Here is a 72,089-nt window from a genome sequence, read left to right as displayed (position 1 = left end):
CAAAAGATGTAAGATTGATAATCATAGTCCCACATACTTGTGGCACTGCCGCCTTGGTCACATAGGTGTCAAACGCATGAAGAAGCTCCATGCTGATGGACTTTTAGAGTCTCTTGATTATGAATCATTTTACACGTGCGAACCATGCCTCATGGGTAAAATGACCAAGACTCCGTTCTCAGGAACAATGGAACGAGCAACCAACTTATTGGAAATCATACATATTGATGTGTGCGGTCCAATGAGCGTTGAGGCTCGCGGTGGCTATCGTTATGTTCTCACCCTCACTGGTGACTTGAGTAGATATGGGTATGTCTACTTAATGAAACACAAGTCTGAAACCTTTGAAAAGTTCAAGGAATTTCAGAGTGAGGTTGAGAATCAACGTGACAGAAAAATCAAGTTTTTGCGATCAGATCGTGGAGGAGAATACTTGAGTCACGAATTTGGCACACACTTAAGAAAATGTGGAATAGTTTCAGAACTCACGCCGCCTGGAACACCTCAACGTAATGGTGTGTCCAAATGTCGTAATCGCACTCTATTAGATATGGTGCGATCTATGATGTCTCTTACCGATTTACCGCTATCTTTTTGGGGCTATGCTTGAGAGACTGCCGCATTCACTTTAAATAGGGATCCGTCGAAATCCGTTGAGATGACACCGTATGAATTATGGTTTGGGAAGAAACCTAAGTTGTCGTTTCTAAAAGTTTGGGGATGCTATGCTTATGTCAAGAAACTTCAACCTGAAAAGCTCGAACCCAAGTCAGAAAAATGCGTCTTCATAGGATACCCTAAAGAAACTATTGGGTATACCTTCTACCTCATATCCGAAGGCAAGATCTTTGTTGCCAAGAATGGATCCTTTCTAGAGAAGGAGTTTCTCTCGAAAGAAGTTAGTGGGAGGAAAGTAGAACTTGATGAAGTATTACCTCTTGAACCGGAAAATGGCGCAACTCAAGAGAATGTTCCTGAGGTGCCTGAACCAACTAGAGAGGAAGTTAATGATGATGATCAAGATACTTCTGATCAAGCTCCTACTGAAATTTGAAGGTCCACAAGGACACATTCCGCACCAGATTGGTACGGCAACCCTGTCTTGGAAATCATGTTGTTAGACAACGGTGAACCTTCGAACTATGAAGAAGCGATGGCGGGCCCGGATTCCGACAAATGGCTAGAAGCCATGAAATCCGAGATAGGATCCATGTATGAAAACGAAGTATGGACTTTGACTGACTTTCCTGTTGAGCGGCGAGCCATAGAAAATAAATGGATCTTTAAGAAGAAGACAGACGCGGATGGTAATTTGACCATCTATAAAGCTCGGCTTGTCGCTAAGGGTTATCGACAAGTTCAAGGGGTTGACTACGATGAGACTTTCTCACCGGTAGCGAAGCTAAAGTCTGTCTGAATCATGTTAGCAATTGTTGCATTCTATGATTATGAGATATGGCAAATGGACGTCAAAACGGCATTCCTTAATGGTTTCCTTAAGGAAGAATTGTATATGATGCAGCCGGAAGGTTTTGTCGATCCTAAGAATGCTGACAAGGTGTGCAAGCTCCAACGCTCGATTTATGGGCTGGTGCAAGCATCTCGGAGTTGGAACATTCGCTTTGATGAGATGATCAAAGCGTTTGGGTTTACACAGACTTATGGAGAAGCCTGTGTTTACAAGAAAGTGAGTGGGAGCTCTGTAGCATTTCTCATATTATATGTAGATGACATACTTTTGATGGGAAATGATATATAACTCTTGGACAGCATTAAGGCCTACTTGAATAAGAGTTTTTCAATGAAGGACCTTGGAGAAGCTGCATATATATTAGGCATCAAGATCTATAGAGATAGATCAAGACGCCTCATACGTCTTTCACAAAGCACATACCTTGATAAGATATTGAAGAAATTCAATATGGATCAATCTAAGAAGGGGTTCTTGCCTGTGTTACAAGGTGTGAAATTGAGCTCAGCTCAATGTCCGACCACGGCAGAAGATATAGAAGAGATGAGTGTCATCCCCTATGCCTCAACCATAGGTTCTATTATGTATGACATGCTGTGTACCCGACCCGATGTAAACCTTGCCGTAAGTTTGGTAGGAAGGTACCAAAGTAATCCCGGCAAGGAACAGTGGACAGCGGTCAAGAATATCCTGAAGTACCTGAAAAGGACTAAGGAAATGTTTCTCGTTTATGGAGGTGACGAAGAGCTCGTCATAAAAGGTTACGTCGACGCTAGCTTTGACACAGATCTGGATGACTCCAAGTCACAAACCGGATACGTGTATATTTTGAATGGTGGGGCAGTAAGCTAGTGCAGTTGCAAGCAGAGCGTCGTGGCGGGATCTACATGTGAAGCAGAATACATGGCAGCCTCGGAGGCAGCGCATGAAGCAATTTGGATGAAGGAGTTCATCACCGACCTAGGAGTCATACCCAATGCGTCGGGGCCGATCAAGCTCTTCTGTGACAACACTGGAGCTATTGCTCTTGCCAAGGAGCCCAGATTTCACAAGAAGACAAGGCACACCAAGCGTCGCTTCAACTCCATTCGTGAAAATGTTCAAGATGGAGACATAGATATTTGTAAAGTACATACGGACCTAAATGTAGCAGATCCGTTGACTAAACCTCTCCCTAGGGCAAAACATGATCAACACCAGAATTCCATGGGTGTTCGATTCATCACAATGTAACTAGATTATTGACTCTAGTGCAAGTGGGAGACTGTTGGAAATATGCCCTAGAGGCAATAATAAAAGCATTATTATTATATTTCCTTGTTCATGATAATTGTCTTTATTCATGCTATAATTGTGTTATCCGGAAATCGTAATACATGTGTGAATACTTAGACACCAACATGTCCCTAGTAAGCCTCTAGTTGACTAGCTCGTTGATCAACAGATAGTCATGGTTTACTGACTATGGACATTGGATGTCATTGATAACGAGGTCACATCATTAGGAGAATGATGTGATGGACAAGACCCAATCCTAAACATAGCATAAGATCGTATAGTTCGTTTGCTAGAGTTTTTCCAATGTCAAGTATCCTTTCCTTAGACCATGAGATCGTGTAACTCCCGGATACCGTAGGAGTGCTTTGGGTATACCAAACGTCACAAAGTAACTGGGTGACTATAAAGGTATACTACGGGTATCTCCGAAAGTGTCTGTTGGGTTGACACGGATCAAGACTGGGATTCGTCACTCCGTGTGACGGAGAGGTATCACTGGGCCCACTCGGTAATGCATCATCATTATGAGCTCAAAGTGACCAAGTGTCTGGTCACGGGATCATGCATTACGGTACGAGTAAAGTGACTTGCCGGTAACGAGATTGAACGAGGTATTGGGATACCGACGATCGAATCTCGGGCAAGTAGCATACCGATTGACAAAGGGAATTTTATACGGGGTTGCTTGAATCCTCGACATCGTGGTTCATCCGATCAGATCATCGAGGAGCATGTGGGAGCCAACATGGGTATCCATATCCCGCTGTTGGTTATTGACCGGAGAGCGATCTCGGTCATGTCTACATGTCTCCCGAACCCGTAGGGTCTACACACTTAAGGTTCGGTGATGCTAGGGTTGTAGGGATATGTATATGCAGTAACCCGAATGTTGTTCGGAGTCCCGGATGAGATCACGGACGTCACGAGGTGTTCCGAAATGGTCCGGAGGTAAAGAATTATATATAGCAAGTTCTATTTCGGCCATCGGGACAAGTTTCGGGGTCACCGGTATTGTATCGGGACCACCGGAAGGGTCCCGGGGGTCCACCGGGTGGGGCCACCTATCCCGGAGGGCCCCATGGGCTGAAGTGGGAAGGGATCCAGCCCAAAGTGGGCTGGGGCGCCACTTCCCCTAGGGCCCATGCGCCTAGGGTGGGGGAAACCCTAAAGGGGGGGGCGCCCCTTGCTTGGGGGGCAAGCCCCCCACCCCTTGGCCGCCGCCCCCTAGAAGATTGCATCTCCTAGGGCTGGCGCCCCCCCTAGGCCCCCCTATATATAGTGGGGGGGATGGAGGAACTCTCACCTTTTCCTTTGGTGCCTCCCTCTCCCTCTCCAACATATCCTCCTCCTCCATATAGCTTGGCGAAGCCCTGCCGGAGTACTGCAGCTCCACCACAACCACGCCGTCGTGCTGCTGCTGGAGCCATCTTCCTCAACCTCTCCTTCCCCCTTGCTGGATCAAGAAGGAGGAGACGTCACGCTGACCGTACGTGTGTTGAACGCGGAGGTGCCGTCCGTTCGGCGCTAGGATCTCCGGTGATTTGGATCACGTCGAGTACGGCTTCCTCATCCCCGTTCTTTGAACGCTTCCGCGCGTGATCTACAAAGGTATGTATATGCAATCCGATCACTCGTTGCTAGATGAACTCCTAGAATGATCTTGGTAAAACCGTAGGAATTTTTTTGTTTTTCTGCAATGTTCCCCAACATGCAGAGTCTTGATCTTCGACGGATTCGAGCCGTAGCCGGGCGCGCCGCACTATCACGATGGGCATGATTTAACTCTGCCGCCGAACAGTGCCCTGAAGTCCGCGCCCGCATCCGCTCCGACCCTTAGCTCGGAGCCCACTGCGCCAATCGAGGACGGGTGGCTAGACCCCACCGCGGGGGCTGCAGTCTCAACGGCGATCAAGCCGGACACCGGCCTTATCCTCTGTGAAGCCCGTGACTTCAAAGTGCCGGACTCTTCTCCGGACTCCGAACCCCCCGCGCCCCTTCCAATCGAATCCAATTGGGCGCCTATCATGGAATTCACCGCCGCAGATATCTTTCAGCACTCGCCCTTCAGCGACATCCTGAATTCACTAAGATCTCTCTCTTTGTCAGGAGAGTCCTGGCCGGATTATGACCGGCAGGATTGGGATGCAGACAACAAAGAAATTTGACGCCCAACCACCACCCACTTCGTAGCCACTGTCGATGATTTAACCGACATGCTAGACATCGACTCCGAAGACATCGACGGTATGGACGACGATGTAGGAGACGAACAGGAACCAGCGCCTATAGGGCACTGGAAAGCCACCTCGTCATATGACATATATATGGTGGATACACCCAAAGAAAGCAATGGTGACGCGGGCGAAGGCCCCTCTAAAAAGCAACCCAAGCGCCAGCGTCAGCGGCGCTGCTCTAAATCCCGCCAAAACAAAAACAGTGATACCGGCACGGGAGATAATAACACCCTGGACAGTGCCGAAGACAACTCCCTCCAGCAAGATTCAGTGCAGGAGGACGGAGAAGCCAGCCCCCCTGAGAGAGCGGCAGATAGAGAAGAGGAGGATGACAATTACATGCCTCCCTCCGAAGACGAGGCAAGCCTCGGCGACGACGAATTTGTCGTGCCTGAGGATCCCGTCGAACAAGAGCGCTTCAAGCGCATGCTTATGGCCAAGGCAAATAGCCTTAAGAAAAAGCAGCAACAACTTAGAGCTGATCAAGACTTGCTAGCCGACAGATGGACTGATGTCCTTGCGGTCGAGGAGTACGAATTCGAACGCCCCTCCAAGAGCTACCCAAAGCGCAGGTTGCTACCCCGATTAGAGGAGGAAGCACTTGAACCTACATCACCAGTGCATGAGGCGGCTGACCGGCCACCTCGCGGCCGCGACAGCGAGGCCTCCCGGCCCTCCACTCAAGCCACATCCCGACGTCGTTCAAAAATACCAAGACATGGGGAAACGTGCCAGACCTGCGAGATATGTTGGAGGACAAGGCAAGGCAAACAAGATCGATCTACGGATCGCGCGGGCGCCCCACATCACGAGACGATAATCGTCACGCCGGATATAGTAAATCCGGCCGGGCCAAACACAGCAGACAAAGCTCATTTGAGCTACGTCGTGATATAGCCTAGTACAGAGGTGCCGCACACCCACTATGCTTCACAGATGAAGTAATGGATCATCAAATCCCAGAGGGTTTCAAACCCGTAAACATTGAATCATACGATGGCACAACAGATCCTGCGGTATGGATCGAGGACTATCTCCTTCATATCCACATGGCCCGTGGTGACGACCTACACGCCATCAAATACCTCCAACTCAAGCTTAAAGGACCAGCTCGGCATTGGCTTAACAGCTTGCCAGCAGAATCAATTGGTTGTTGGGAGGACCTAGAAGCCGCATTCCTCGACAATTTCCAGGGCACGTATGTGCGACCACCAGACGCTGATGACCTGAGCCACATAATCCAGCAGCCAGAAGAATCTGCCAGACAATTCTGGACACGGTTCCTAACCAAGAAAAATCAAATTGTCGACTGTCCGGACACGGAGGCCCTAGCAGCCTTCAAGCATAACATCCATGACGAGTGGCTTGCCCGGCACCTTGGACAGGAAAAGCCGAAATCTATGGCAGCCCTCACGACGCTCACGACCCGCTTTTGCGCGGGAGAAGACAGCTGGCTGGCTCGTAGCAATAACATGACCAAGAGCCCTGGTAATTCGGATACCAAGGACAGCAATGGTAGGTCGCGTCGCAACAAGCACAAGTGCCGCATTAATAGCGACAACAGTGAAGATACGGCAGTTAATGCCAGATTCAGAGGCTCTAAACCCAGTCAACGGAAAAAGCCATTCAAAAGAAACACTCCGGGCCCGTCCAGTTTGGACCGTATACTCGATTGCTCTTGCCAGATACATGGCACCCCCGAAAAACCAGCCAAACACACCAACAGGGATTGTTGGGTGTTCAAGCAGGCCGGCAAGATAAATGCCGAGAACAGAGACAAGGGGCTACATAGCGACGACGAGGAGGAGCCTCGGTCGCCGAATAATAGTGGACAGAAGGGCTTCCCTCCACAAGTGCGGACGGTGAACATGATATACGCAACCCACATCCCCAAGAGGGAACGGAAGCATGCGCTAAGGGACTTATACGCGTTGGAGCCAGTCGCCCCAAAGTTCAACCCGTGGTCCTCCTGCCCGATCACTTTCGATTGAAGGGACCACCCCACTAGTATTCTCCATGGCGGATTTGCCGCATTGGTTCTCGACCCAATCATTGACGGATTTCACCTCACCCGAATCCTTATGGACGGCGGCAGCAGCCTGAACCTGCTTTATCAGGACACGATGCACAAAATGGGCATAGATCCCTTAAGGATCAAACCCACAAAGACTACCTTTAAAGGTGTCATACCAGGTGTAGAGGACCATTGCACGGGCTTAATCACACTTGAAGTAGTTTTTGAATCCCCGGACAATTTCCGAAGCGAGGAGTTAATCTTCGATATAGTCCCGCTCCGAAGTGGCTATCATGCGCTACTCGGGTGAACTGCATTTGCAAAGTTCAATGCTGTGCCTCACTACGCATACCTCAAGCTCAAGATGCCAGGACCTCAAGGAATCATTACGGTCAACGGAAGCACCGAACGCTCTCTCCGAATAGAGGAGCATACGGCGGCCCTCGTAGTAGAAGTACAAAGCAACCTCTCAAGGCAATTCTCCAGTCCGGCAATAAAACGTCCGGACACCGTCAAGCATGCTCGGAGTAACCTACAACAAGACCGCCTGGCACGTTCCGAGCAAGCATAGCAATGCAGCCCCAACCCCAGCCCTCGCGAAACTGCGAAATCAGTACCAGGCGTACATAATTACACTCTGAAAATACCATGGGCACAGGGGGAGGGGCATGACCATGGCACGCCCCAACACGCGGCTTAACCGTACTAGGGGCCGCCGATTCTATCATTTTTCTTACTTCCAGGACGTTACTCTCTAGAAGACCTGTCTGGCGGTACAATCGCCGAACACACGATGCAACAACCAAGGAGGCAGAAAGCTACGTCGAATTCCCAGGTGGTCTCTATAACGAGCAAAATACCTGTCTTACATACCGTTCCGCAGCCCGCCCCTGGAGGGGGACATGTCAAATAGTCCCATCTCTTGCTTATCGCACTATTTGTATCGTTCTGCTTTCAGTGCAGCCTTTGGGAATAAACAATGCTTAGCTTCAGCTTATTATTGCGTTCTCTATTCATTCCTTTTTCATATATATGTTCATTTATGACATTTAGCCTCCGTACACTTTGGTACGGTTAATACGCCAGGGGCTTAAGCACCCCATAATACGGCGTAAGAAGTCCGAACACTTTCACAAGTGCGGCACCCCGAACTTATAGCATTATATGCATCAGCTCCGAATCATGTCTTGGGTCAATAGTTGGGTTTGCCCGGCTCCCAAGTTTTGGCACCTTACGTTCCGTTATATCGGCTAAGGTAGCGCTGGGAGAACTACTGCGATTGTGCCCCAGTTGAGCTGGGCTAAGCACCTCAGTAGAGAAAGCTAAAACCGACTGTCATGATAGGGCGAGAGCTGGTCGCTATTCAAGAGGTTTCGAGTCCTTAAAGACTTATGCTGCTTAGAGCAAGGAGTCGGCTTTATCCGGCCCAAGGCGTGTATAGCGCCCCGAGCTCGGTCTTCCGAACACTAGGGGCTTCGCCGAAATTTAAAATTATAGAATTCTCTGGCTAAGTGAGAGTGATAACGCACTATAGTCCGATTGCCTTGTTCACCAGGCTGAGCACCTCCCTCGAAGGACCCAACAATGGTAAAAAGAGTGCTCAGGTTTATCCTCGAACACCCCAACACTAGTGGCATGGGGGCAAAAGCCGACGACTCACCATCTCTCAGATTTAATAAACGGCCGCATAGAAGGTAATATTTTAAATTAAAACAAGCGTTGCATAGCGCATATGAACAAGTCTTCAGCGCACAGGATAAAACAAACAAGTTTAATGAAATATTACATCCTTGGAACATTCATCCGCCACAAGGCGGGCACCCTTCAGGACACCCTCGTAATACATCTCAGGGTGGCGATGCTCCTTGCTCGGCGGCGGCCCGTCCTTCACAAGCTTCTCAGCATCCATCTTTCCCTAGTGCACTTTAGCACGGGCAAGTGCCCTACGGGCACCCTCGATGCAGACGGAGCGCTTGATGACTTCAAGCCGTGGACAGGCATCCACCAGCCGCCTCACCAGCCCGAAGTAGCTCCCAGGAATGGCCTCTCCGGGCCACAGGCAGACTATGAGACCCTTCATGGCCTATTCGGCCACCTTATGGAGCTCGACCAGCTGCTTCAGCTGGTCGCTCAAGGGCACCGGGTGTCCGGTCTCAGCATACTGAGACCAGAACACCTTCTCCGTCGAGCTCCCCTCCTCGGCCCGGTAGAAGGCGGCAGCATCTGACACACTGCGGGACAAATCTGTGAATGCTCCTGGAGAGCTCCGGACTCGGGTAAGTAACAAGTAATTCACTTTCACGTGCTTGCTTTGCATAAAGAATGCCTTACCCACCGCTATCTTCTTCATCGCCTCAACTTCCTGGAGGGCTTTCTGGGCTTCGGCCTTGGCAGACTTGACGCTCTCAAGGGCCGTCGCGAGCTCGGACTCTCGCGTCTTTGAGTCAAGCTCCAAACTCTCTTGTTTTTTCACGAGAGCCGGGAGCTCTTGCTGTACCTCGCCAACTCGCGCCTCATGCTTCTCCCGCTTAGTGCGCTCCGTGGCCGCCTTCTTTTCGGCCTTGGAAAGCGCTTGCTTCAGGGTCGCCACCTCAGTCGTGGCCCCTAAGACACCAATAACGATACTGTCATTTTTTGCAACTGCATCTTTTATATAATTACACAAGGCATTACGTACCTTGGCTCTCCTCGAGATTCCTCTTGGCAAGGCCGAGCTCTTTCTCAGACCGCTCGAGGTTCTGCTTCAGTGTGTCCACCTCCGCAGTCAGTGCGGCAGAGGCCAGCAGCGAAGCCTGCATACGCATATCGACATAATTATGTTAGACTCCTGCGAATATTATTAGATCCTCTATTCGGCTTTTCCTTGTGAACGCCAAACAGAGCATCAGGGGCTACTGTCTATGCGGTAATATTTTTATATATTCTCTACATACCTCAAAACCTGTTAACAGGCTAGCACAGGCTTCAGTGAGACCGCTTTTGGCGGACTGAACCTTCTGGATCACCGCACTCATAATAGTGCGGTGCTCCTCGTCGATGGAGGCGCTGTTAAGCACCTCCAACAAGTTATCCGGTGCCTCCGGTTGGACGGAGGTCACCGGCACGGTAGGCTTGCCCTTCTTGGCTGGGGGCCGCCTGCTGGACTCCGGAACCACTGAAGGTTCCGGTGCGGTGTTCGGCTCGGGGCCGGACTTGGAGCCCTTAGGAGCCTTGCTCCCTTTTTGTCTGCAGTCCGGAAGGTCGCCTTGCGGCGCCTCCAGGACCACCTCCCCTTGGCTTGGAACCTTTCGGGACAACACCTCGGCGTTGTCCGTAGGGTGAGGGGTGGAAGCGGTCGAAAGTGAAAAGCTATTCACATCCGACGAATCCAAGGAGCCGCTCGATGATACGTCGAGCCGGGCTCGGGCCGGACTGCATGATTATATTCGGCGTTAGGGAAAGTTGTGCAATACAGGAACACTATGAGTCACTCTGGTGTCCGAATACTTACGACTTCGCCAGGGGCTTGGCCCTGGGCGGCCACTCCTCCTCGCTGTCGGCAGCGTTGGTGGAGTAGTCCGGAGGAAGGGTCCTCCCCTTCTTGGACCCTCCTGGGGCGGTCTTCCTTTTCTTTTCTCCCCTTGCTGGGGAAGAAACCTCTCTTTCCTCCTCCTCCTCTCCGGGGGAGGAGTGCACCTCGAAGTCATCGGACGATGAGTCCGACTCCACCGGGCGCCGGGAACTCTTTCGAGTTCCCGTGGCCTTCTTGGCCTTTTTCTCCGGCACCACGTAAGGTGCCGGGACCAGCAGCTCCTCTAGGCGGGCGTCTGCTGGGTCTTCGGGCAAAGGAGCAGGACAGTTGATTTGTTTGGCCGTCCTCTGCCAGTCTTGTCAAAGGCATGGGGGCTTAGATCCCGCATAGAGTCAAACTATGAAAGACAACTATCCTGTAAAAGATAAAATAGCTTACCACGTTGGCTTGGCGCTGCGTGCAAAATCCGCGATCCTCGGTAGCGGAAGCTGGAGCCTCGGCGCCCTTGAATAGAACCTTCCAGGCATCTTCGTGCGTTGTGTCGAAGAGCCTGCTCAGAGTTCGATGCTGGGCCGGGTCGAACTCCCACAAGTTGAAAGCCCGTTGTTGGCAGGGGATGATCTGGCGGATGAGCATAACCTGGACCACGTTGACGACTTTGAGCTTCTTGCGCACCAGGTTTTGGACGCATGTTTGGAGTCCGGTCAGCTCTTCCGAGCTACCCCACAGCAGGCCCTTCTCTTTCCAGGAGGTGAGCTGCGTAGGGGCTCCGGATTGGAATTTGGGGGTTGCGACCCATTTGGGGTCACGCGGGTCGGTGATGTAGAACCGCCCCGATTGCCCCCCCTTTGTGGTCTCCATGAAGGAGCCTTCGAGCCATAGGACGTCGGGCATCTTGCCCACCATGGCGCCTCCGCACTCCGCCTAGCGGCCGCCCACTACCTTCGGTTTGACATTGAAGGTCTTCAGCCATAAGCCGAAGTGGGGTTGGATGCAGAGGAAGGCCTCGCACACGACGATAAACGCTGAGATGTTGAGGATGAAGTTTGGGGCCAGATCGTGGAAGTCCAGGCCGTAGTAGAACATGAGCCCCCGGACGAATGAGTGGAGAGGGAATCCCAATCCGCGGAGGAAACGGGTAAGGAACACGACCCTCTCATGGGGCCTGGGGGTGGGGATGAGCCGCCCCTCATCTGGGAGCCGGTGCGCGATGTCGTCGAGCGGGTATCCGGCTCTCCTCAGCTTTTTGATGTCTCCCTCCGTGACGGAGGAGACCATCCACTTGCCTCCCGCTCCAGACATGGTTGGAGGAGGTTGAGGAAGAAAATGCGGACTTGGGCGCTGGAGCTCGAGTATGCAAAAATGGATGAGCAAAGGAGGAAGAAGGCGTGGGTGAAAAGGCTGCTCCTTATCCCCTTATATGGGCGGACGAAACTATGCGTCCCCACCAGCCTAGTAAAACTCGCTTATCTCCCAAGCGCCATAATCAATGGCGCGGTTGGGTTACCCACGCCTGTATTGATGAGAATCTCGAAATAAGGGGACACGATCTCTGCCTTGCCAAGACGTGCCAAGGAAACCGCCTCGCAAAACGCGCTGAGGTGGGACAGTAAAAATGATTCGAATAAAGGCTTGGCTGTGGTGTGATGTCACACTATAGAATACGTCAGCAGATTAGATTTGTGTAAATATTATTCTCTCTACGGTGGTATGTCGAACTTATTTTGCATAGCATCCTTGTGTTCAAAATCTTCTATGGAGTATTTGGAGGGGGAACCCGCCTTGCAATGCCGAAGACAATCTGCGCGCCGGACTCATCGTCATTGAAGCCTGGTTCAGGGGCTACTAAGGGAGTCCTGGATTAGGAGGTGTCCGGATAGCCGGACTATAACCTTTGGCCGGACTATTGGACTATGAAGATACAAGATTGAAGACTTCGTCCCATGTCCGGATGGGACTTTCCTTGGCGTGGAAGGCAAGCTTGGCAATACGGATATGTAGATCTCCTTCCATTGTAACTGACTCTGTGTAAACCCTAGCCCTCTCTGGTGTCTATATAAACCGGAGGGCTTTAGTCCATAGGACGAACAACAATCATACCATAGGCTAGCTTCTAGGGTTTATCCTGTCTGATCTCGTGGTAGATCTACTCTTGTACTACCCATATCATCAATATTAATCAAGCAGGAGTAGGGTTTTACCTCCATCGAGAGGGCCCGAACCTGGGTAAAAACATCGTGTCCCTTGTCTCCTATTACCATCCGCCTAGACACACAGTTCGGGACCCCCTACCCGAGATTCGCCGGTTTTGACACCGACAGCCGGTTTACTGTGAAGACAGGATATATATACAGTAAAATAACTGCAGCATCGTGAATAAGAAAAAACCTAGACTATACAATAAAGAAATTACGTCATATTACATCCACTGGGCATCAAAGTTCGCCACTATGATAATAAAGCACAAGCAGACAGCAGATTACATACACTGGGCATCAAAGATCGCCACCAGTGCAAATAAACATGCCGAGAAAATAATATACAAAACCGACATCACTTCAATAGAGTTCAAGAAACGTTAGCCCTACTGGGGAGCTGCAGCGCAAGCAGCTGAGCAAGATGATGAGACTGCGCTTGTTCAACACTTATATCTTCCTCACTCTGAAAGATAAACAAGCAGACAGGTGACATGTTTTGCACATAAAAGTATCAGTGCTGACAATTCATCACATTTCTTACTGACGAATAAAGTGGCATAGTTTAAAATTGCATTAACACAATATGGTATTGTTCAGGTCAAGACATGGCAGGAAATGACATTGTGAAGGAGTTGGCAGCTTCACGACACCATTGGATTACAGATCAAGAACTCATAAGTATCAATGGTTAGTGTGCTGTTAATTTATACCATTTCAGATTGGCAAATAAAGAGATGGTTTAAATAATAGTAGAATGATATGACTTTGTTCATAGTTAAGACATTGCAGAATATGACATTGTGCTATAGTGGGTAGGTTCACCACACCACTGGATTAGGAATGAAGAACAGAAGCATACATGCAGTGCAAAAGAAGATCACTTGCTCTGTATAGTTTAATTTACATGGTATGAAGAAGGAACTTGGTTGTACAACTGAAAACTTAAATTGAGAAAGGACAAACTTTTGTTTATGAACTACATAATAAACTTTAAACAAGCAATTTGATGCAAACACCAAAAATAAATAGCTGTTGCAGTCATGCCTAACCAAATATATACAACAAAGTTTGAAGGCTTGAGATGGACAAACTTACATTATTGGTGAAGACATGCTCTATAAAGGCCTTGTCCATGCTGATGGGGGGCAATTCAAGAAGTTTACCACAGAATCTTCTTCAAATCCATTGCCTTTATTCTACATTTTGTTAAGAGTAAACATAGATGTGATAATATACGAAAAACTAGAGAATATTTAAGATGAGATGAAGAGTGATGCTACATAACCAAGTAGCTATAAATGTAAGTGCAGCGATACAGGCAAAAGGTACAGCCAACAGCAATGCACAGTTAAACTTCTTCAGTACCAACCTTATGGTAAGAGTAAATATAGATCTCATGTGTAGAAAATGGAGGGCAAAGGAAAATAAGCTGCAGAGTGATGGTACATGAACAACTACCTATCATTATAAGTACACTGATAAAGGACAGCATGCACTTACAAGAACAATGCAGAGCTAAAAAAACATTGGCATTGGATATATTCTACACTAATGTAACCATTCATACAGATCAGATAATTTGGAGCGAAAAATTGATAAGCAAGCTATCATGCATACTGTTGTCACATAATGAACCAGGTATGTATGCAAGTACAGTGATACAGGACAAAAGGTACTAACAAGAGCAAAGCAGCAGGCAACATATTTGTGATATCCTATCGTTCTTGTCAAACCGGAATTCTTCTTCGAGTAGATTTCCTGCAAAAAAGATCCGTAAGGCACATGCGGAAGAGTAGAAGTTCAAATTGTCATGTGATTTCATAGACAGTACCTCATCCTGGGAACGAGACCAGTGCATAACAAGGTTTTTCAAATCAATGTCTTCTAAATTTAGCACATGAGACTTCACCAGAAATTTGTTTATAGACTTGCCATCAAAGTGTGATTTCCTCAGGTAACACCAATACTGCTGCAATGCTTCCTTGAAAAGCACAAGCAAGCTCTGCTCGTCATGACTATCCAGATTGACCCTCGCCTAGTTACAACAATGTAATGTAAATCATTGATGTGTTCAATAAGCAGAAAACAAGAAAATAATAACCATGAATAATAGCACTTACACGTAAGTTGGACAGGAAGATGTGAAAATGGTGTTTGTCTTCACAATAATCTTCCCATGATGGGAATATATGCACGTAGTCCCTAACAACATTGAAAGCATTGTCTTTTAAACTGGGAATAAATGGAATGGGGTTCCAATCTGCAGGAATTGGCCGTCTCTGTAGTTGGGATAGGTCTCCGGCAGATGGACTTGCTATACTTTTTGCTGGAGTGGGATTTTTCTGTGGTACAGCTGGTGCTATGGCAAATGAAATCGGTATACCTTTTGCTGGAGTGCATGTCCTATGTGGTGGTGCTAGTGGTGTGGCCAGTAAAGTATGGGTACAGTCTGCTGGAGTCGGTCCTACGTTTTGTCTCACTGGTTGTACAACCAATATAAGTGGGGTGTTGTCCGATTTCTCCGGCACCACCACGTTTTTAAGGACTTTGCTGGTGCTCCTTTAGGTTCGGCAATCACCCTTTTCCTTTTTGATGTCTGATGCACAAGAACAGCATTTGAGTGGAAAAACATGGTATGATGACAGATGGAATATGTATTGATAATGGATGGGCATGGCATCTCGACATATATGATGAGTAAACTAAGCAGATGGCAGTGCAAGAAAGTAGAAGAAATGCAAGACAACATATGCAAGATACCCGCAATCAATAAAACATTGCCAAATTAGAACAGGCACCTTGATGGGTGAACAGGACAGGCCATCTGCCTTTGACTCCTCGAGGTTAGAATAGTCATTAGGATCATATTCTGAACAAGAATCAACAGGTGGGGAGCGTATGAGTTTCATTGCATCCAGAATGGCACTCAATGCCTTGGTGCCAATTTTGTAAGTCATTGCAGTGTTTAGCTTCAAGAGTGGACTACTGCTAGTGCGACACAAAGCAGCTACATAGATCATAGTGTAGATATAATGGGAAAACCTTAAGCATCAGAGTAAAATCAGCAAAGTGGAACTTGCTGGAATATATGTGCTAGTATTGCCGGTACGGCTAGGAAGGCTTCAGATACCAGCTCTCTTCAAGTGAAGGTGCGGTACTGTTAATATCAGTGTAACTCTCAAAGGGGACATAGCTCCCCGCATTTCCTTGCTATTCTTATAGGATTCAAGTGGGTAGGCCACTACAAATCCTATTCCTATGTTTAAAAGATCCCCGTTTCAAATTTCTACTACATCACAGCAACATTAGTTGGTTGGGGATAGGACGGTAATCTCGCATACACCGAATATTTGCCGACGAGAGTTTGTTTTTGGCGCCCACCATGTATGAATATGAATCAGGGAGGGAGTCGATTTCGACCGAGGACACACTATGTTTTGGCGCCCACCGTGTATGAATCCGGGTGAGAGGCGGTTACGTCACGTTTGGGTGAGATTACAAACCTACCCCTATCGAAACCTATAGAAATCCAGCAGATAGGCTTTGTGTGGCAGGGATAGGCAGTAGTGATTTCCATCTTGCAGATTTTGGTTTTGGGCGGTTACTGCAACTTTCCCCGCTTCATTCAAATTTTGCAGAGTGCACACTTACCGTGCCAACTCAATTCGAATCCCGTTTGTATTCTATTTTTTTCGGGCGGGATCCATTTTCAATTGAAATTACATTCTATATACATCATTTTTTATATATACTTTCAAAAGCACAACAAAGAATTATGCTCCTTTATATGTATAATATGATTTACAAATACAACGATCTCAAAATCTTAAGGTTGAATTCGAAAAAAATTAACCAAATTATGTTCTACTAAAATGTATGGATTAGTAATATCTACATATTAAATAACATAGATGCGCGTGAATTCATATGAGTATGCATGTTTGATAGATCAATTTTGGTTTGAGTATGGATTACATGTATCATCATCACGAATTCAAATATTTGAATCCCTTTTTTGTTCACTCCTTTCACGCCCATCTCTCTTGCATGCATGCTCCTTCAGGTAGCTATCACTCTCTTTTCTCCAGCTCACCCGCACGCTCACTTCATGTTTCTCCTATCCTCGCAAACATGGTCTCTCGACGTCTTCCTTGAGAAGTGTCACACTCTCCCTATCATTATACATTACACGGTTTTCATTATCTCTCACGTCTCTACTGTTCTCTGGTATCACTCGGTACCTAAGCTTTCTTTTTCACCACCACACATACAGTCTCCACTCGTCTTTCACTTTGTCTTTCTCTCCATTGGATTCTCTCACACACCCTATAAGTCTCTACATATGACTCATACCACTAAAATTACTCTCTCTCTCTCCTGTAGACACAACATTTCTTGCGGTCTCCTTTTCGTCTCCATCCCAGACTGACATTTTTCATTTGTTTACCGATCAGACAACCCCGACTACCGTCTCCTCTCTCTCTCTCTCTCACACACACAGATACACACACACACAACTCCTGCTTCCACTCCCCTTCCCGACTACCGTCTCTTTCTCACACACACAAAACTCTCGTTTTTTCACCCCGACTCGTATTTCTCTCACAAAAATTTATCGACTAGCTAGCCTCTAGATAGGTTTATACACCCGCACACTCGTGCTTCCACCATCGCATACATGTCTCTCCATCGCTCCTTGTATGTATGTAGATTTTTCTTCCCTTCTTGAGACACGCCCTCTCGATCGTGCACACACACACTATCACCTCATTTTAAGCTGATACCTATCGCACACACACTCCTTGTGTCTTTGTCACACATGCACTCCGTCCTCCTCCACTCTCCCTCTCTCTCACACACACATGGGCTTTTTGCAACAACTAGCAAGATGCCCATGCGGTGCATGGAACATCAAGATGCATTTGTATGAGTAGTTTATCTTGTGGGGGAAAAGGATGAACGAGGGAAGGCCTTATTTGCAAATGTGGAGAGGGGTATGGGTATCTTTTTGCAAAATTGCCATAATTTCCTTCCTATCCGTCAGATATAGATCGGATGGCCTATATTGCAGGATGGCAGGCACACGATCATCACCGATAATGCTTTTATAAGAGTAGGGATAAAAATAGAGTTGGGGATGATGGTGGGCCTGCCATCCTGCATTGTAGGTCTTCCGATTTATATCTGACGGATAGGAAGGAAAATATGGCAATTTACCCGCACTCTTCACCACATTTGCAGATAAGACCTTCCCTCGTTCATCCTTTTCTCCCACAAGATCTTGATGTTCCGTGCAACGCACGGGCATCTTGCTAGTAAGAGTAGAAATTAGACATATTCCACTTCTCGAATCTTGAAACCAACAACATTCCTCCCTTATCTCATCAAAACCGCCAAAGGAATATATTTTGAGTGAAACATAACATATTTTTAGTGATATACATATTTCAAAACTAGACTTTTTTTCTATCAAATCGTTGAATATGTATTAATCTACTTTGATCGTGTGGCAACGCATTGGCACATTGCTAGTTTTTATTATAATTGTTTGGACACCAGACAAACGATGGAGTACATATACGAAGAGAAGAGGCGCACGCACGCAGTCGGCCTCTCGCTATCTCGCACACATGAGTGTTACGTAAAGGCGACGTTAACAAATAAACCCTAAAACCCTAGGTGCACGATTGCTGCATTCGCGGGTACCGGGTACGTGGTGGAGCACCTTTGTAGGAATAGTCAGCTCGCGTGATAATTTGATCTGTAGGAGTTGATGGTCAGGACCACAGGTGAATGACCTGGAGCACGGTGGATCGCCAGTTGCCACAGATCGAGTAGCCACGTTAAAATATCATTTTTTAGCAGGGTTAAGAGTTTCGATTTTCAATGGCACGTTATAAGTAGTAAGTAGTTTTCAGAACGGTTGGTATGGAGCGAAAATGGAATTCATAGTACTACGTACCTCCTTGGCATAAGTAGTAAGTAGTTCACCCTCGGGGCTGAGGGTATGTACAAGTAGCTATGTGTTTGATCTCTCTCTCTCTCGTGTTCTTGTTTGACACAATCTTGATGTATCGCGAGCTTTGCTATTATAGTTGGATCTTATGTTTCTTCTCCCCCTCTTCTCTCTTGTAATGGATTGAGTTTTCCCTTTGAAGTAATCTTATAGGATTGAGTCTTTAAAGATTTGAGAACACTTGATGTATGTCCTGCTGTGCGTATCTGTGGTGACAATGGGATATCACGTGATTCACTTGATGTATGTTTTGGTGATCAACTTGCGGGTTCCACCCATGAACCTATGCATAAGGGTTGGCACACGTTTTCGTCGTGATTCTCCGGTAGAGACTTTGGGGCACTCTTTGAGGTTCTATGTGTTGGTTTGAGTAGATGAATTGAGATTGTGTGATGCATATCGTATAATCATGCCCACGGATACTTGAGGTGACATTGGAGTATCTAGGTGACATTAGGGTTTTGGTTGATTTGTGTCTTAAGGTGTTATTCTAGTACGAACTCTAGGGCTGTTTGTGACACTTATAGGAATATCCCAACGGATTGATTGGAAAGAATAACTTTGAGGTGGTTTCGTACCCTACCATAATCTATTCGTTTGTTCTCCGCTATTAGTGACTTTGGAGTGACTCTTTGTTGCATGTTGAGGGATAGTTATATGATCCAAGTATGTTATTATTGTTGAGAGGACTTACACTAGTGAAAGTATGATACCTAGGCCTTGTTTCCTATCATTACAATACTGTTTACGCTCACTTTTACAGTTCGCTACCTTGCTGTTTTTATATTTGCAGTTTACAAAAACCTACATCTACCATCCATATTGCACTTGTATCACCATCTCTTCGCCGAACTAGTGCACCTATACAATTTACCATTGTATTGGGTGTGTTGGGGACACAAGAGACTCTTTGCTATTTGGTTGCAGGGTTGCTTGAGAGAGACCATCCTCATCCTACGCCTCCTACGGATTGATAAACCTTAGGTCATCCACTTGAGGGAAATTTTCTACTGTCCTACAAACCTTTGCACTTGGAGGCCCAACAACGTCTACAAGAAGAAGGTTGTGTAGTAGACATCAACGACCACTAAGATGAGCCATAGGTCACTCTTCTCTACTTATTTCTGACTCCTCTCCATTTTCCACTCTTTAGGATGGCGGACTCGAGGAACAAGTTTGCACAACCGGATGAAGACACACCTTTTGGACGACACTTGAAGGAAGTTACTAGGTACCTGAACATTGGAATACCAAGCTTCACCGGGACCTACACCGCCACATTACCAGAAGAGGAGCGTTGGATGATTCGAGTTCAAGTTCCAGGAAGGACATTCACGCCAGCCGATGAGCCCATAGAGTTTTCCTTTGATGCACCAAGCTGGAGTCTAGGCAAAAGCATGGCAGCCCACATTGCTATGGGACGTATTGGAGAAGTCTACAAACAGGAGTTAAAAGACACTATCTACCAGATATGTGGGCGCCAAGATGAGCAATGGGAGATGATCAACAATAGGAAGGACAGGTCAATTGCAACATTCATCTAGGAGTTAAACCAGCACATTCGACGCCACGAGAACCAGATGTGCGTAGGCATGATAAATTTGAAGAAGGCAATGACCAGGATCACGGAGCTAGGAGAGGAACTCAAGTCTACACGCAACGGATACGAGGAGGAAATCACCATACTAGTGGAGAAGAATGACGACCTGACAAGGAAGCTAGGAGTATTCCTGGGAGACCCCGCGCCAGGAGGAGAAGATGACGATTCCACTTGTCCGGAGAACTACATCATCATCGACGACACCGCCTCTGATCCCGACAGCAGTGATCATGATTATGAAGACGAAGCTGGAGCAGATATCATGGAGTCTTCCACCGATCAATACTTCTAGATGACCACCACATGACTAGTAGTATTCCCCCTGTATATAGTATAGTCTGAGCACTGTAACGATAGTTAGATCGATTGTATGCCCTTGATTGATTGATTGAGTGATATGATATGATTGTGTTTGTCTCATGTGCATACGGGTAGTGCTTTCTCACTAGACCTCATTTCTATTCTACTCTCTCCCCTCTATACCCATCGGATACCCTTGACCATTGGAAGCCATGTTTTCCCCTCAGACCTAATAATTCTAGAGTCACAAGGATTGGATGTGATACTGGGAATGGATTGGTTATCGAAGTATGGAGGAAACATTGATTGCGCTAGCAAGTCAATTCTGCTCACTACCCCGGAGGGAAAAAGGATCAAGTATGTATCTAGGCATGCGCCTAGGAGGACTCAAGTAAATTCCCTCTCCGGAGTTGTCCAGGAGGAAGTGCCTGTTGTGAAGGATTACCCAGATGTTTTTCCAGAGGAGTTACCAGGGATGCTGCAATATCAAGACATTGAGTTCTTGATAGAACTGTTGCCAGGCACCGGACCTATATCAAAGAGACCCTACCGGATGCCCGCAAATGATCTAGAGGAGATCGAAGCAGATTAAGGAGTTATTGGAGAAGGATTACATGATGAAGTTCATCACCATGGGGAGCCCAGTGCTCTTGGTTGAGAAGAAGGATGGATCACTGAGAATAGTTGTAGAATATCGTGCGTTGAATGAAGTGTTTTCGATGATCAAGCTACCAATGATCAATGATCTGTTTGACCAGCTGCAAGGAGCTAAAGTGTTTTCGAAGATCAATCTGCAATCAGGATATCACCAGCTAAAGATTCGAGAAAAGGATATACCTAAGACAGCTTTTACCATGAGGTATGGGTTATATGAGTATACAGTTATGTCTTGACTAATGCCCCTGCCTATTTCATGAGTATGATGAACAAGGTGTTCATGGAGTTCTTGGATAAGTTTGTTGTGGTGTTCATTGATGATATCTTGGTATACTCAAAGAATGAAGAGGAACACAAGGAGCATTTGCATTTAGTTCTCGAGAAGCTCAGGGAGCATTAGTTGTATGCCAAGTTCAGCAAATGTGAGTTTTGGTTGAAGGAAGTTGGATTCCTTGGACAAGTTATATCAGGAGAAGGTATAGCAGTAGACCCCACCAAGGTTAAATCAGTCACTGATTGGTTATCACCCACCTCAGTCGGAGAGATCCGCAGTTTTCTTGGACTAGCAGGATATTACCGGAGATTTATTGAGAATTTATCTAAAATTGCGAAACCCATGACGGAGTTGCTGAAGAAGGACACTAAGTTCAAATGGACAGAAGAATGTGAGGCTAGTTTCCAGGAGTTGAAGAAATGTCTGACTACAGCTAGCACTGATTCTGCCGGATATACGCAAGGATTTCAAGTTTATTGTGATGCATCTCGCTTAGGACTTGGAGGAGTGCTTATGCAGGACGGAAGCGTTGTTTCATACGCCTCACGTCAACTTCGACCGCATGAGTTGAATTATGCCACTCATGATTTGGAGCTAGCAGTCGTAGTGCATGCAATCAAGACCTGGAGACATTTTCTGATTGGAAGTCGTTGTGATGTGTACACGGATCATAAGAGTTTTAAGTACATATTCACACAGAAGGAGCTAAACCTCAGGCAGAGGAGATGGTTGGAACTTATAAAGGATTATGATATGAAGCTGCACTATCATCCAGGCAAGGCCAATGTCATAGCAGACGCTTTGAGCCGGAAGGGTTATGCCAATACCCTAGTAAATGGAGGATTGCCAAAGGAGTTAGCCGAGGATCTCAGGGAACTTCGTTTGGAGATTGTTCCTAGAGGTTTTGTTGCAGCAATGGAAGTTCAGTCGACATTGTTGGGAAAGATTCGTGAAGCTCAGAAGGATGACAAGGAAATTGCTGAGATAAAAGAGAGGACGAGCAAAGGAAAGGCCAAAGGATTTCGTGAGGAGGAGCATGACACCTTGTGGTTCGAGGACCGCATTTATGTGCCCAATAATGCAGAGATCAGGAAGCTGATACTCCAAGAAGCTCAGGACTCGCCATACTTGATACACCCCGGAAACACCAAGATGTATTTGGATTTGAAGGAACGTTTCTGGTGGACTAGTATGAAGAAGGATATTGCTGAGTATGTAGGTGTATGTGACGTATGTCAGAGAGTGAAGGCAGAACATCAGAAACCAGCAGGATTACTGCAGCCTATGCCGATACCCAAATGGAAGTGGGGTAAGCTTGGCATGGATTTTATCACCGGATTACCCAGGACCCGATCAGGATATGATTCTATCTGGGTAGTAGTGGATCCCTTGACCAAGGTAGCTCACTTTATCCCAGTGAAAACTGCATATACAAGTTCGAAGTTGGTCAAGATATACATGACCAGGATCGTATGTCTGCACGGAGTTCCGAGGACCATTGTATCAGATATAGGAACGTTGTTTACTTCAAAGTTTTGGCACCAGTTGCACCAGACTTTGGGTACTGGGCTAGAGTTCAGTACAACTTTTCATCCACAGACAGATGGATAGACTGAGAGAGTCAATCAGATTCTGGAGGACATGTTGAGAGCTTGTGCACTAGACTACGGGTCTAGTTGGGATGATAATTTGCCATACGTGGAGTTGTCATACAACAATAGCTACCAGGCCAGTTTGAAGATGGCACCTTTCGAAGCCCTATATGGAAGAAGGTGCAGAACATAGTTAATGTGGGATGAAGTTGGAGACCGTTAGTTGTTTGGACCGGATTCGATCAAAGAGTCTGAAGAGAAGGTTAAACTGATTCGAGAAAGACTGAAGGTAGCTCAATCCAGGCATAAGAGTTATGCTGATTCAAAATGCAAGGAGGTAGTCTATGAAATCGGAGAGAGAGCATATCTGCGAGTGTCGCCTCTGCGTGGAGTTAAGCGTTTCGGAGTTAAGGGAAAGTTAGCCCCGAGATTTGTAGGACCATACCGAGTTTCGGAATGCATGGTAGAGGTTGCCTACAAGTTGGAGTTTCCCGAAGGACTGTCAAGAGTTCATGATGTGTTTCACGTTTCCCAGTTGAAGAAGTGTCATGCAGAGATGGCCGATATCCCTCTAAGAGATACAGTGCCCCTGGAATCAATTCAGTTAGACAGTGATTTGACATATGAGGATAAACCAGTATGGATTCTCGAGTTTGCCAGTCGAGTTACTAGCAGCAAGGTTATCAAGTTTTGCAAAGTTCAGTGGAGCAACCATACCGAGGATGAAGCCACCTGGGAAAGAGAGAATGATCTACGGAAAGACCACCCACACCTATTTTCTAGCCAACCCAAATCTCGAGGGCGAGATTCATCTCAAGGGGGGTAGGTTTGTAACATCCCAAATTTTCAATTTGGAATGTTATACATCGGTCATTCATGCATATCATATTTTATTGCATTTCGTTTCGCGGCCCTCAAAATTCTAAGCAACTCAAGGACCCACGGAGAGAGTTGGGGATTTCACCGGTTTCATATTTGAATTTTCTCAAATATCGAAACAAGGATCACTTTGGTTTTTATTATTTTGGTCTCCGAAAATATTTCGTATTAAAAAGTATAGAGGAGATAATATGACTTCTCCAAAATAAATGAAATATTGGAGGAAAAACATTAAAATCAAATAAACATTTTAATTTTTGTTTTATCATTATTTTATTTGATTTAGGAAAAATATGCGTTTTCCAAAATTGCATTAGAGGCCCATATAAATGTTCACTTTGTCCGCAATATAATTAGAGGACTGTGAAAATTTATTTCAGGATTTTTGGAGTCCGTTTAGTATTTCTTTTCTTTGTTTTTCTGTGTCTGGTTTTATTTAAAAAAACGCAACCGACCTAACCGGGCCGTGTCCGACCTGGACACTGAGCCCGGCCGGCCTTTATAAGCCGGGAGGCCCAAGGCCCCGCTCCAAATCGCCAGCCCCGCCGCCCGAACCCTAGTGCCTCGCGCCGCCTCACGCCGCGCCGCCGCCGCCTCCCGCCACCTCGCCGCGATGCCGCCTGCCGGAGCCGCCCGCCGCCACCTCGCCGTTCGTCGGTTTTCTCAGAAAAACCGTTCGGTTTTTTAAAACCCTAGATCTAGTTTTTTTTGTAGATCGGTTTTTTCTGGTTTTCTATGGTTCGGTTAAATAGCGGACGTTTGTCCGTACGTTCGTTTTAACGAACGCCGTTCATCTGTTAGTCACATACAGCGAACGTTCGTTCGTTAGCCTGTTCATCAGTTTTTCTTTTTCCAGGGCTTTTCCGCGATTATTCTCGATCGCGATTTCTGCCTTGATCTTCGTTTTAGTTGATCTTTTCGCTCGTTTATCGGAATTAGGTGATTCAAGCGCCTAGATCTTTGTCTTGAAGTTCTCTTTCTGTTTAACCAACTTGAACAAGATTTTGGTACTATAAAATTTGACTTTAGTCCAGATTAGTAATCGGATCTTGTTTCTTTCGCAGTTTGAGTTTCGTTGCTCCGTTTGATTTGATTCTTTTTGCAAACCGGAGTTCTTCAGTTGAACTTTCTGGTTAGATCTTATTGTTTGAGTTTTACCCGTGCATATTTGCTTGATTGCTTATGTATGTTATTGTTTGTTTGTGATAGAATTTCCGGAGTGCGAAGCATGCTACTATGAGTCACTAGGTTTTGCGGATCGTCAGCAAGGCAAGTAATACATTGATCATACCCTCTTCATACCCTGTTTTTTATGCATTTGTACCAATCCTCAAACATTGCATTATTACGATGTGATTAACTTGTGGGTATTGGGAAGTAGATGATGAGGTAGAACCTATTCCCCTGTTTACATCAAACCCTTGGGAGTTACTTCTACGTTATGCTTATATTGCTATGCTATGCTCGTAGACGTGGTTTGGGTGAGTGAATCCATGACAGATGTGAGATTGTTAATTAATGGTTAACTTAAGGTGGCTACTTTAATACACATCTGGGTGGATTGCTTGTGGGCACCTGGAGAATCCAGTGTTATCCTAGGATATCCCGGAGTACCCTTGAGATCATCCTACGGTCCGCCACCCAGTCTCAAAGGGATCATAAGGTTATTCATGCTAGAAACTTACGTGTGCAGCCACAAGCTATTATGGGCTCTAGCATAGTTGAGTATGTCGCATGACCTCTTCAAGTGGTAGGTTAGCAGATGTAGGGGATGTAGGTTGGTACTGTCTAGGCAGGGTTAGAGTTAATGCTTCCGAAAGACTGTGTCTCGGTCATCTGTTTCTCAAACACCATGTAGTGCTAGAAATCCAACGGAGGAGATTGAGTCTTGTGGGGAAAAGTGCGCAAACCTCTGTAGAGTGTATAAACTAATCATGGTTAGCCGTGTCCCCGGTTATGGATATCTCGAGTATCTAGCTCTTGGATTATCATATGAATCTCATCACTCTAAATTAATTTTGTTGGGATGATAATTACTTTTAATTGGGATTGAGTTGGAGGAACCTTCTCAATGTTGTTCAACTACCATGATAGTTAAATAAAGTATATTCCTTTGTTGTAGGGAAAAACTGGCTTTTCGCAAAACATATTAAACTTACTGCCTCCACCAGCCATATATGCATATAGTGATAGCCTTTATCTGTTCATTTCTCTACTCTGTTATATTGCCAGCATATTCCATGTGCTGACCCGTTTTTGGGTTGCAATGTATCATGTTGCAGACTTTTTAGACGAAGAGTAAGGTTCGCTAGGCCGTTGTCGTGCACTCAGCCATGCCGTTGGAGTTGATGGACTCACTTTATCTTCCAAGCCTTCCGCTGTTATCGTTTTTAGATGGCCTTAAGCCATATTTATTGTAATAAGTTCTCTTTGGAGACTATCGATGTAATAAGTGTGTGATTGCTACTCTGTTATAAATCCTTCGAGTATTGTGTGTGTCAGCAGGGACGACACTGAAGCACAGAGGCTTGACCGTCTGAGGTCGGTTCGCTACACTTTATGGTTAATGAAGGCATTGTCTTGGGGCATAAAATTTCGGAAAGAGGTATTGAAGTTGATAAAGCTAAAGTTGATGCCATTAAAAAGATTTCGTGTCCCAAGGACATTAAAGGTATAAGAAGTTTCCTTGGTCATGCCAGTTTTTATAGGAGGTTCATTAAGGACTTCTGAAAAATTTCTCGGCCTCTGACTAACCTATTACAAAAAGATATACCTTTTGTCTTTGATGATGATTGTGTGGAAGCATTTGAAATACTTGAGAAAGCATTAATTTCTGCACCTATTGTTCAGCCACCTGATTGGAATTTACCCTTTGAAATCATGTGTGATGCTAGTGATTATGCTGTAGGTGCTGTTCTAGGACAAAGAGTTGATAAAAAATTAAATGTTATTCAATATGCTAGTAAAACTCTAGACAGTGCCCAGAAAAATTATGCTACTACTGAAAAAGAATTCTTAGCAGTTGTATTTGCTTGTGATAAGTTCAGACCTTATATTCTTGATTCTAAAGTAACTATTCACACTGATCACGATGCTATTAAATATCTTATGGAAAAGAAAGATGCTAAACCTAGACTTATTAGATGGGTTCTCTTGCTACAAGAATTTGATTTACATATTATTGATAGAAAGGGAGCTCAGAACCCCGTTGCAGACAACTGGTCTAGGTTAGAGAATGTTCTTGATGCCCCACTACCTATTGATGATAGTTTTCCTGATGAACAATTAGCTGTCATAAATGCTTCTCGTACGGCTCCATGGTATGCTGATTATGCTAATTACATTGTTGCTAAATTTATACCACCTAGTTTCACATACCAGCAAAATAAAAAGGTTTTCTATGATTTGACACATTACTTCTGGGATGACCCACATCTTTATAAAGAAGGAGTAGATGGTGTTATTAGGCGTTGTATACCTGAGCATGAACAGGAACAGATCCTACGCAAGTGTCACTCCGAAGCTTATGGCGGACACCATGTTGGAGGTAGAACTGCACATAAGGTATTGCAATCCGGTTTTTATTGGCCTACTCTCTTCAAGGATGCCCGTAACTTTGTCTTGTCTTGTGATGAATGTCAAAGAATTGGTAATATTAGTAGACGTCAAGAAATGCCTATGAATTATTCAGTTGTTATTGAACCATTTGATGTCTGTGGCTTTGATTATATGGGACCGTTTCCTTCCTCTAATGGGTATACACATATTTTAGTTGATGTTGATTATGTTACTAAGTGGGTAGAATCTATTCCAACTAGTAGTGTTGATCATAACACCTCTATTGAGATGCTTAAAGAAGTTATTTTTCCAACTTTGGAGTCTCTGATATTTAATGACTGATGATGGTTCACATTTTATTCATGGTGCTTTTCATAAAATGCTTGCTAAGTATGATCTTAATCATAGAATTGCATCTTCGTATCACCCACAGTCTAGTCGTCAAGTAGAATTGAGTAATAGAGAGCTCAAATTAATTTTGCAAAAGACTGTTAATAGATCTAGAAAAAATTGGTCCAAGAAACTTGATGATGCATTATGGGCATATAGAACCGCATACAAAAATCCTATTGGTATGTCTCCGTATAAAATGGTTTATGGAAAAGCATGTCACTTACCTCTCGAACTAGAACATAAGGCATATTGGGCCATTAAAGAGCTCAGTTATGATTTCAAGCTTGACGGTGAGAAGATGCTTTTTGACATTAGCTCACTTGATGAATGGAGAACTCGGGCCTATGAGAATGCCATACTGTTTAAAGAAAAGTTAAAAGATGGCATGACAAAATGATACAAAAGCGTGAGTTTAATGTAGGTGATTATGTGTTACTATTCAACTCTTGTTTAAGATTTTTTGCAGGAAAACTTCTCTCTGAGTGGGAAGGTCCTTACGTTATCGAGGAGGTCTATCATTCCGGTGCCATAAAAATCAACAATTTCGAAGGCACAAATCCAAAAGTGGTGAACGGTCAAAGAATCAAACATTATATCTCAGGTAATCCTATAAATGTTGAAACCAATGTTATTGAAACCGTAACCCTGGAGGAATACATAAGAGACACTTTACAAAACGTTTCAGACTCCGAAAAGGAATAGGTACGTGGTACGGTAAGTAAACCGACTCCAAAACAGTTCCAATGGCAATTTTTCCCTGTTTTGGAATATTTAAGAAAATAGGAAAATAAGAAGTAGTCCGAGAAGGACACGAGGTTTCCACGAGGGTGGAGGGCGTGCCTACCCCCTGGGCGCGCGCCCTGCCTCGTGGGCACCTCGTGCGCTCTCTGGACTCCGTTTTCTTGCACGATACTTCTTTTGGTCAGTAAAAATCCATTGTATAATCCCCCGAAAGTTTTTACCACCGTACCACGCAATTATCCTCTGTTCTTGTTTCAAGCTATTTTTCCAGACAGATCTAGATCACCATGATGTCTCCAAGTGCCCCCAAGGACAAGTTCTTCGAGAAGGTCATCTACCCCTACCTCGTGGAAGTGCTGCAATATCCTCAAACCATTGAGATGCGTGAGGGGTTGCTGCACATCCGCGATGTTGAGGGACCAAGGAGGACCAGAAGCATGGAGACAAGGCTTGAGGCAATGGAGCAACAACTTTTCAAGTGTTAGGAGATGGTGGAGCGCGGACTTGACTCCAATCACATAATGATCACGGAGTTCACCAACAACCACAAGCTGGATGCCAAGGACATTGGGGAGGCCAAGCTTCACGAGAAAATCGAGCACCTCCAAGCCCGGATCTATGACCTGCAAAACCAAAACTGTGAGTATGAATATAGATTCAAGAGGATGAGTTTAGCTGCAGATTTAAGGATCTCGGAGACTCGATCATCCTTCTATGATGGTGAGCCTATGCCTTGGAAGATGGACGATAAGCCTACTTCATCAACAACCCCATCACCACCACTTCCGAGGAAGGAGACATAATCATATGACAATATATATATATATATATATATATGTTGCTGTTATAAGAATGATCATGATGCCCTCATGTTTGTATTTTATTTTATCGACACCTCTATCTCTAAACATGTGGATATATTTATCGTTATCGGCTTCCGCTTGAGGACAAGCGAGGTCTAAGCTTGGGGGAGTTGATACGTCCATTTTGCATCATGCTTTTATATCGATATTTATTGCATTATGGGCTGTTATTACACGTTATGTCACAATACTTATGCCTATTCTCTCTTATTTTACATGGTTTACATGAAGAGGGAGAATGCCGGCACTTGGAATTCTGGGCTGAAAAAGGAGCAAATATTATAGACCTATTCTGCACAGCTCCAAAAGTCCTGAAACTTCACAGAAGTCATTTTTGCTATTAATAAAAAATACCGAGCGAAGAAAATACCATAGGGGGCCCACACCCTAGCCACGAGGGTGGGGGCGCGCCCTACACCCCTGGGCGCGCCCCCTACCTCGTGGGCCACCTGGCAGGCCTCCGGTGCCCATCTTCTGCTATATGAAGTCTTTTACCCTGGAAAAAATCATAAGCAAGCTTTCGGGAAGAAACTCCGCCGCCACGAGGCGGAACCTTGGCGGAACCAATCTAGGGCTCCGACAGAGTTGTTCTGCCGGGGAAACTTCCCCGCGGGAGGGGGAAATCATCGCCATCGTCATCACCAACGATCCTCTCATCGGGAGGGGGTTAATCTCCATCAACATCTTCACCAGCACCATCTCCTCTCAAACCCTAGTTCATCTCTTGTATCCAATCTTTGTCCCAAAGCCTCAGATTGGTACCTGTGGGTTGCTAGTAGTGTTGATTACTCCTTGTAGTTGATGCTTGTTGGTTTATTTGGTGAAAGATCATATGTTCAGATCCATTATGCATATTAATACACCTCTGATTATGAACATGAATATGATTTGTGAGTAGTTACGTTTGTTCCTGAGGACATGGAGAAGTCTTGCTATAAGTAGTCATGTGAATTTGGTATTCGTTCGATATTTTGATAATGTATGTTGTCTCTCCTCTAGTGATGTTATATGAACGTCGACTACATGACACTTCACCATTATTTGGGCCTAGAGGAAGGCATTGGGAAGTAATAAGTAGATGATGGGTTGCTAGAGTGACAGAAGCTTAAACCCTAGTTTATGAGTTGCTTCGTAAGGGCTGCTTTGGATCCATATGTTTCATGCTATGGTTAGGTTTACCTTAATACTTATTTTTTAGTTGCGGATGCTTTCAATAGGGGTTAATCATAAGTGGGATGCTTGTCCAACAAAGGACAGCACCCAAGCACGGGTCCACCCACATACCAAATTATCAAAGTAACGAACGCGAATCATATGAGCATTGTGAAAACTAGCTTGACGATAATTCCCTTGCTACAAAAAGGATTGGGCCATCTTGCTGCACCTTGTTTACTTTCATTACTTGTTACCCGTTACAAATTACCTTATCACAAAATTATTTGTTACCAATAATTTTAGTGCTTGCAGAGAATACCTTGCTGAAAAGCGCTTACCATTTCCTTCTGCTCCTCGTTGGGTTCGACACTCTTACTTATCGAAAGAACTACGATAGATCCCCTATACTTGTGGGTCATCGGCTACCTTGCTGAATCTTTTCATGAAAGATCAATTCGCTGGCCTTCCTAGTGAAGATGCCGCTACACATCTAAACAACTTTGTTGATTTGTGTGATATGCAAAAGAAGAAATATGTGGATAATGATATTGTTAAATTGAAGCTATTTCCATTTTCTCTTAGAGATCGTGCTAAAACTTGATTTTAGTCTCTGCCTAAAAATAGAATTCTTGGAATAAGTGCAAAGATGCTTTTGTCTCTAAGTATTTTCCCCCCGCTAAGATCATCTCTGTTAGAAACGATATTATAAATTTAAGCAACTTGATCATGAGCATGTTGCACAATCTTAGGAGAGGATAAAATTGATGATACGTAATTTCCCTACACATGGTTTAAATTTATGGATGATTATACAAAAAATTTATGCCGGATTGAATTTTGCTTCTAGAAATCTTTTAGATTCGTCTGCGGGAGACACTTTTATGGATATCACTTTAGGAGAAGCTACTAAACTCCTAGATAATATTATGGTTAATTATTCTCAATGGCACACCGAAAGATCTACTAGTAAAAAGGTTCATGCGATAGAAGAGATTAACAATTTGAGTGGAAAGATGGATGAACTCATGAAGTTGTTTGCTAATAAGAGTGCTTGATACGTCTCCAACGTATCTATAATTTTTGATTGCTCCATGCTATATTATGTACTGTTTTGGGCAATATTGTGCTTTATTATCCACTTTGATATTATTTTTGGGACTAACCTATTAACCGAAGGCCCAGCCCAGATTTGTTGCTTTTGCCTATTTCAGTGTTTCAAAGAAAAGGAATATTAAACAGAGTAGAAACAGAACGAAATCAACTAGAGAAGTTATTTTTGGAAGGAGAGCTACAGGATAGACTTGGACCCCATGTCAGGAAAGGAGGGAGCTGGCCATGAGGGTGGGGGCACGCCCCCTGCCTCGTGGGGCCCCCGAAGCTCCACCGACGTACTTCCTGCACCCATATATACTCACGTACCCTAAAACTTCTAGAACGGAGATTAGATCGGGAGTTCTGCCGCTGCAGGCCTCTATAGCCACCAAAAACCTCTTGGGACCCTGTTCTGGCACCCTGCCGGAGGGGGGGAACCCTCACCGGTGGCCATCTTCATCATCCCGGCGCTCTCCATGACGAGGAGGGAGTAGTTCACCCTCGGGGCTGAGGGTATGTACCAGTAGCTATGTGTTTGATCTCTCTCTCTCTCTCGCATGTTCTTGATTCGACACGATCTTGATGTATCGTGAGCTTTGCTATTATAGTTGGATCTTATGTTGCTTCTTCCCCCTCTACTCTCTTGCAATGGATTGAGTTTCCCCTTTGAAGTTATGTTATCGGATTGAGTCTTTAAAGATTTGAGTAGAGACTTTGGGGCACTCTTTGAGGTTCTATTTATTGGTTTGAGTAGATGAATTGAGATTGTGTGATGCATATCGTATAATCATACCCACGGATACTTGAGGTGACATTGGAGTATCTAGGTGACATTAGGGTTTTGGTTGATTTGTGTCTTAAGGTGTTATTCTAGTATGAACTCTGGGGCTGTTTGTGACACTTAGAGGAATAGCCCAATGGATTGATTGGAAAGAATAACTTTGAGGTGGTTTCGTACCCTACCATAATCTCTTCGTTTGTTCTCCGCTATTAGTGTCTTTGGAGTTACTCTTTGTTGCATGCTGAGGGATAGTTATATGATCCAGTTATGTTATTATTGTTGAGAGGACTTGCACTAGTGAAAGTATGAACCCTAGGCCTTGTTTCCTATCATTGCAATACCGTTTACGCTCACTTTTACTGTTAGTTACCTTGCTGTTTTTATATTTTCAGTTTACAAAAACCTATATCTACCATCCATGTTGCACTTGTATCACCATGTCTTCGCCGAACTAGTGCACCTATACAATTTACCATTGTATTGGGTGTGTTGGGAACACAAGAGACTCTTTGTTATTTGGTTGCAGGGTTGCTTGAGAGAGACCATCTTCATCCTACGCCTCGCACGGATTGATAAACCTTAGGTCATCCACTTGGGGGAAATTTGCTACTGTCCTACAAGCCTCTGCACTTGGAGGCCCAACAACGTCTACAAGAAGAAGGTTGTGTAGTAGACATCAGTGCTCCAATTGATCCTAATGATATGCCTCTGTCTATTTTGATTGAGAATAATAATGAATCTATGGATGTGAATTTTGTTGGTAGGAACAATTTTGGTAACAACGCTTGTAGAGGAAACTTTAATCCTAGGCCGTATCCTAGTAATTCCTCTAATAATTTTGGTAATTCCTACAACAAGTCTTATGGAAATTTTAATAAGATGCCCTCTGATTTTGAGACTAGTGTTAAAGAATTTATGATTTCTCAAAAGAATTTCAATGCTGTGCTTGAAGAAAAATTGCCTAAGATTGACGAGTTGGCTAGGAACGTGGATAGAATTTCACTTGATATTGATTCTTTGAAACTTAGATCTATTCCTCCTAAGCATGATATCAATGAGTCTCTCAAAGCCATGAGAATTTCCATTGATGATTGCAAAGAAAGAACCGCTAGGATGCGTGCTAAGAAAGATTGCTTTGTAAAAGCATGATCTTCTAGTTTTCATGATAATAGGGATGAAGATCTAAAAGTGATTTATGTGTCCCCTATTAAATCTTTGTTTTTAAATATTAATCTTGATAATGATGAGACTGGAGATGAGTCAACTTTAGTTAAAAGGCGTCCCAATGATTCGGAGTTTTTAGATCTTGATGCAAAAATTGGTAAAAGTGGGATTGAAGAGGTCAAAACTTTACATAGCAATGAACCCACTATTTTGGATTTCGAGGAATTTAATTATGATAATTGTTCTTTAATAGATTGTATTTCTTTGTTGCAATTTGTGTTAAATTCTCCTCATGCTTATAGTCAAAATAAAGCTTTTCCAAACATATCGTTGATGCTTTAATGAAATCTTATGAAGAAAAGCTTGAATTAGAAGTTTCTATCCCTAGAAACCTTTATGATGAGTGGGAACCTACTATTAAAATTAAAATTAAAGATCATGAATGCTATGCTTTATGTGATTTGGGTGCTAGTGTTTCCACGATTCCAAAAATTTGTGTGATGTATTAGGTTTTCGTGAATTTGATGATTGTTCTTTAAATTTGCACCTTGTGGATTCCACCATTAAGAAACCTATGGGGAGAATTAATGATGTTTTTATTGTTGCAAATAGAAATTATGTGCCCGTAGATTTCATTGTTCTTGATATGGATTGCAATCCTACATGTCCTATTATTCTTGGTAGACCTTTCCTTAGAACGATTGATGCAATTATTGATATGAAAGAAGCAAATATTAGATTCCAATTTCCGTTAAGGAAAGACATGGAACAATTTCCTAGAAATAAAATAAAATTACCTTATGAATCTATTATGAGAGACACTTATGGATTGCATACCAAAGATGTCAATACCAAGATCTATCCTTGCCATTTTGCCTAGCTAGGGGCGTTAAACGATAGCGCTTGTTGGGAGGCAACCCAATTTTATTTTAGTTTCTTGCTTTTTGGTTCTACTTAGTAATAAATAATTCATCTAGCCTCTGTTTAGATGTGGTTTTATGTTTTAATTAGTGTTTGTGCCAAGTAGAACCTTTGGGAAGACTTGGGTGAAGTCTTTGCGATCTTGCTGTAAAAAAGCAAAAACTTTAGCGCTCACGAGATTAGCTGCCATTTTTTACTGCAGAGTGATTTTAGGTTGATTCTTTTCTCAGATAATTAATAGACAAATTCCTCACGTCTATAAATTTATTTCAGAATTTTTTGGAGTTCCATAAGTATACGATTGATACAGATTACTACAGACTGTTCTGTTTTTGACATATTCTGTTTTTCGTGTGTTGTTTGCTTATTTTGATGAATCTATGGCTAGTATCGGACGGTATAAACCATAGAGAAGTTGGGATACAGTAGGTTTAACACCAATATAAATAAATAATGAGTTAATTACAGTACCTTGAAGTGGTGGTTTGTTTTCTTTCGCTAACGAAGCTCATGAGATTTTTCTTTTGAGTTTTGTGTTGTGAAGTTTTCAAGTTTTGGGTAAAAATTTGATGGATTATGGAATAAGGAGTGGCAAGAGCCTAAGCTTGGGGATGCCCCGGAAGGAATCCCCTCTTTCGTCTTCGTCTATCGGTAACTTTACTTGAGCCTATATTTTTATTCACCACATGATATGTGTTTTGCTTTGAGCGTCCTGTACACAACTTTTGGGAGATACACACATGAATCGGAATTTATTAGAATACTCTATGTGCTTCACTTATATCTTTTGAGCTAGATAAATTTTCTCTAGTGCTTCACTTATATCTTTTAGAGCACGGTGGTGGTTTTATTTTTTAGAAATTATTGATCTCTCATGCTTCACTTATATCATTTTGAGAGTCCTTTATAACAGCATGGTAATTTACTTTGGCTATAAAATTAGTTTTTTTAATATGGCTATAAAATTAGTCCTAATATGATAGGCATCCAAGGTAGGTATAATAAAAACTTTCATAAAAAGTACATTGAATATTATGAGAAGTTTGATACTTGATGATTGTTTTGAGATATGAAGATGGTAATATTAGAGTCGTGCTAGTTGAGTAGTTGTGAATTTGAGAAATACTTGTGTTGAAGTTTGCAAGTCCCGTAGCATGCACGTATGGTCAACATTGTGTAACAAATTTGAAGCATGAGGTGTTCTTTGATTGTCATCCTTATGAGCGGCGGTCGGGGACGAGCGATGGTCTTTTCCTACCAATCTATCCCCCTAGGATCATGCGTGTAATGCTTGGTTTTTGATGACTTGTAGATTTTGCAATAAGTATGTTCTTTATGACTAATGTTGAGCCCATGGATTATACGCACTCTCACCTTTCCATCATTGTTATCCTCTTCGGTACCGTGCATTGTCCTTTCTCACCTTGAGAGTTGGTGCAAACTTCACCGGTGCATCCAAACTCTGTGATATGATACGCTCTATCACACATAAACCTCCTTATATCTTCCTCAAAACAGCCACCATACCTACCTATTATGGCATTTCCATAGCCATTCTGAGATATATTGGCATGCAACTTTCCACCATTTCATTTATTATGACATGCTTCATCATTGTCATATTACCTTGCATGTTCATGTAGTTGACATCGTATTTGTGGCAAAGCCACCATGCATAATTTATCATACATGTCACTCTTGATTCATTGCCCATCCCGGTACACCACCGGAGGCATTTAGACAGATTTATATTTTGTTCTAGTATCGAGTTGTAATCATTGAGTTGTAAATAAATAGAAGTGTGCTGATCATCATTAATAGGGCATTGTCCCAAAAAAGGAGAAGAAAGGCCAAAAAAGAAATAAAAAGGGACAATGCTACTATCCTTTTTTTCCACACTTGTGCTTCAAAGTAGCACCATGATCTTTATGATAGAGAGTCTCTTGTTTTGTCACTTTCATATACTAGTGGGAATTTTTCATTATAGAACTTGGCTTGTATATTATAACAATGGGCTTCCTCAAATGCCCTAGGTCTTCATGAGCAAGCAAGTTGGATGCACACCCACTTAGTTTCTTTTGTTGTGCTTTCATATATTTATAGCTCTAGTGCATATGTTGCATGGCAATCCCTACTCCTTGCATTGACATCAATTGATGGGCATCTCCCTAGCCCATTGATTAGCCGCGTCAATGTGAGACTTTCTCCTTTTTTGTCTTCTCCACATAACCCCCATCATCATACTCTATTCCACCCATAGTGCTATATCCATGGCTCACGCTCATGTATTGCGTGAAAGTTGAAAAAAGTTTGAGATTACTAAAGTATGAAACAATTGATTGGCTTGTCATCGGGGTTGTGCATGATGAGAGCATTCTTGTGTGACGAAAATGGAGCATGAACAAAATATATGATTTTGTAGGGATGAACTTTCTTTTGCCATGTTATTTTGAGAAGACATAATTGCTTAGTTAGTATGTTTGAAGTATTATTATTTTTATGTCAATATTAAACTTTTATCTTGAATCTCTCGGATCTGAACATTCATGCCACAATAAGAGAATTACTTAGAAAATTATGTTAGGTAGCATTCCACATCAAAAATTTTGTTTTTATCATTTACCTACTCGAGGACTAGCAAGAATTAAGCTTGGGATGCTTGATACGTCTCCAACGTATCTATAATTTTTTATTGTTCCATGCTATATTATATTCTGTTTGGACATTAATGGGCTTTATTATACACTTTTATACTATTTTTGGGACTAACCTATTAACCGGAGGCCCAGCACAGAATTCCTGTTTTTTGCCTATTTCAGAGTTTCGCAGAAAAAGAATATCAAACGGAGTCCAAACGGAATGAAAGCTTCGGGAACATGATTTTCAGAATGAACGTGATCCAGGAGACTTGGAGTGGACGTCAAGAAATAAGCAAGGAGGCCACGAGGTAGGGAGGCGCGCTCCCACCCTCGTAGGCCCCTCGCAGCTCCTCATATATATACCCATATACCCCAAAAACATCGAGGAGCACCACGAAACCCAATTTCCACCGCTGCAACCTTCTGTACCCGTGAGATCCCATCTTGGGGCCTTTTCCGGTGCTCCGCCGGACGGGGAATCGATCACGGAGGGCTTCTACATCGATTCCATAGCCTCTCCGATGATGTGTGAGTAGTTTACCACAGACCTTCAGGTCCATTGTTATTAGCTAGATGGCTTCTTCTCTCTCTTTGGATCTCAATATAAAGTTCTCCTTGATCTTCTTGGAGAACTATTTGATGTAATTCTTTTTGCGGTGTGTTTGTCGAGATCCGATGAATTGTGGGTTTATGAACAAGATTATCTATGAACAATATTTGAATCTTCCCTGAATTCTTTTATGTATGATTTGTTATCTTTGCAAGTCTCTTCGAATTATCAGTTCTGTTTGGCCTACTAGGTTGATCTTTCTTGCAATGGGGCAGTTCTGTTTAGCTTTGGGTTCAATCTTGCGGTGTCCTTTCCCAGTGACAGCAGGGGCAGCAAGGCACATATTGTATTGTTGCCATCGAGGATGAAAAGATGGGGTTTATATCATATTGCTTGAGTTTATCCCTCTACAACATGTCATCTTGCCTAATGTGTTACTTTTTTCTTATGAACTTAATACTCTAGTTGCATGCCGGATAGTTGTTGATGTGTGGAGTAATAGTAGTAGATGCAGAATTGTTTCGGTCTACTTGTCGCGGACATGATGCCTATATACATGATCATGCCTAGATATTCTCATAACTATGCACTTTTCTATCAATTGCTCGATAGTAATTTGTTCACCCACCGTAATACTTATGCTATCTTGAGAGAAGCCACTAGCCAAACCTATGGCCCTCGGGTATATTTTCTATCATATAAGTTTCCAATCTATTTTTACTTTGCAATATTTAATTTCAATCTATATCATAAAAATACAAAAAATATTTATCTTATTATCTCTACCAAATCTCACTTTTGCAAGTGGCCCTGAAGGGATTGACAGCCCCTTTATCGCGTTGGTTGCAAGGTTCTTATTTGTTTGTGTAGGTACGAGGCGACTTATGTGTAGTCTCCTATTGGATTGATACCTTGGTTCTCAAAAACTGAGGGAAATACTTATGCTACTTTGCTGCATCACCCTTTCCTCTTCAAGGGAAAACCAACTCAATCTCAAGAGGTAGCAAATTACGACCAGAAAAACTTCTCCGTTGCATGTCCTTCTTGCGCTTGATAAAACTGCGCCGCATCGGAGACATTCTTTGGCAAATCCAAGAATGCGTTGATAACCCACAAGTATAGGGGATCAATTGTAGCCTCTTTCGATAAGTAAGAGTGTCAAACCCAACAAGGAGCTAAAGGTAGAACAAATATTCCCTCAAGTTCTATCGACCATCGATACAACTCTACGCACACTTGACGTTCGCTTTACCGGAAACAAGTATGAAACTAGAAGTACTTTGTAGGTGTCTTTGGATAGGCTTGCAAGAAAATAAAGAGAGCGTAAATAAAAGCTAGGGGCTGTTGTAAGTAAAGAAGCAACTAAAGTAAATATAGCTAGTGTGGAAAAGTGGTGGTAGGAGTTGAGAAATTGTCCCTTAAGCAATTGACTACTTTACTAGACCGATAGCAAGTTTCTTGTGGGAGAGGCCACTGCTAGCATGTCATCCCTTACTTGAAATTCTATGCACTTATGATAGGAACTATTAGCAAGCGTCCGCAACTACTAACATTCATTAAGGTAAAACCCAACCATAGCATTAAGATATATTGGTCCCCCTTCAATCCCGTATGCATCAATTTCTATGCTAGGCTGAAGCTTCTGTCACCCTTGCCCTCCAATACATAGTCCTATCAACATACAACTAACCCTATGGTGTGATCCACACACGCGCTCATATGATGGGCACCAAAGGACAGCAACATAACCACAAGCATATTAAATCAATCATAGCAATTCATCAACCACCGATAGGACAACGAAAATCTACTCAGACATCATAGGATGGAAACACATCATTGGATAATAATATGAAGCATAAAGCACCATGTTCAAGTAGAGGGTACAGAGGGTTGCGGGAGAGTGGACTGCTGTAGATAGAGGGGGGAAGGTGATGGAGATTTTAGTGAAGATGGCGGAGGTGTTGGTGTAGATCGCGGTGATGATGATGGCCCCCGGTGGCACTTCGGCGCCACCGGAAGCAAGGGGGAGAGAGCCCCCCTCCTTCTTCTTCTTCCTTGACCTTCTCCCTAGATGGGAGAAGGGTTTCCCCTCTGGTACATGGCCTCCATGGTGTGGGAGGGGTGAGAGCCCCTCCGAGATTGGATTTGTCTCTATGTCTCTCTCTGTTTCTACGTTCTCATATCTGGCCTTTCACCGTTTCTTTTATACCAGGAGATTCGTAACTCCGATTGGGCTGAATTTTGGACACGATCTCTATCTGGAAATTAGCTTTCTTGCGGCGAAAGAAGGGAACCAACCACCTTACAGAGTGGCCACGAGGGTCAGGGGCGCGCCTGACACCCTGGGGCGCACCCCCTGCCTCGTGCCCCCCTCGGGCATTGTCTCGCGATGATTCCACTTCCCAAAATTCATAAATATTCCAAAATAAATCTCCGTCAGTTTTTATTCCGTTTGGACTCTGTTAGGTATGGGTTTTCTATGAAACAAAAAACATGCAACAAATAGGAACTGGCACTGGGCACTGGATCAATATGTTAGTCCCAAAAATAGTATAAAAAGTTACCAAAAGTATGTGGAAGTTGTATAATATTTGGCATGGAACAATCAAAAATTATAGATACGACGAAGACGTATCAGCATCCCCAAGCTTAATTCCTGCTCATCCTCAAGTAGGTAAATGATAAAAAATATAATTTTTGATTTGGAATGAATATTAAGACACGAGTGATTCAAAGCAATAGTCTATCCTTTGACATAAAAACAATAATACTTCAAGCATACCAACCAAGCAATTATGTCTTATTGAAATAACATAGCCAAAGAAAGCTCATCCCTAAAAAATCATATAGTTTGGCTATGCTCCATCTTCACCACACAAAATATTCACATCATGCACAACCCCGATGACAAGCCAAGCAATTGTTTCATACTTTTGATGTTTCTCAAACCTTTTCAACTTTCACGCAATACATGAGCGTGAGCCATGGACATAACACTATAGGTGGAATAGAATATGATGGTGGAGGTTGTGTGGAGGAGACAAAGAAGGAGAAAGTCTCACACTGACGTGGCTAATCAACGGGCTATGGAGATGCCCATCAATTGATGTCAATGTGAGGAGTAGGGATTGCCATGCAACGGATGCATTAGAGCTATAAGTATATGAAAGCTCAAACTGAAACTAAGTGGGTGTGCATCCAACTTGCTTGCTCATGAAGACCTAGGGCATTTGAGGAAGCCCATCGTTGGAATATACAAGCCAAGTTCTATAATGAAAATTCCCACTAGTATATGAAAGTGATAACTCAAGAGACTCTCTATATGAAGAACATGGTGCTACTTTGAAGCACAAGTGTGGTAAAAGGATAGTAACATTGCCCCTTCTCTCTTTTTCTCTCATTTTTTGGGCCTTCTCTTTTTTTGGCCTTTCTCTTTTTTTATTTATTTTTCATTTTTTCGTCCGGAGTCTCATCCTGACTTGTGGGGGAATCATAGTCTCCATCATCCTTTCCTCACTGGGGCAATGCTCTAATAATGATGATCATCACACTTTTATTTACTTACAACTCAATATTACAACTCGATATCTAGAACAAAGATATGACTCTATATGAATGCCTCCAGCGGTGTACTGAGATGTGCAATGATCTAGCGTAGAAATGACATCAAAAAACGGAAAAATCCATGAAAACATCATGCTAGCTATCTTACGATCATGCAAAGCAATATGACAATAAATGATCAAGTCATGTATATGATGATGATCGAAGTTGCATGGCAATATATCTCGGAATGGCTATGGAAATGCCGTAATAGGTAGGTATGGTGGCTATTTTGCGGAAGATATAAGGAGGTTTGTGTGTGATAGAGCGTATCGTATCACGGGGTTTGGATGCACCGGCGAAGTTTGCACCAACTCTCGAGATGAGAAAGGGCAATGCACGGTACCGAAGAGGCTAGCAATGATGGAACGGTGAGAGTGCGTATAATCCATGGACTCACATTAGTCATAAAGAACTCATATACTTATTGCAAAAGTTTATTAGCCCTCAAAGCAAAGTACTACTACGCATGCCCCTAGGGGGATAGATTGGTAGGAAAATACCATCGCTCGTCCCCGACCGCCACTCATAAGGAAGACAATCAACAAATACCTCATGCTCCGACTTCGTTACATAACGGTTCACCATACATGCATGCTACGGGAATCACAAACCTCAACACAAGTATTTCTACAATCCACAACTACCCACTAGCATGACTCTAATATCACTATTTTTATATTGCAAAACTATTGCAAGGAATCAAACATATCATATTCAGTGATCTACAAGTTTTATGTAGGGTTTTATGACTAACCATGTGAATGACCAATTCATGTCATCTCTCTAAATAGATATAAGTGTAACAAGAGAGTTTAATTCTTTCTACAAAAGGTATGCCCACTGTCGGTGTCAAAACCGGCGGATCTCGGGTAGGGGGTCCCGAACTGTGCGTCTAGGCCAGCTGGTAACAGGAGACAAGGGACACGAAGTTTTACCCAGGTTCGGGCCCTCTCGATGGAGGTAAAACCCTACTTCCTGCTTGATTAATATTGATGATATGGGTAGTACATGAGTAGATCTACCACCAGATCAATGGGGCTAAACCTTGGAAGCTAGCCTATGGTATGATTGTTGTATGATGAAGTTGTCCTACGGACTAAAACCCTCCGGTTTATATAGACACCGAATAGGGTTAGGGTTACACAAAGTCGGTTACAATGGTAGGCGATCTTGAATATCCGCATCGCCAAGCTTGCCTTCCATGCCAAGGAAAGTCCCATCTGGACACGGGATGAAGTCTTCAATCTTGTATCTTCACAGTCCTGGAGTTCGGCTGAAGGTATTGTCCGGCTATCCGAACACCCCCTAATCCAGGACTCCCTCAGTAGCCCCCGAACCAGGCTTCAATGACGATGAGTCCGGCGCGCAGATTGTCTTCGGCATTGCAAGGCAGGTTCTTCTCCAAATTCTGTGTACCTGTTGAAATAATGTCTGATTCTTGTAATGTAGCGCTCCTTGGCTTCTACGCCCAATAATGCTCGTCTTCCACGCATCAAACGAATGCGAAAAGCCGGGGCGTTTTTACATTCACACCCCTAGCCGCATAAACGAGTCGCCTATTTAATGGGATGGGGATTCAGATCCAAACCACACCTTCCCCTCTCCGCGAGTAATCATTAGAGCGCCTCCAACAAAGGTCCATTCCAACATGGCCAGCCGTCGCAGCTCCTCCTCTCGCCCTTCCTGTCCTAAACCTGGAGACTGGGAGAGTTGCTCCATCCCGCACAGCGAGTTAGTGTCGCGTCAGGCGAAGGGATTTCTCCCTCATGCCTATATGGTCCCGGTCCGAGCCGGACTCGCCACCTATAATGGCGGAAAACAAGCGTAGAGCACCCCCAATCCCTCCAAAGGAGAGCGGGTGTGCCTCGTCCCCTATCTAATAAGGGGACTGGGATTTCTAATTCATCCATTTCACTGCGGGCTTCTGGAGTTCTACGGTCTCCAGCTGCACAATCTCACGCCCGCCTCTATATTGCATATCGCGGGCTTCGTCGCTCTTTGCGAGTTATTTTTGGGTGTTGAGGCTCATTTCACGCTGTGGAAGAGGATATTCTACCTGGTGCCCCATTCTCAAGAGGGGTCTATATATAAAGTGGGCGGAGCCGAAGTGTGGCACATCGCCGGGACCGGATACCTATCCGGAACCCCAAAGAAGGCGTCCGAGGACTGGCCTTCGGAATGGTTTTATACGGATGATGTCCCGCTACCGGACCCTATCCGGGTCGGTCTCCCCGAGTTCAACAGTGCCCCATTAAAGAAACGCCTAAGATGTCGTCCGCGGAGCTCTCAAAGGGAAAGCGACAGGGACGTCCTTTACCTGATGGGCCGGATAAGACTATTGGCTCATTCCGGACTAACCATGATTGGAGTCATGGCCGCATGCATTATGCGGGGGGTGCAGCCGCTTCAATATAGAAGCCACCCCATGTGGGATTTTAATGGGAGGGCGATGCCACCCGTTACGGTCGTAAGGGGCCGGCCTCGGCTGCCGCTCTAGTAAAGATCTTATCCTCTTTGTACAAGGGAGAAGAGGAGGAATTCCTCCACGTCGACCCGCAGGGCGGATTTACTATGTATAACCCTTCGAGTTGGGTAAGTGGACGATTTTGCTCGCCCAGCCGCTTTATACTCCCATGATTAAATATGTAGTCTAAGGACTTTGATGCAGGAACTGCGTCAGGAAGTAAAGGATATAAGTAGCCGTCCTCCACAGCCCGAGGATCCAGAACGATCCCTCGATCCAGACTCCGAAGAGGATCCGGACATATCGGTGGAGCTAATTGATGGGGTGTTTCATCAGCTAAGCAAGGGATAATACCTTGGTGGCCATTACGGCCGAATACCCAGGGTTAATCCCGGCCTCCCAGGTGACAGAGACCGAAGCCTCATTCCCTTGAGAAGGATTCCATTGTCACGCATTTCAGTTTTTCTGACGACAATTGTGTTTTGCAGGGAAGGTTTCCGAGGCAGGAGGCCAAACCTACGGCAGATAGCCAACGAGGGGCCGCAGGGCCCCGTGGGGTAAAAAGAAATGTAGTCTGGACTGAGACGCCGGTGCAAAGCTATAGCGCACCATCTATTTCTTTGGTGTTATCCCTTCAGGGCATACTAACGCTCGTGCTCTCTTTAGGACAAAGAGACCTCGTCGGACTATATCCGGGGAGGTTGCCAATCGTGCCTCCACCAGCCAGGCTCCAACACCTGGCCCTAAAGCAGCGGCGAACACAAGGCGCGCACCGGACGCTCCTCCGACAGAGGATGCGGACAGGCTGTCTGCCACCAATTCCGAAGTGGAGAGTGCCATGAACCACAGGCGTCGCCGGACAATTCTCTGTGATGCTTGTTTCTCCCAAGAGGCATTGAATGCCTTCAATTCGGGAGATGTGTACCTCCATGCCGCTCAAAATGGTTTAGCCAGAGCCACGGAGCAATATGTAAAAGACATACGGGTAAGAAAATTTTGGTAAATATATGTATATACCAGTAGCCACCAAGCCTTGAAACAGTTAGAACAACTGATTTAAGGATCATTTGTTATGTAGGTTCTTACAGAAAAGAATACCCTACTATCCCAGGAGCTGGAAGAGTGCAAAGCCAACTTGAGGCCGCACTAGCCGCGGCAGGGAGCCCAAAGAGACCCCCTATAGTAATCCATGCTTCGAAAGATAAATATGTTGTGAAGTGCGGCGTGGGTGTAAATCTGACAAATCATATTGCAGATGGCACCGGAATTGATCCGGAGAGGCAACAACTCTTACGCCGGCTAAAGGCCGGTGAGAGTATGCTGACAAGGGTGAGGCCGGAGAAGAATGATCTTAAGGATGCCAACACCAAGCTGGACGTTGAACTTAAAGATGTTCGTGGCCAGCTGTCGGACTCCACTAAGGAGAATCAGTGGCTTCGATGCGGCATATTTAGTAAGTGCTTAAACAAACTTTGAAAAAAGAGTTCGTCGAGGAAGTCGACTAACAGAGTAATGTATGTAGGAATGCTAACAGGTCGTCCTGCAGAGGAGATGCCCGGTTCTACGGGTGACCTTCTTCCTGAGCTCTCGCAACTGCACGAGCGAGTTCGGCAGGCGATGCGAGGCGTTGCCCAAGCCTTATGGCCTTCCCACTCCATGCCCGAGGGCCTTGGAGAGCTTGCGGAGAAGCTTAAGGGAGCTCGGTGGCGCTTCCGGTTGTGGAAGATATCGGCCTGCCGACAAGGCGCTAGGGAGGCCTGGGCCATGGTGAAGACCCAGTTTACGAAGTCTGACCCAAACCACATGGCCGAGGTCGGACCTGTGGGGCCTGATGGGAAGGAGATCCCTGTAAGCTTAGTATACGGCCAAGTAGAATTGGCCGCAAAGTATTCCCAGCAGGACTGTAAATTAGACAGCCTGTTAGATGGTATAGAAGAGGAATACAATCAGTCAGAGTGACTATGTAATTTTTAATTGACATGTGTAATGCCTTCTAGCCGGATTGTAGATCGTTTGTCATTGCCGACCTTTTCGCTTCTACCTCGGGACCTGACGGTCCGGAGTGTGTCCGAATACCCTACCGGTCATGTACGAACCGGGGTATGCATGGAGACCAGGCGTAGGGGTCATTAGTGCTTTATCAGACAAGTGCCCAACTAGTTATGTTATATTACATGGTTAGTAAGAAACATCTTCCAGAGAGAATAGTTCTGTTAAGGGTTCCTTTCTCTGGGAGGCATGCCCTAAAGTGCATGTCCGGACTTCAAATGTAGGAAAATCATCTGGGGGCATGTATATAAATAAGTAAAAAAGTTCGTCTTTTAGTTCACCGACCGAATATTCCCTTAAGAACGCTAGCTTTCGGCTTCACCCAGTCTGAGGTACACATCCGGCTGATCCGGCAGTAACAACCCCAGAGGTGCTCCGTTTACCGCCTAGCCGAACAATCGGGAACGTAGGGGTAAGCACAGGAGCCATGCAACCCAGCTTGGCCAAAACTTAAGTCATATTGATGCATATAATGGTGAAGAAAAGGTACATGCGGAAGTTTGACGCATGTGTTGGGCGTGAATCCCATATAAATAAGCTTCTGTTTAAAGAAGCTCCCAGGTTTAATGAGCGCGGGTAGCGCATTACTTGATGAGACTTTAAGGGCTATAAGAGAAAAGAGGGGAAGGAGAGAAATGTAAGACCGGAAATGTAAAAAATGGACAGAGGAAGGAGACAAACACAGAGTCCGGCGCTAGGCATAGAATCTTCGGAGACGTGCGGCGTTCCATGGGTTCGGCTCGAGTCGGTTATCCGACGCATCTCGCAGGCGGTATGCTCCACCAGTTAGGACTTGGTCAATTATGAAGGGACCTTCCCACTTGGGCTTGAGTTTGTCCTTTTTCTTATCCGGCAGGCGTAGAACTAGTTCGCCAACATTTTAATTTTTGGCCCGTACTTCTCTACTTTGATATCTTCGAGCCTGCTGTTGATAAAATGCGGAACGGGCTTTCGCCACGTCACGCTCCTCCTCCAAGGCGTCCAAGTTGTCCTGCTGATCGAGCTCGGCTTCTCTTTCTTCGTACATGCACACTCAAGGTGAGTCATGAATTATGTCGCAAGGCAGAACTGCCTCTACGCCATACACCATAAAGAATGGTGTGTATCCGGTGGTGCGGTTCGGCGTGGTCCGTAGCCCCCAGAGTACGGAGTCGAGCTCCTTTGCGTGTTAGATTCCTTGAGGGACCGCACTAGTCTGGGTTTAATGTCACTCATGATAAGACCATTTGCACGTTCGACCTGGCCGTTAGTTTGTGGGTGATAGACAGAAGCATAATCGAGCTTGATGCCCATGTTTCTGCACTAGAGTTTTACCTCGTCGGTAGTAAAATTTGTGCCGTTATCAGTGATCATGCTATGGGGGACGCCGTAACGGTGTACACCCCCGGATATGAAGTCTATCACAGGTCCGGATTCGGCCGTCTTAACAGGCTTGGCTTCTATCCATTTGGTGAATTTATCCACCATGACCTGTAAGTATTTTTTCTTGTGGGTTCCGCCTTTAAGGGGTCCAACCATGTCAAGCCCCCAGACCGCGAACGGCCAAGTGATGGGGATAGTTTGGAGGGCGGTGGGTGGCATATGGCTTTGGTTTGCAAAAAGCTGGCAACCGACGCATCGTTGGACCAAGTCCCGAGCGTCTGCCCGGGCCGTCGGCGAGTAAAAGCCTGTACGGAAAGCCTTGCTTACAAGGGACCGAGCTGCAGCGTGGTGGCCACTGAGTCCGGCATGAATTTCAGCCAGCAGGTTCCGCCCTTCCTCTTCGGAGATGCACCTTTGAAGGACTCCGGTAGTGCTTTTCTTATAAAGCTCTCCCTCGTGGACTTTATAGGCTTTAGATCGCCGCGCTATGCAGCGTGCCTCGTTTTGGTCCTCTGGGAGTTCCTGCCTAGTAAGGTAGGCTAGGAATGGTTCTGTCCACAGGGCGATGACCGCCATTATTATGTGGGTTGAAGGTGTAATCTCAGTGGCAGAGCCTCCAATTATGTCAGATTGTTTGGCGTCGAGTGATGCGGGTAGGTTCGGGCTGTTATCTGCGGGTTCCCCCTCCCATGTTACGGATGGCTTGAACAGTCTTTCTAAAAAGATGTTGGGGGGGACTGCATCGCGTTTTGCTCCAATGCATGCGAGGACATCCGCTGCCTGATTGTTTTCTCGGGATATATGATGAAACTCCAGCCCTTCGAACCGAGCTGACATTTTTAGGACGGCGTTGCGGTAAGCTGCCATTTTTGGATCCTTGGTGTCGAAGTCTCCATTTATTTGGGATATCGTGAGGTTCGAATCCCCGCATACCTCTAGGCGCTGAATGCCCATGGATACTTCCATCCGGAGACCGTGAAGGAGGGCCTCATATTCGCCTGCATTGTTGGAGTCCGTGTACATGATCTGGAGCACATATTGAACTGTGTCTCCTGTGGGGGATGTCAAGACGACGCCAGCCCCTAGTCCAGCCAACATTTTGGAGCCATCAAAATGCATGATCCAGTTGGAATATGTGCCGTACTCTTTAGGGAGCTCGGCCTCCGTCCATTCTGCGACGAAGTCGGCCAAAACTTGCGATTTAATAGCTCGCCGTGGCTTATAGGTTATATCGAACGGGAGGAGCTCGATGGCCCATTTTGCGATCCGGCCTGTTGCATTGCGGTTGTTGATAATATCGTTGAGTGGTACTTCCGAGGCTACTGTTATAGAACACTCTTGAAAGTAGTGTCGTAGCCTCCGGGATGCCATGAATACCGCATATGCAATCTTTTGATAATGTGGGTAGCGTGATTTGCATGCAGTGAGGACAGTGGACACGTAGTAGACCGGCCTTTGAAGGGGGAATTTGTGTCCGTTCGTTTTCCGCTCGACGACGAGCACTGCGCTGACAACTTGATGGGTTGCTGCAATGTACAATAGCATTGGTTCGCCGGTGTTTGGCGCGGCTAGGACTGGGTTTGTTGCCAATATGGCTTTTATTTCATTGAGTCTGGCCGTGGCAGCATTCGTCCGCTCAAAGTGTTCGGTGCGCTGAAGGAGGCGATAAAGGGGCAGTGCCTTTTCTCCCAAGCGGGAGATAAAGCGGCTTAGAGCCGCCACGCATCCGGTTAATTTTTGTATTTGTTTGAGGTCCTTTGGGATATCCAGTTGCGACAAGGCTCGGATCTTGGCTGGATTTGCTTCAATTCCTCTACCGGATACAATGAAGCCCAAGAGCTTTCCGGCTGGAACGCCGAAAACGCATTTTTCCAGGTTGAGCTTGATGTCGTATTTTCGGAGGTTATCAAATGTTAGCCTCAAGTCGTCTACTAGAGATTCGACATGTCTTGTTTTGACGACCACATCATCCACATACGCCTCCACTGTCTTGTCGATCTAGTTTGCCAGACATGTCTGAATCATGCGCTGATATGTTGCGCCGGTGTTTTTCAGCCCGAAGGGCATTGTGTTGAAGCAGAATGGGTCGTATGGTGTGATGAATGCCGTTGCGGCTTGGTCTGATTCTGCCATCTTGATTTGATGGTACCCAGAGTATGCGTCGAGGAAACACAACGAATCGTGTCCTGCGGTGGCATCGATAATTTGAACAATACGGGGTAGGGGGAAGGGATCCTTTGGGCAAGCCTTGTTAAGGTCTTTAAAATCAACACACAGGCGCCAGGATTTGTCCTTCTTTGGTACCATCACCAGGTTTGCTAGCCAGTCCGGATGTTTAATGTCTCTAATGAATCCGGCCTCCAATAGCTTGGCTAGCTCCTCTCCCATAGCCTATCTCTTGGGTTCGGAAAAACGCCGAAGGGCTTGTTTGACAGGTTTGAATCCTTTTAGGATATTTAAGCTGTGTTCGGCTAGCCTGCGTGGGATTCCTGGCATGTCTGAAGGGTGCCAGGAGAAGATGTCCCAATTTTCACGTAGAAATTATCGCAGTGCGGCGTCCATATCAGGGTTTAATCGTGCCCCGATGGAAGCTGTTTTATTGGGGTCTGTTGGATGGACCTGGAATTTGACTATTTCGTCTGCTGGCTTAAAGGATCTGGACTTGGATCTCTTGTCGAGTATCACATCATCCCTGTTAACTGTGGAGTGCAGCGCAGTCAGTACCTCAGCCACTAAGGCTTCGGATAGTGCCTCCAGGGCCAATGCGGCTGTCTTGTTTTCGGCGCGGAGTGCTATGTCCGGATCACTAGCGAGAGTGATAATTCTGTTTGGCCCGGGCATCTTGAGCTTCATGTACCCTTAATGGGTTATTGCTTGGAAGATTGTAAATGCTTCTCGCCCTAGTAGGGCGTGATATCCGCTACTGAACGGGGCCACCTGAAACATGACCTCTTTGGACCTGTAATTATCCGGCGTGCCGAACACCACATCTAGTGTGATTTTTCCTGTGCAGCGCGCTTCCTGACTGGGGATTATTCCTCTAAAGGTTGTGCTGCTTCGCTCAACGCGGTTCCAGTCTAATCCCATTTTTTGAAGGGTTTCCTCATAAATGAGGTTCAATCCGCTGCCTCCATCCATGAGTACTGTCACAGCCCCAGATCAGCCCTTGTTTGTTTTTGCTTTAGCATCCATGCAACATGTTTAAATTTTATGAAATTTGAAATGGGGATGACCAAGCCCTAGCACCAAAGCATTGCAAATAGGTTCAACTTCAAAATATTTTCAAAGAACCCAAATTGGTTTGCAAAAATGTTCATGATTACTGGAAAAGGGTGAAAACCATGTCCAGAGATGATGGATATTTTTCCAAGACATTTTTGGATTTTTGATTAAACCATATTGTATTTGACTTTGAGCATTTAAATACTATAAATAATTTAAATGTTCAAATAAATGTTGGAAATTGTTAAGGGTCACTGAAATAATTCAGAAAGCACCCATAATTGTTTCTAGGATTTTATTAAATGATTTGATATTTTAAATCAAATCAAAAACAAATTGCAGAAAATAGAAAAGAGGAAACAGAGAGAGAGAGTACTTACCTGGCGCCTACCTGTGCGGCCTGCTGCAGAAGCCGGCCCAGCCCACCACTGCAGCCCTCCGTCGTCTTCCTCCCCTCGCCCCGAAGCAGCTGCGTGCTCGCACGCGCACGGCCGCGCGGCCACCTCCTGCTTGCCGATGAGCCCCTGGACGCGTGGACGACTCCCGCAGGCCGTCCCGATCCCGCTGACCGTTTCGCTCACTCTCCCCCCTCGACCCTCCCTCCTCTGCTCCCTCTCTCCCTCTCACCCGAACGGAGCCACCGCCGCCGACGAGCGTCGCCGTGGCCACAACCACTGCCTCGCCTCATTGTTGCGCCCAGAGGCTCCGCCTCGACCCCCTCTTCCTCTCCACCAACCCATGCCCCGCCGGACACCCTGCATCGCCGCCCACACCGTCTTCCCCATCTCCGGCCGCCGAGGATCGCCGTCGTCAAATTCGTCGCCGTTCGGCCTTCCCCGAGCTCGCCGTCCACCTCTACGGGATCCACGTGAGCTCCACTCTGTTTCCCCTCCTTCGTTTTGCTCGTTCCCGTGCCGTAGCACCCCCGCCCACATTCCCGAGCACCGCCGTCCGCCATGGCCGCGTAGCTCTCCTGACCTGAGGCCCTCTGCTCGAACCCGTGGCACCAGCGTGCTTCTGGTGGCCCGCGGATGCCATCTGGACCATCAGCTCCTCCCCTAGCGTGCCGCAGCCCCAACCCCGCACATGGCCGAACTCCGGCCGCCGTCTTGGAGCTCACCGTCGTTGGCTCCGGCCACGATAGACCCGGCCTCCACCACCACTAGATGCGCGCGAGTGAGGGCCTCCTCCCTGTGCCCTTCTCTTGCCCAGCCGCCGTCTGTAGCGCAGTCCCGGCGAACATCCGCCGCGTTTCGGGTCGCCGCCGACCGAACTCCGGTGGCCAGTGACGTGGCGCTGTCATTAGCCACTAATGACGCACTAACCAACCCCCTAGGCCACTGACTGTGGGCCCCACCCCTGGTCAAACCCCAGTCAGCGCTGGGTTTGACCGGGATTAGGTCCTGTGTCACTGACGTGTGGCCCCCACACGTCAGGTTTGACCTGGTCGACGCCTTTGACCTGCTGACGTCATCCCGGCGTCATGCTGACGCAGTATATGCTTCTGGAATTTTAAATAAGTCAGAAATGATTTATTTACTTTCAGAATATGCCCTAAACTTCAATAAATCATAGAAATTCAACCGTAACTCCAAATTAAATAAATTATATATGAAAAATTATCAGAAAAATTCAAGGAATCCATCTGTACCATTTTCATGCATGTTTGAACAATGTTTGTCCTCTGTCTTGGACAAAACCAATAAAGGGCATTTAAATAATCATATATGGAGTTGGAATTTGAATCTTGTATTCAAACCAACTTCATTTAATCTGTTGCTAGTTGCATTAGCCCAAAACACATTCATATTGCCATGTCATGAGCATGCATCATATTGTGCATTGCATTGATTATATTTCTTCTTTGTTGCCGGTATCTGTTCCCTCCCGGTAGACGATGTTCCGATGTTATGATCGTTGACACTGATGAAGACTCAATGTTATCTTCAGAAGTGCCAGGCAAGCAAAACCCCCTTGTTCATTCCGATACAATCCTACTCTCTCGCTCCTGCTCTCTATTACTACATTAGGGCAACAACGAATCATTTCTTACTTGCTGCGGTAGCTGAACCCCCTTTATCCTTTGCATGACCTGTCATTCCACAGTAAATAGATGAAACCCACTAGTATGAGTAGGAGTTGTTTGAGCCCTGTTGTGCCTACTCATTCATGATTGTTTGTCATGCCTGCTACTGCTTAGAGTTGAGTCAGGTCTGATTCATCGGGGATGAATCAGAGGTGTGTGAACATGTCCTACTGTGTGTGAGCTAAGTGTGTGAACACGATTTGGTAAAAGGTGTCGGTGAGAGGCCATGTAGTAGTACATGGTGGGTTGTCTCATTGAAGCCGTCCTCAGGAACTGAGTTCTGTGTTTGTGATCCATGATTCAGCTACTACCATACATTGGGCCCTGAAATATGACCCCGCTCGACTTCTTATTCACCCTAGTCCTCTGTCCAGGAGTTGCAAGTAGTTTCTGTGTGTTTGTAGCTTACTGGAGGCCGTGGACAGCGCTGACCGTAGGGGTGGGCTGTGATGCGGTAGGTACGTGGCACGGTGTACCGGATGCCCGTTTGGTATCTCGGGAACCCTGTTCACATCGTTTGGGGATGTGAGCGAAACTCCGGCCGGATCTCCTCATGGATGGAACCCGAATAGGCGATAAACCTGGACTAGAGACTTGAGTGTTTAGGTAGGTCGTGGTCTACACGCACGTCGGCGTTCGCTTGAGGTCTGCCGAGCACATGTCGTGTGCAGACGCTAAGTGGTGGAAACATGTATGAAGAAGTACACCCCTGCAGGGTTAATATCATCTATTCGAATAGCCGTGTCCGCGGTAAAGGACTTCTGGGTTGCTTATATCAGTTCATAGACAAGTGAAAGTGGATACTCTAAAATGCGCAAGATAAGCGTGAGTGCTATGGATGGCGTTCTCGTAGGGAGACGGGAGCGGATCCATAGTGGTGTATTGATATGGTGAATATGTGGACTCGTGTGCGCCACCCCAAAAGAGTTACTTGCAGTCGTAGTTTAGGTTAGCCACCGAGTCAAAGCTGGCTTGCTGCAGTTAAACCCCACCATCCCCTTGTTGATAATGATGCATATGTAGTTAGTTCTGATGTAAGTCTTGCTGGCTACATTTGTACTCACGTTTGCCTATTTTATGTTTTTGCAGAGAGACTTCGGTCTCACTAGTAGTTCCACGTGGACTTCGACGTTTAGCTTGTTACCTCAGCTACGGTCTTGTGCCTCGGCAGGATTTGGTAGATAGTCAGGCTTCTCAGCCTTTTTCATTTATAGATGTCTGTACTCAGACATGATAGCTTCCGCTTGTGCTTTGATATGTATGCTCTGAATGTTGGGTCATGAGACCCCTGTTTGTAATATCTCTCTCCTCGGAGCCTATTGATTAAATACTTGAGTTATAGAGTCACGTTGTGATGCCATGTTGTATTTGCACATATCAAGCATATTGTGTGTATGTTATTGAAATGCTTGGTATGTGTGGGATCTGACTATCTAGTTGTTTATTCTTAGTAGCCTCTCTTACCGGGAAATGTCTCCTAGTGTTTCCACTGAGCCATGGTATCTTGCTACTGCTCCGGAACACTTAGGCTGGCCGGCATGTGTCCTTCTTCGTTCCTGTGGCTGTCCCTTCGGGGAAATGTCACGCGATGAATACCAGAGTCCTATTAGCCCGCTACAGCCCGGTTCACCGGAGTCCTGCTAGCCCAGTGCTACAGCCTGGATTCACTCGCTGATGACCGACACGTTCGATGCTGGGTCATGGATGCCTGTCCCTGTAAGTTTGTGCCACTTTGGGTTTACGACTAGCCATGTCAGCCCGGGCTCCTTATCATATGGATGCTAGCGACACTATCATATACGTGTGCCAAAAGGCGCAAACGGTCCCGGGCAAAGGTAAGGCGACACCCGTGGAATACCGTGCGTGAGTCCGCAAAGTGATATGAGGTGTTACATGCTAGATCGATGTGGCATTGAGTCAGGGTCCTGACAGCGTTGGTATCAGAGCTTGACTGCCTGTAGGATTACCATGCCAAACTGGTCGAAGTTGAGTCTAGAAATTCTTTAGTTATATAAGGGAATTGATTGTGGGATGGAACGTAAGGCTCTTTTTACTCCTTATACCTCATGCCCTTCTGATCTGAGTCATCTTATCTTTCCTACGGGGATTAAGAGCTAGGCTATCTCTTCTTTCTATCAGGATCACGCGTTACTAATCCGTAGACTTATAAGATTGTTGGATTTAAGCTTGAGTTCAGTTTCTACTACTTCCGTATGTTAATTGTTGATCTCGAAACCTTGATATTGTGCTTCTGAGTGGTTATGCCACCATTTTTGTGAATGCCTCAAATCTCTTCTGAGCATTTACAGCCGTTATGCTGTCCGAGTCATTCCAGGTTTCTAAATAGTCTGATGCATTTGCAAAATCCTTTCCCTCTGGTTTCGATGCTCCTTTATGCCAGCTCAATCACACTAATTGTTGAGTTGAGGTATTCTACTGCCTCGACCTTTATGTTGGAATAATTATTATGACCCTAGGTGTCTCAGGGGATCATCTAGTGGTCTAGCCATGATTTGTGTCCTAGTGTGATGATTCTGGCCTTTATTCTCGAAAGCATTCCGTGATGCTACTTAGTAATAGGTATTCTGTTCCTGGGTTCTTGAACCCGAGATTCACTCTACCTACTTCATGTTGATAGTAATTGCTAGTGCCTTTAGGATATTAGTAACCTTCGCGATAGTCCTTGAAGTCCGTGGTATCTTCTTCTTCCAAATACCATGAACTACTTATGGCAGAAGTTCCTCGTTGAACTGAAGTATCACAACAGGATTATTCTTGATGAGTTCTCCATTATATATTGTGGCTCTGCCAGTCCTACCTCTCTGCATGGCTTATCCGGAAGAAACATGTTGAACTTGGTTCGACATACTAATCTATGCATCCACAAATCAGAAAATTATATGTTCCTTTGAGTTGTCCCTCTTTAGTTGTCCTCTGACCCTCGCCTATCAATTGATAGTCAAGAATATGCATGCATTCGTTTATCGATGCCTATTACCCTTGTGGTCCGTCAAGCCATTCTGTCCTGAATGACTTGGAGAAACAAACTCCAGTACCTCATCCATATCTAGGATTGGGTCAAAGTAGTTGTATTCCGCAGATCAAATGCCAATCCAGCTTTTGATTCTGTTCTACCTTGGAGTATTACCCCCTTTATGTCAGAATTGTCACGAGAACTGCACCAACTCTCATGAATTTTGACGTAGTGATACTTCTCACCATCATTAGTCATTCCTCGGTCCTCGTGTTGATGCAACCGGAATACCGACAACTGAATTGTGATGTGTGAAATCAATACTCCTAGCAACCTCGTTGCTTGGTAGTTAAAGGATAATAATTTCATTCTTAACGTGTTGGTTTTTGAATCATCCTTCTAAGACCGATCGTGCTACCTAGTCCCTATTTCTGGTGCACATTTCGATTGATGAGTTAGGATCTTGTCAAGTCCTCACTCATTTGATCATATCGTCTTGCCCTCAACAGCGAGATTGTTCTCGAGCTTAGTAACATACCGGTGGTTCATGATTTTCCGAATATCTTCTCGGAAGCATTACCAGGTTGTCCCCTGACTGCTATGTTGAGCTCGTGATCAAGTTGGTTTCTTGTGAACCACCTTTTCTCCAAGAATCTGTGTTGGATATCCCTGAGCTAGTTGGTTAAGCTAGACAACAACTTGGAGAGTTGGAGGATAAAAGCTTGCCTGACTTAGTTCGTTCCAAAGGGATATTCTTGTGTAGTGTGTGTTGAAGAAAGATGATATCTTCATCGATTGGTCCCCTGTGATCAGTTGCTGGACCTATTGTCTTATCAATCCTTTGATTTGAGTGTGGGCTATCGTCAAATCAAATCAGTACCAACGATGCTCGTAATGTTGTCCTACTCGTGGTTGATCCCTCGAGCATACACCCTTACATCTTTGGGTCTGACCAATACTATCACCTTGTTCACATAGTTATGGAATTCCATCTCCACGGGAAGCTGGATGAATTGTTGTTGAGCCCATCGACAACATCCTTGTCATCTCCATAATTTTGCTGAACATTAAGCTAGTGTTGGAAACTTTTGAAAGCATTTTCTTCATGCTAGCTCATGAAGTACTTGTTTGATGAAGGTAGTGACTTCCTTTGATTCATGTGCATCTGATGCAAGTTGCCGCCGTGGATTCAAGAAAGTCAATGTTGCTTTCTTTGGAATCATTCCAAATCAGTCATGCACACGTGCGAAGAATTCTGTGGTTTGAAGACTTGCAACCTTCAATCTATATGTATCCCTAGCACACCAAGCCACTGATTGATTTGTTCGAGGAGAAGGAGTTCCTTCATAAGAGCTAATCCGGACTCATGTAAGGACTTCGATATCCTCGATGATGGTTTCCAACCTGAACTCGGTAGTGTTGTATTGTAAGACTACCACGTGGTCATGCTTGTCTAGGACATCGTGTTCACACGTGTGTAGCAGAACCAGCTCATGTTTTGGAGCTTGCTATCATAGTTCATTTCCCGAGAATCTCGCAACGTCATCTCGTCGATTTGTGTTGCAAACTTTCATTTTTCTTCCTAGACTCGATGAGTCTGGATATCCTGACACCAACCAGATCTGAATCTCAGGAAGATATGATGGTTGGAAAATTTCCCAAGAACTATAATACTGGTCCCTCGATAACCGGTAAAGTGGATGTCGTGGCCAACCCACCTAGCCGGAAGACCTATTATTGTAGTATCTTGATTAAGGAAGTTGGCCACCTCCCCATAGGGATTTCATAGGATTTACTCCCTAGTTGCCCCTATGGATTTTTGTGTTCCCGAAGTCCGACCTTTTTACTTGATGTTTTAGATATCAAACCATATCTATGAATGGGTTACACTAGCACATCAAGGAGAACATTAGAAGCGGAGTGCTAAATGTCTCTCGGTCGATCATTCAGATTTTATTTCCTTGACCCCGCCAAGGGTGAAATCTGAGAAAGTGTTATCTTCCTTTGCATCTGCATCTTCCACTGGTATTCATCATGGTAGTAAGTTGTGTTGCCAGAATCCTTGACACGGATATTGGTAAAACCTTGATAATTATGGAAATGCTCAAGTTCTTGAGAGCACGCCCAAGCGCTAGGTGTTATCATCGGTACTAATTGGATTGCTCTCAGTTTCCTCGGCAATGCTATGACCTTTTCAAACAGTGAATTCACTCTCTATTGTTGGGTTCTTCCCAGTTACCAGAATCATTCCCAGCATTTGCATTTTGTTCCCAGCTTGCACCGCCAATGTGCCATTCTACCGTGGGTCTCTTTCATTTCCGGTGATAAGCAAATTCATCCATTATGTTGTCTTCAACAAGGTAATCCACATCATCCAAGTTCGGGTATGCCATTCTACCGAACCCCTCTAAATGATCGATTATGATTTGCCTTAAGCTGGTATAAAGAGTTTCAAGGATCTTTGAATCAAAGGTAATTCTTTTTGCCACTTAAGGGGATATTTCTACGAGTCACCTTCCCTAAGGTGCATCGTTATGGTATCATGGCAACTCAAACTCCTCGCTACGTTGACAATCGTTTACCACCTTCTTAAGCGTGAAATTGATGTCTACCTAGTGAACCTTTGTCATCTGCTTCACTCCATTCCTATGGATGTGTGCTTCGTCTCTCAGCTCGAGAGATGTTGCTATGTCTCAATCCGTGGGTTAATCCTGAGTTGTTCGATCTTCGAGAAGAACAATTCTTTTAGGGTCTTCCCTTTCCTCTCGTTGTCATGATAGCTGGAGTTCTCAGAGCAAGACTTCGAGACAATGATGGTGGACGAATCAACGTCCATTTGAAGTGCAACTGGATCGTGAAGATTGTACTAGTTTGCGTTCCCCCCTTCACCTTACCCTACGCTTGAATCTCGGGACGAGATTTTTGTTTAGTGGGGGTGAGCTGTCACAGCCCCAGATCAGCCCTTGTTTGTTTTTTGCTTTAGCATCCATGCAACATGTTTAAATTTTATGAAATTTTAAATGGGGATGACCAAGCCCTAGCACCAAAGCAATGCAAATAGGTTCAACTTCAAAATATTTTCAAAGAACCCAAATTGGTTTGCAAAAATGTTCATGATTACTGGAAAAGGGTGAAAACCATATCCAGAGATGATGGATATTTTTCCAAGACATTTTTGGATTTTTGATTAAACCATATTGTATTTGACTTTGGGCATTTAAATACTATAAATAATTTAAATGTTCAAATAAATGTTGGAAATTGTTTAGGGTCACTGAAATAATTCAGAAAGCACCCATAATTGTTTCTAGGATTTTATTAAATGATTTGATATTTTAAATCAAATCAAAAACAAATTGCAGAAAATAGAAAAGAGGAAACAGAGAGAGAGAGTACTTACCTGGCGACTACCTGTGCGGCCTGCTGCAGAAGCCGGCCCAGCCCACCACTGCAGCCCTCCGTCGTCTTCCTCCCCTCGCCCCGAAGCAGTTGCGTGCTTGCACGCGCACGGCCGCGCGGCCACCTCCTGCTTGCCGACGAGCCCCTGGACGCGTGGACGACTCCCGCAGGCCGTCCCGATCCCGCTGACCGTTTCGCTCACTCTCCCCCCTCGACCCTCCCTCCTCTGCTCCCTCTCTCCCTCTCACCCGAACGGAGCCACCGCCGCCGACGAGCGTCGCCGTGGCCACAGCCACTACCTCGCCTCATCGTTGCGCCCAGAGGCTCCGCCTCGACCCCCTCTTCCTCTCCACCAACCCATGCCCCGCCGGACGCCCTGCATCGCCGCCCACACCGTCTTCCCCATCTCTGGCCGCCGAGGATCGCCGTCGTCAAATTCGTCGCCGTTCGGCCTTCCCCGAGCTCGCCGTCCACCTCTACGGGATCCACGTGAGCTCCACTCTGTTTCCCCTCCTTCGTTTTGCTCGTTCCCGTGCCGTAGCACCCCCGCCCACATTCCCGAGCACCGCCGTCCACCATGGCCGCGTAGCTCTCCTGACCTGAGCCCCTCTGCTCGAACCCGTGGCACCAGCGTGCTTCTGGTGGCCCGCGGATGCCATCTGGACCATCAGCTCCTCCCCTAGCGCGCCGCAGCCCCAACCCCGCACATGGCCGAACTCCGGCCGCCGTCTTGGAGCTCACTGTCGTTGGCTCCGGCCACGATAGACCCGGCCTCCACCACCACTAGATGCGCGCGAGTGAGGGCCTCCTCCCTGTGCCCTTCTCTTGCCCAGCCGCCGTCTGTAGCGCAGTCCCGGCGAACATCCGCCGCGTTTCGGGTCGCCGCCGGCCGAACTCCGGTGGCTAGTGACGTGGCGCTGTCATTAGCCACTAATGACGCACTAACCAACCCCCTAGGCCACTGACTGTGGGCCCCACCCCTGGTCAAACCCCAGTCAGCGCTAGGTTTGACCGGGATTAGGTCCTGTGTCACTGACGTGTGGCCCCCACACGTCAGGTTTGACCTGGTCGACGCCTTTGACCTGCTGACGTCACCCCGGCGTCATGCTGACGCAGTATATGCTTCTGGAATTTTAAATAAGTCAGAAATGATTTATTTATTTTCAGATTATGCCCTAAACTTCAATAAATCATAGAAATTCAACCGTAACTCCAAATTAAATAAATTATATATGAAAAATTATCAGAAAAATTCAAGGAATCCATCTGTACCATTTTCGTGCATGTTCGAACAATGTTTGTCCTCTGTTTTGGACAAAACCAATAAAGGGCATTTAAATAATCATATATGGAGTTGGAATTTGAATCTTGTATTCAAACCAACTTCATTTAATCTGTTGCTAGTTGCATTAGCCCAAAACACATTCATATTGCCATGTCATGAGCATGCATCATATTGTGCATTGCATTGATTGTATTTCTTCTTTGTTGCCGGTATCTGTTCCCTCCCGGTAGACGATGTTCCGACGTTATGATCGTTGACACTGATGAAGACTCAATGTTATCTTCAGAAGTGCCAGGCAAGCAAAACCCCCTTGTTCATTCCGATACAATCCTACTCTCTCGCTCCTGCTCTCTATTACTGCATTAGGGCAACAACGAATCATTTGTTACTTGCTGCGGTAGCTGAACCCCCTTTATCCTTTGCATGACCTGTCATTCCACAGTAAATAGATGAAACCCACTAGTATGAGTAGGAGTTGTTTGAGCCCTGTTGTGCCTACTCATTCATGATTGTTTGTTATGCCTGCTACTGCTTAGAGTTGAGTCAGGTCTGATTCATCGGGGATGAATCAGAGGTGTGTGAACATGTCCTACTGTGTGTGAGCTAAGTGTGTGAACACGATTTGGTAAAAGGTGTCGGTGAGAGGCCATGTAGGAGTACATGGTGGGTTGTCTCATTGAAGCCGTCCTCAGGAACTGAGTTCTGTGTTTGTGATCCATGATTCAGCTACTACCATACATTAGGCCCTGAAATATGACCCCGCTCGACTTCTTATTCACCCTAGTCCTCTGTCCAGGAGTTGCAAGTAGTTTCTGGTGTTTGTAGCTTACTGGAGGCCGTGGACAGTGCTGACCGTAGGGGTGGGCTGTGATGCGGTAGGTACGTGGCATGGTGTACCGGATGCCCGTTTGGTATCTCGGGAACCCTGTTCACATCGTTTGGGGCTGTGAGCGAAACTCCGGCCGGATCTCCTCATGGATGGAACCTGAATAGGCGATAAACCTGGACTAGAGACTTGAGTGTTTAGGTAGGTCGTGGTCTACACCCACGTCGGCTTTCGCTTGAGGTCTGCCGAGCACATGTCGTGTGCAGACGCTAAGTGGTGGAAACATGTATGAAGAAGTACACCCCTGGAGGGTTAATATCATCTATTCGAATAGCCGTGTCCGCGGTAAAGGACTTCTGGGTTGCTTATATCAGTTCATAGACAAGTGAAAGTGGATACTCTAAAATGCGCAAGATAAGCGTGAGTGCTATGGATGGCGTTCTCGTAGGGAGACGGGAGCGGATCCATAGTGGTGTATTGATATGGTGAATATGTGGACTCGTGTGCGCCACCCCAAAAGAGTTACTTGCAGTCGTAGTTTAGGTTAGCCACCGAGTCAAAGCTGGCTTGCTGCAGTTAAACCCCACCATCCCCTTGTTGATAATGATGCATATGTAGTTAGTTCTGATGTAAGTCTTGCTGGGTACATTTGTACTCACGTTTGCCTATTTTATGTTTTTGCAGAGATACTTCGGTCTCACTAGTAGTTCCACGTGGACTTCGACGTTTAGCTTGTTACCTCAGCTACGGTCTTGTGCCTCGGCAGGATTTGGTAGATAGTCAGGCTTCTCAGCCTTTTTCATTTATAGATGTCTGTACTCAGACATGATAGCTTCCGCTTGTGCTTTGATATGTATGCTCTGAATGTTGGGTCATGAGACCCCTGTTTGTAATATCTCGCTCCTCGGAGCCTATTGATTAAATACTTGAGTTATAGAGTCATGTTGTGATGCCATGTTGTATTTGCACATATCAAGCATATTGTGTGTATGTTATTGAAATGCTTGGTATGTGTGGGATCTGACTATCTAGTTGTTTATTCTTAGTAGCCTCTCTTACCGGGAAATGTCTCCTAGTGTTTCCACTGAGCCATGGTAGCTTGCTACTGCTCCGGAACACTTAGGCTGGCCGGCATGTGTCCTTCTTCGTTCTTGTGTCTGTCCCTTCGGGGAAATGTCACGCGATGAATACTAGAGTCCTGTTAGCCCGCTACAGCCCGGTTCACCGGAGTCCTGCTAGCCCAGTGCTACAGCCTGGATTCACTCGCTGATGACCGACACGTTCGATGCTGGGTCATGGATGCCTGTCCCTGTAAGTTTGTGCCACTTTGGGTTTACGACTAGCCATGTCAGCCTGGGCTCCTTATCATATGGATGCTAGCGACACTATCATATACGTGTGCCAAAAGGCGCAAACGGTCCCGGGCAAAGGTAAGGCGACACCCGTGGGAATACCGTGCGTGAGGCCGCAAAGTGATATGAGGTGTTACATGCTAGATCGATGTGGCATTGAGTTAGGGTCCTGACAAGTACCTTGGTGAGGTGAAAGCCGTCCACTATTGTAGTGAGGACCAATGCGGCTGGTGCTCGGGCTGTTCGGAATTTAGGTTCATCGCTTGCGTTGAAGGTAATAGTTGTGTCGCTCCATGGGTTTATTGTTGTTACCTGATAGACTTCGGCAAGGCTGCGGAGTGTTCTTTTTCGCATATTGTTTGATGCGAAAGTCTCGAAGACTGTGAGAACGGTACTGGTGTCCCCGGGATGGCTTTCTACGGCCTCCGAAATTAAGAGGTCCTCGCCAATTTTGGCCACCTGCCGGAGTATCCAACATGCTCTAAGGCTGTGAGTTGGTGTGGCGTCCTCTGTACTATGAATTTTACAGGGTCCATCAAGCCATATTTCCAGTACGGTTCCATGCTCTGTAGAGGATCTTGGTTTTTTGGTGTTTAACCCGGGTGTCTTACGATGATGCACCCTCTTAGTTCGGACGAGATTGCTATTCAGGGCCGGATTATCCCAAAATTTTATTTCGGTTTTCCAGGCGCTTTCCATCGCACAGTACTTTTGTACTATGGACGCCAAGTCAGCGAAGCGTGTAATATCACGATGACTTATGGTGTTAAGGATTCCCTCGTCCGTGCAATTACTGCAGAAGATTGAGATTGCGTCTCCCTCGCGGCAGTCCTTTATCCTGTTCATAACCAGGAGGAATCTGGCCCAGTAATGATGTACTGTTTCCTCGGGCTTTTGCCTGATTTGGGAGAGATCGCTTATGTTTGAGTGGGTGGGTTGCGTTGAATCTGAAACCTCACCCAATCTAAGATTCATAGGCCGAAGAGCTTCCGAGCTCTGAAGTTTGGATTCTTGGATGTTGTCCAATGAGTCTAGCCCATTGCCTGATTCTATGCTCAGGTCTTGAGTTATATCCTCCCCTCCGCGGGTATCCGGCTTGGAGGGGTCGGGAATTCGGACGTAGCTAGTCCTTAAAATAGATGAAGGGTCGCCGCACTGCGCCTCTACCACGGTGACGTAGTGGGTGACCTGGGAAGAGTTAATTTCTCTTAGATCGGGTTTAAGCCCAACCTGGTCGTAATCCGTGGCGACCCCCAGGGCGGCAATGCGATCCAAGAGCTCGTTTACGGAAGAGAGATCCATCGGATCTAGCTGCTCGACAAGATCCAAGCTGACGTGAAGGTTGCTTTTGATAAACCGAGAGGTCACCGTCGGCGCTACGGCCGAACAAGCGGTCATGAGGAAACCACCTAGCCGGAGAGTTTGGCCGACAGCCAAGGCTCCCCTAGAGACGGCGCCGTCTTTAAAGACGGGAGGAGGCATCCTTCCTGATTGCGACGGCACAGTGGAACTCTCAATGAAAGCACCAATGTCGGTGTCAAAACCGGCGGATCTTGGGTAGGGGGTCCCGAACTGTGTGTCTAGGCCGGATGGTAACAGGAGACAAGGGACACAAAGTTTTACCCAGGTTCGGGCCCTCTCGATGGAGGTAAAACCCTACTTCCCACTTGATTAATATTGATGATATGGGTAGTACATGAGTAGATCTACCACGAGATCAAGGGGGCTAAACCTTGGAAGCTAGCCTATGGTATGATTGTTGTATGATGAAGTTGTCCTACGGACTAAAACCTCCGGTTTATATAGACACCAGATAGGGTTAGGGTTACAAAAAGTCGGTTACAATGGTAGGAGATCTTGAATATCCGCATCGCCAAGCTTGCCTTCCACGCCAAGGAAAGTCCCATCCGGACACAGGACGAAGTCTTCAATCTTGTATCTTCACAGTCCTGGAGTTCGGCTGAAGGTATTGTCCGGCTATCCGAACACCCCCTAATCCAGGACTCCCTCACCCACGCTCTAGCAAGTATAAGTGAAGCAAAATAGCATCCTACAAATGGCGGTTATCTATGTAAAGAGAAATAGGCAATCCAAACTTCAAATGATATAAGTGATGCACATGAAGCATTCTATAAAGCCATACTCAAAAAATATAAGTGAAGTGCAATAAGCATTCTATAAATCAACCAAGGACCATCTCATGCCAGCATGGTGCATAAAATAAAAATGAAAACTAAAGCAAAATACGCTCCAAGATTGCACATATCGTATGAACGAAACGAATCCGAAAACATACCGATACTTGTTGAAGAAAGAGGGGATGCCTTCCGGGGCATCCCCAAGCTTAGACGCTTGAGTCTCCTTGAATATTTACTTGGGGTGCCTCGGGCATCCCCAAGCTTGAGCTCTTGCCTCTCTTCCTTCTTCTCACATCGAGACCTTCTCCATCATCGTACACTTCATCCACACAAAACTTCAACAGAAAACTCGGTAAGATCCATTAGTATAATAAAGCAAATCACTACTCTAAGTAATTTTGCAAACCAATTCATGTTTTGTTTTTGCATTGTGTCTACTGTAACATAACTTTTTCATGGCTTAATCCACAGATATAAATTGATAGTTTCATCAAAACAAGCAAACTATGCATCAAAAACAGAATCTGTCTAAAACAGAACAGTCTGTAATAATCTGAACATTCACCATACTTTTCAATCAAAGAAGCAATTTCATAAGCACCCTTAAAAGCAAAAAATTCTTCAATTTGTTGAACATCATAGTAATTATAAACACCCTTAGCATACGAATATACGATTCCATTATCGCTAAACTCACATTGGTAGGGAAGGTGTTTCTTAGGGTTTTCAGAACAACAAGTAAAATCATATATTTCACATAAATTCCAAGCATAGCATTGCAAACGATGAATTTGACACAATAGAATTTTCCCTTTTTCAGATATTCGGTGTCTCACATAACAAGCATGCTCATCTAAAGATTTGCCCTCAACTAAGCTAGTTGGGGTTTCAGCATGAGCACATAGGGATCGAAGATGATCCAAGTAATAAGCTTCAGCAGTGTGATAGATTTTGAGTGGTTCTTCAACCATTGGTTCAGTAGGTACAACTAATTTTTTTGGTATTTTGCGTTTCCTACCCATAACTAAAGATAGAAAACAACTAAGAACAGCAAATAAAAATTACTTAGTGATAAAGCAAACAAGCACACGGGAGAATATTCACCCCACGCTATTGCTCCTCGGCAATGGCTCCAGAAAAATGTCTTGATAACCCACAAGTATAGGGGATCAATTGTATCCTCTTTCGATAAGTAAGAGTGTCGAACCCAACGAAGTGCTAAAGGTAGAACAAATATTCCCTCAAGTTCTATCGACCACTGATACAACTCTACGCACACTTGACGTTCGCTTTACCGGAAACAAATATGAAACTAGAAGTACTTTGTAGGTGTTTTTGGATAGGCTTGCAAGAAAATAAGGAGAGCGTAAATAAAAGCTAGGGGCTGTTTTAAGTAAAGAAGCAACTAAAGTAAATATAGCGAGTGTGGAAAAGTGGTGGTAGGAGTTGTGAAATTGTCCCTTAAGCAATTGACTACTTTAGTAGACCGATAACAAGTTTCATATGGGAGAGGCCACTGCTAGCATGTTATCCCTTACTTGGAATTCTATTCACTTATGATTGGAACTATTAGCAAGCGTCCGCAAATACTAACGTTCATTAAGGTAAAACCCAACCATAGCATTAAGATATATTGGTCCCCCTTCAGTCCCATATGCATCAATTTCTATGCTAGGCTGAAGCTTCTGTCACCCTTGCCCTCCAATACATAGTCCTATCAACAGACAACTAACCCTATGGTGTGATCCACGCACACGCTCATATGATGGGCACCAAACGACAGCAACATAACAACAAGCAAATTAAATCAATCATAGCAATTCATCAACCACCGATAGGACAACGAAAATCTACTCAAACATCATAGGATGGCAACACATCATTGGATAATAATATGAAGCATAAAGCACCATGTTCAAGTAGAGGGTACAGCGGGTTGCGGGAGAGTGGACCGTTGTAGATAGAGGGGGGAAGGTGATGGAGATGTTGGTGAATATGGCGGAGATGTTGGTGTAGATCACGGTGATGATGATGGCCCCCGGTGGCACTCTGGCGCCACCGGAAGCAAGGGGGAGAGAGCCCCCCATCCTTCTTCTTCTTCCTTGACCTTCTCCCTAGATGGTAGAAGAGTTTCTCCTCTGGTCCATGGCCTCCATGGCATGGGCAGGGCGAGAGCCCCTCCGAGATTGGATCTGTCTCTCTGTCTCTCTCTGTTTCTGCGTTCTCAGATCTGGCCTTTCACCGTTTCTTTTATAATCGGAGATCCGTAACTCCGATTGGGCTGAATTTTGGACAAGATCTCTATCCGGAAATTAGATTTCTTGCGGTGAAAGAAGGGCACCAACCACCTTACGGGGTGTCCACGAGGGTCAGGGGCGCGCCTGACACCCTGGGGGCACCCCCTTCCTCGTGCCCCCCCCGGGCATCGTCTCGCGATGATTCCACTTCCCAAAATTCATAAATATTCCAAAATAAATCTCCGTAAGTTTTTATTCTGTTTGGACTCCGTTTGGTATGGGTTTTCTGTGAAACAAAAAACATGCAACAAACAGGAACTGGCACTGGGCACTGGATCAATATGTTAGTCCCAAAAATAGTATAAAAAGTTGCCAAAAGTATATGGAAGTTGTATAATATTGGCATGGAACAATAAAAAATTATAGATACGACGGAGATGTATCATGCGTCCGGAGAACTCCACATTTGATTAAGCGGGGCATACTTTGGATCGCCGAATTTAGTCTGTAATAAGAAGGGCTTACCAGCCGCTACCTCCCCAGCTTGCCGGATCTCCTCCCGATCCGCTCTAGACTCGGACCGTGCTTCTCTCGCCTCTTGTAAGGCCTTGTTGAGATCGGACGTTTTGGCTTTGTTATCCTTATCAAGGAATTCACATCGGACAGTGGCATCCTTTAGCTCGCGCGCCATGGTAGTTATTCTCTCCTCGCACTGGCGCCGAGCAGCCTGCTCGGCCTTTAACTCAACAGCTGCCTTCTCGGCAGCTGCACTACTCATCCTGGCTTGCTCCTTGGCCCGGGCGAGCTCAGCCCGAAGGGTCTCAACCGTGGTAGCACTATCTGTAGTTATGCATATCTTAGTATATAATTCTCAGCTTCGTGCTCATGTTATTATACATACATATACTGACTGCCCCAAAACGTACCTTGCACCTCGTCGGCCACCTGTTAATTAGCGTGATGTCGTCATCCACCACATCATGTTTCTGTTCAGACCTGCAACCTCTGTAGCAGGGGCAGTAGCCATGGATGTAACAACCTGTGTTCCAGTTAATTAGATTATTTCCTGGACATCTCTTTTTTGATCCTCTGATCGCCTCCCTTTGGACGCCAAACAGAGTCTCAAAGGCTACTATCTATACACAGGTGCATTTTTGCACGTACAGTGCAATTGAAGATATTACATTGCATACCTCGAAGCCTCTTCGCAGGCCCGTGAAGGCTTCATTCAACCCGCTTCTTGCGGATAGAATCCTCCTGACTATCGTACCCATTAAGGTACGTTGTTCCTCTAAGATGGACGCATGTCGCAACATGTCCATCAATGTATCCGACGCCTCCAGATTCCTGGAAGCGGCTGTGGGAGTACGAACTCCCTTCGAAGGGGTATGTTCACTCGACCCTAGAGTCGTCTCCGGGTGTAAACCAGATAGTCTGGGGCCTTTATTGTTGGTCCCCGAAGGGGCCGCACGCCCCGGACCCTGGACTATCGAAGTATCACCTTCGGGCATGGTCTTCATCGTCCCTCGCACCACTTGTTGATCAGAAGAGATCCTCCGGGACGACACCTCAAAGTCGTCCGCCCTATTGGGCGAGAAGGTCTATGGGGTGTCTTGCTTTCCACCGTCTCCGACAGAAGATCCCTCGAGGAGGAAGACTGTTGAGGAAGACTGCGTGCCGGACTACAAACATATATTTTAGATGTTACCCTTGTAACTGGAATGGAACAGGATATGTTTTAGACACCCTTGTTCACTTACGATTCGGCTAAGGGCTTGTCCTTACGGAGGAACTGTGTGACAATGACGCCTTCCGAGCCTGAACCACCTGACAGGGACATTTTCCCTCGCTTAGGAGCCTTTACCTCCAAATCTTCGGAGGCGATCCTTTTTTCCCATAGGGGGAAGGGATGTCAGCTTCTCCTTCTCTTTTGTCTTTGGAAGAGGGAGTTCCAATCTCCCTAGACATAGTGTCAGGTGTGCCTTTGGAATGGAGGCCACCTTTGGCCTTCTTTCTCTCCTCCTTGTCCTCCTTCGCTGGCACTTGATATGGCACTGGAGCCAGCATCCTTGTTAACACAGGATCAGCTGAGTCTTCGGGAAGAGGGGCCGAACACCTAATTCATTCTGCCTTCTTTATCTAGCCCTGTTCAAAGATTGTTTTCTCAGTATATTATTATTACGGGATATTTAACTAAGCCGTGTCCGGGAGTCGAGTGCTTACCATGGTATCCGGATGGTTGCAGTCGAGGCCGATGTCTTTGGTGGTATCCGGCCACTGTTTTCGTGTCCGGAAGAATAACTTCCACATTCCTCTGTGCGTCATGCCGAAGAAGTGTTGAAGGGTACGTGGTCCTTCGGATGAACTCCCACATGTGAAGGGGCCGTCGCTGGCACGGCGGGACCCGGCGGACTAGCATTACCTAGATTACATTGATAAGGCCGGTGTCCTTTTCGAGGAGGCTCCGGAAGTGAGAGATGAATACGACCCTCTCGCCGGATTTGGGAGTAGGAATAACCTGCCCTTTAGCTGGGATCCTGTGGAGGATTTTCGCGGTCAGGTATCTTGCCGCCCGGAGCTTCGCGATATCCTCCTCTATGATAGAGGAGGCCACCCACCGGCCTTGAGGGCTGGGTCCGGACATGGCTGGGAGGCACGGAGCAATTAAGTTGAAACCTGGGTGCTGGAACTTGAGGTTGGAAAGGTTGAGGAAGAGGTAGGTGTAGAGGAGAAAGACGGGTCCGTGCCCCTTTATAAAGGCGACGAATATCAAATGTCTCCTCATGGGCCTTAAAGCCTGCCTATTACCAAGGGATCATGCCAACGGAATGGTTGGGTTACCCACGCCCGTATTGATGAGAATCCCGCCACAAGGGGAGACGATCTCTGCTTTGACAAGACGTGCTAATAAAACCGCATCTCGAACTATGGAAGCGGGAGGCTAAAAACGGTTCAAAATAATGAACGGGCAGGGACGTGATGTCATGCTACAAAAGTTGTCAGCGGATTGGACTCGTAAAATAGTATACTCTCTACGGTTATGTGTGGCACTTGTTTTGCAGAGCCGGACACGTTCGAAGGATACTTTGGAGTAACCGAAGGAGGAACCCGCCTTGCAATGTTGAAGACAATTTGCGCGCCGGACACCTCGTAATTGAAGCCTGGTTCAGGGGCTACTAAGGGAGTCCTGGATTAATGGGTCCTCGGGCGTCTGATTTATTGGACATGGGCCAGACTAATGGGCCGTGAAGATACAAGGCAGAAGAATTTCCCCCGTGTCCGGATAGGACTCTCCTTGGCGTGGATGGCAAGCTTGGCATTTGGATATGAAGATTCCTTTCTCTGTAACCGACTTTGTACAACCCTAGTCCCCTCCAGTGTCTATATAAACCGGAGGGTTTAGTCCGTAGAGGCAATCATAATCATACAGGCTAGACTCCTAGGGTTTTAGCCATTATGATCTCGTGGTAGATCAACTCTTGTAATACTCATATTCATCAAGATCAATCAAGCAGGAAGTCGGGTATTACCTCCATAGAGAGAGTCCGAACCGGGGTAACCATCGTGTCCCCTGTCTCCTCTTACCATCAACATTAGACGCACAGTTCGGGACCCCTTACCCGAGATCCGCCGGTTTTGACACCGACATTCACCCTCCATGTTCTCCTCGATTGCCTTCGCATAGTCAAGAAAGGCAAACACCTCCGCCAATGGCCGAAAGGCAATTTGGCTCTCTTGCAGGTACACATATGAGACCTGTTGCATAATGTCAATTATTATATCATTGCAATTTTATGTGATGTATTTTACTAACTATAATTTTTTTGCAGTACTTGTATTGGGAGAAGGTGCAACCTATGGAACGTGATAGCGCTTTCAATCCCAACTTGTCCATACAACCTCTGATGAGGAATTGGACCGAAGGTGTAGCCACTAGGAGAGATCGGTTTGACTATAACAATGGGTGCGGCCGTTGTAACGTCAAGGTAAGTCATTGTGTTCTGTATTTCTCAAATGTTTTGTAAGTAAATAATATTTATTTTTAATTCATCACATGTACTTCAATATCGCATGCAGATTGAAAATAATATGACCCAAGAATATAGGGCGCAGGAGCCCAACATCCCAAATAATGCGCCTACACATAAGCCAAAAACCAAGCCCGCCAATGGAACCGCAAAGAAGGCGAAGACAGCCCCAAACACGGATGAGGTGATGGAGCTTCTAATGAAGCGGTTTATGGACTTCATACACACCCAAATGAGGCAAATCCCTGATCTAGTTGCTGAGGTGTCACACCCTAACTTTATAGTTTACAGTATGCTTACTGTTTTAAAAATCATGCAGGCATTACTAACTTTATATTTCTATTGCAGAGATTGCTGGAGAAGTTGAACAAAGCAGGTGTCATGTACAAGCCGTCTGCTGCCGTGCCATCCGCGGAGAATGATGCAGACGAAGTGTATTGGTTCGAGAATGGTCCATATGAAAATAAGGAATTCGTGTACAAGGAAGACATAGACAGTGACGGAGAGCTGGTCATTGACATGACGCAGCCTGATGAAGTGGTTCCCAACCATAAAACCGTACCTGAGTACTATGTATTTATCTTTCTGTATATAATTTTCTCATTTAATTTTTTACGTGCCGAAATGTTCACATGATTTAATTTGCCAAACAGAAAATGTGCCGAAATGTTCACACAAGGAAGCTTCACCTATTAAGCGTAATGATGAATGTGGGGCGACACCGGAAAACCCTTGGGTCGTTGGTACTTCTACTCAAGCACCTTCATCGGACATAGACATTTGTCCATCTTCTGTCAACAAGATCATGGCTAAGGCGAATGAAAAAAAGGGTGCAACAACCGATAAGGATGAGGAAGTTATGTCCGGTAAGCGGAAGCGGACCATTTCCAAGAAATTTGAATCCCCCTACGCACTTGACAAGCCCAGCAGGCGTACCAACCATGGTCACAGACCCTCCGATACTACTACTAGTAGTAGAGGTATCGTAACTAACTTTCTTAATTTGTTATTTACTACGAATGCATATGATCACCATTGTTGACGTTCATATTATTTCATGTAGCTCTATTTTCTGACAATCATGTGCCGGAGGATGTGGCAGATGAGCTGATGCCGGAAATAATTGATTCAGTTGTTTCATTTGTCGAGTTAGCTGGTAGCACCGAGAAGAATAAGG

This window comes from Triticum aestivum, chromosome 4A (genome assembly GCF_018294505.1).
Source record: "Triticum aestivum cultivar Chinese Spring chromosome 4A, IWGSC CS RefSeq v2.1, whole genome shotgun sequence".
NCBI classification, from domain to species: domain Eukaryota; kingdom Viridiplantae; phylum Streptophyta; class Magnoliopsida; order Poales; family Poaceae; genus Triticum; species Triticum aestivum.
The sequence above is the reverse complement of the archived record's forward strand: the minus strand, read 5'-3'. Positions refer to the sequence as shown.